The sequence below is a fragment of the Solanum dulcamara genome, chromosome 7 (assembly GCF_947179165.1).
Source record: "Solanum dulcamara chromosome 7, daSolDulc1.2, whole genome shotgun sequence".
Lineage (NCBI taxonomy): Eukaryota > Viridiplantae > Streptophyta > Magnoliopsida > Solanales > Solanaceae > Solanum > Solanum dulcamara.
Genome location: NC_077243.1, coordinates 31,242,917 through 31,315,005, shown reverse-complemented (window position 1 = coordinate 31,315,005; position 72,089 = coordinate 31,242,917).

Below are 72,089 nucleotides of genomic sequence, written 5' to 3'. Positions count from 1 at the left end.
TGACTTAGCACTAAGTGGACTTGAGGAGGGGGCCCTACCAAAATCCTTAGCATCAGCGTCATGTCACTTATACTATGTGGCACCGTAGGTTTCCGTTATGGCTTAGCTATTGGATTCACATATAGTGTACGTGTCACCCGCCTAGCGGGGTAGAGTCCACCTTGGCAAGTAGATTTCACCTTTTTTGGTGTAGGGGCAACATCGAGATTTTATGTTATAGCTCTCTTAGTCTTAATGTCGGTTATGGTTCCTATCCCACATTTGTATGATCTTTTATGTACTTTCAAGATATCAGTTATGTGTAAAACCCCAGAAATATGAAAGGTCCTAAACTAAGGAACCAAAGATGAAATCTCAAAAAGTTGCAAAAAACTGGCACAAGAAGCTAACCACAGAAGCCTTCATGGACCGCGGTAAGCACCACAGACCATAACGTGCAACCGTGGTAGATATTCGGAGTCTCAAACTGCAGGGGACAAACAACAATGGAGGACCACGGACCATGGTGAGCACCACAAACTATAAAGCCCTCTGTGGTGAGCCTTCTCCAAAGCCCTCAAGAATTTTCCCAAGCTAGGGTCCATGGGCCATAGAGATTTTCATGGACCGTGGTGTGATCCGTGGTGGCCACTTTTATAGGCCTCCCATAGGACCTGCACCACAACCGCATTTCACAGGCCTTGATGCATTTTATGGACCGTCAAGGTATTCGTGAAGAAATTTCAAAGACTTCCCTGCAAGTCTTTTTTTTAAATTCTCTAAGTCCTTTATCACGGTACCCCACAAAGGACCGTGAAGGATCCCTGTGAAGTCTCTTCTGGCCAAATATTTAAAGGGTTATTCTAGTATTTTCCTATGTTTTAAATAAAAATGGTGTCATTTTGAGGACTGAATTCTCCTATCTAAAGAACCTAAACCCTTCCAAGATCTCATTCTTCACACTTAGACTCAAGACTCTCAAATTCTCTCTTCCCAAACTCTCTTAAGAACCTCAAGGAAAGGCTAGTATTTCCAAATTCAAGGCATTCAATTCTCTTTCCTTCCTCAAGTATTCTTAGGGATTTTATTTCCCTCAAGGTATGTGGGTTTTCATCCATGGGTCTTTCCACCCATGGAGCCCAAATGTTTCCTCAACCTAGCATTTTAATTCAAAATGATAAAATCTTATGGGCTTTTATATGATGACTTTAAATGCATAAATTATGATATATTTGAAGTTTCCTTATGTATAATGATGTATATTGACTCTTGATTTCATGAAGTTATGATGTTATTAAAGTGCTTATATGAGGGCTTGAAAGAAGTTTTAAGACATATATGGTGGGTTTCTTTAAGAATGTGTATTTTATGCATTTCCACCACTCTTATGCGTGTAAGAAGTCTTTAAAGGCATTGAAAGGTTTTTATGAAATGAATCCACCTAGTTTCTTATGATAAAGTAAAGTTGAAATGAAGTTTGACTCCAACTGAATGTTATAAAGTAAATGCTTATGAAAGGGAGTCTTTATGAAATGATTGATTGAGGAAAGGGCTTCTTAGCCAAAGTAAGGTTTTAATGTGAAAGGACAATTCTTTCATTGAATCAAATAAAATGTTTTAATAAGCTATTCCACCAATTGATGTTTTAATATTAAATTTTTATAGTGCTTATGCTATATTGATGTTTAAACGTTATTCCATGGAATTTGACCTAACACCAAATATTGCATATAAATTGGGACTCAACCGAAGGGGTTCTTAAGTAAAGTCTCATGTTGCATTATTTCATTAACTATGTGTCACCATAGGAGCCCTTGTCGGCTAGGCCTTTGTAACTATCAAATGTTAAAGTTAAAGTTAAAGTTAAATAATTTTTAAGGTTGATCGAAGTTATACCTGGCAAGTAATCTCCCTGTGCCAATGTAGGAGGATATGTTGGATTTCATGTAATAGCTCACATGATCTTAAATGTTAGTTATGGCCACTTCCCTACAAAATGAATGTTTTAAGGTTTCATTTGATGATTTCTCATGCATGCATTCACTTATGCATATTTCTTATACATGCCTCTCACTTATGTTCTTTACTTCATAGCATACTCACATACTTAGTACATTAAAATTACTAATGCATACTTTTGCCTACATGATATCATTATATAGGGACCGATGTTGCTCTACACTCTCTTCTCTGTGGCTAAGTTGATCATTGAAGGCTACCACTTTGGGGAGTTTCTATGTTCTGAGAACAACACTCCTATACTATCTAGGTTATGTTATATTTATACACTTAAGTTATGTTTTGGTACTTTGACCTAATTTTGAGGGCAAGCTAGGGGCATGTCTTAGCCTCCAACAAGTCTTCAATGTAGAAAGTATGGTTGGACATAGTTAAGGATATTATGTTGTATTTGACTCTTATTAAATGTGAAGCGCCTTAATCCCTAAATCCATTATGTTTCCTCTTAATTTATTTATCATTACCGATGAGATGCGCAATGAATGCTAAGAGTCTTGGACAACCCTTATAGGACTTATGCTTCTATAGATTATAGGACTCGTCGAGTCAGGTTTCAATTCTCAAATGAGTTCATTCTTAAATGGGAGGGTCGTGATTCGGTGGTTAAGGGTGGATTTATTTATTATCTCAAGGCCTAAAAGTTGATTGATAAGGGTTGTATTTACCATATAGTGAGGGTTAGGGATATCGACTATGAAAGTCCTCCTCTTGAGTCGATTCTCGTAGTCAATGACATTTCTAATGTTTTTACTGATAACCTTCTGATATCTCTCCTAGAAGAGAAGTTGATTTTGGTATCAATCTCCTCCTTGATACCCACCCTATTTCTATTCCTCCTTACTGAATGGCCTCAGTGGAATTGAAAAAGTTGAAGGAACAATTGAAGGACTTTCTAGAAAAGGGGTTCATAAGGCCAAGTATTTCACCATGGGGTACTCCTGTGCTATTTCTAAGAAAGAAGGATGATTCGCTTCGAATGTGCATAGAATACCATCAATTGAATAAAGTGATCATTAAGAACAAGTATCCACTTCCTAGGATAAATGACTTATTTGATCAACTACAAGGGTGTTATACCCCATACCTTTGTGCTTTGAAACTCTTTATTAAGCTTCTTAAAAGGTGCCATATGATCAATATTAATTTTAATGTTATCAAATAACTCTAAGGAAGGGAGGATGTGATGCCCAATAGTAGTGAAGGTTGGAAATAGAGTTATAAGGATTGGAAGGGAGTTGGAGGCCAAGTAATGAGTTGTAGGAATTGATCTACTTACGTAAGCTACCAACTTGGACGTCTTACATAACTAAGCTACTTGAGTACACGTCGAGCTTAAGTAACAAGGATTACAGAGGTTCTTAAAGTGAGATGAGATTACGAACCCATGGAAGAGGCGGAAGGAGGTGTAGCACCTACTCGGAAGCAAGAAGGTGATGCACCTACTTGGACTAAGTAGGTGATGCACCTACTTGGACTAAGTAGGTGACACACCTACTTGGGGTGGGTCCCATATGGCCACGTGGAAGCATGGGATTGGTTGTATGAGGTGACACGGTTTCCTAAGGTTGTGACACATGTCACCCTTAGGGGTTGACATGTGTCACTCTCCAAAAGGGTGTATATATATGTATGGATGACTAATACTTCATTTGTTCATCTTTACAACTTACAAAAAATAAGAGAGAGTTGAGAGAAAAAGTTGAAGAGCAAGAAAGGAGGGCTACGGGTTGCTTTAAAAAAAATGGTAAGGCCCGATTTCATTTCGTGAATTAATTATTTAAGGTATCCTACAGTGATATGACGGTGTTTAACAACATAAAATTTATAGTTGGGGTTTTGAGTAGGTTCTCGTTCTTGTCAACAAACCCATTTTTGGAATGAGACTATTGTTAGTAATACTAGTATAACTCCTTGTGTAAAGCTTCTTTTCTAGTTATTCAAGATGTTTTGGAAAGATATTTCACAGGGATATAACTTTCATTTGTACTATAAAACCTATTTTTGCTTTTATCTGCTCGAAAAAGGATGCTGAAGTATAAGTGAGGTGCTGCCCAGATTTCATTTTAGAAATCCTACACGAGCTGCTATTGGTATTTTGGGCATATCTTTTTGTACATAATTGTTGTAGGGTGATTCGAAATTGTATGCAACCCTAAGACACATTTATATAACTTTCATTGAGGCTACAAAGCCTTTTTCCCCCAATTACCCCTTCGAAACTAAGCGACAATACAAGACAGTAGGATGTCCAGAATTCACATTTTGATAGTTTTGAGCAAGTTGTTTGGGGGTTTGTATTGTGTAATGTTAAAGTGAATTACTTGTGTGTATGCTGCTGGTTGTTATTTTTGGTAGTCTGTAGTTATTAGGAGTGTAATTAGAAATTCTGATAGGGCATATTATAGGGGAGATGCTGCCCAATTTCCGTTAACTCCTTAACTAGTTAAGGAACTAGTCGGGAAGGCGGACAAGGGGCTGAGTTCTATGAATATTCATGTGTAGCCTAAGGTCCTAGAAGGCCAAGGGTTATTGATACTTGCATTGCTTCCATGTTAACTAGGTTTGGAGGGCGACCACGTGAACGTGGTTAAGAGAAATCCGTAAGAGGTATGTAAAGCCTGTCTCTCTTTTCTTTTTGGCATGTCTTAGATTTAAGTGGAAAATGATATGTGTATGAAGATTGGGGTAATTCTATTCATGAGCTCTGAACATGATTCATGATTCATAAATCGTGTTTACTGTTGAATGTTAAGACTCTTAAAGTAGTTAAGCTTCCATTCCTCAAGTCTTCTATATACTGAAAAGTAGTGTATGTAAAGTTATTCTTCCTCTCTTTTGGCATGACTTAGATATAAGTATTATGTATATGAAGTTTGAAGTTATTCCACTCTTAAAACTCTGAGTGTGAGTTAAGGCTCTTATTCACTTCCTACTGATTAGAACTCCTATAACAAGTTGAGCCATTACTTTTCAAGTCTTCCATGTGATAGGAAGTGGTACATGTAAGGCTTGTCTTTTCCTCGTCTAGAAAGACTAGACTATAGGTACTATAGAACATGGATTTGGATATAGCCCCATTTATAGATTTTGGATGTAACTCATGACTTGTACCACTTTTGAATGATAAGGGCCTTGAAGTAGTTGAACTACGACCCTTGAGCCTCCTATAGGTTGAATAGTATTGGGATGTGTAAGTTCCTATACCTAGGGGCTCTTGAACATGTTTTATAGTGATATCTAAGGGATGTTTGATATTTTATAGAGTTTTACATGCACGTACATGCATTATGATATATATGGATAAGGCTGAACATACCTCGGCATATTTTGCTATATAAGGATCGAGCCATACGTTCTACGGCATGTTGTACTGTTTACGGATCAGGCCATTGTACCTCGGCATTGTTACATGATGTACGGATCAGGCCATCATTCCTTGGCATTGTTACACGATATAAGAATCAGGTCATCATTCTTCGACATTGCTACATGATATATGGATTGGGCCATCATTCCTCGACATTATTATAAGATATGTGGATCAGGCCATCGTTCCTCGGCATATACTTTATATATATATGGATCGGGTTGTACCTTCCATAGCGCTAATGGTACATATGTTCTTATGATGACAAAATAAGGTAGTTATTACACAAGTCCCCGAACGGGCCAGATACAGTACGTAATGATAGCATGTATGCCATTATTTTATAAGATGCAGGTACGGTAGATGTATAAATGTTATACTTGCCCCCTGCATCCCTATTTAATCTATTGTACCAGTTATGATGTTTTATGCTTTATATACTTAGTACATATATTATACTGACCCCCTTTCCTCGAGAGAGGGGCTGCATTTCATGCCCATAGGTACAGATATTCATTTTGGAAATCCGCCAGCTTAGGGTTTCCACTCAGCGATGTTGGAAGAGCTCCAATGTTCCATAACCTAACTTTAATACTAGTCATTTGATATATATATATATATATATATATTTGTTTATTCAGGGGTATGGCGGGGGCTCTGTCCCGTCATATATTACCATTACTATTCTTAGAGGTCTGTAGACATTTGTATGTGGGTAATATATGAGTTTTATGTGATTATGATTATACGATGAGTTATAAATGTTACTATGCTATGGCAGCCTTGTCGGCTTGTTTGTCCTGTCATTACATGATGCAAATGAAATAGGCTATACGTGTATGAAAATTTTATCACCCATTAGGGTTCATATGTATAGTTCTTATATCTGCTAGATACATATACAGGAGTCCAGGTCGGACCCCAGTTGCGGCTCATGGGGTTGGGTCGTGACAAAGGGGCAAGTTACTTCTCCAAGATTGAACTTCTATCCTGCTATCACCAACTAAGGGTGAGGGAGTGTGACACTCCCAAGATAGCATTTTGAATGAGATATGGTCACTTTGAGTTTGTGATAATGAGTTTTGGGTTGACGAATACGCCGACGGTATTCATGGACCTAATGAATAAGGTGTTCAAACCCCATCTTGATACTTTTGTTGTGGTATTCATTGATGATGTTTTGATCTTATCTCAATGTGAGGAAGAACATAAGGATCATTTTAGGGTTGTGCTCCAAACGTTGAGGGATAGTCCATTATTTGCAAAATTTAGCAAGTGTGATTTTTTGTTGAAGGAGGTGGCTTTTTTTGGTCATATAGTGTCTAATGAGGGGATTAAGGTTAATCCTAAGAAAATAGAGTCGGTCAAGAATTGTCCTATACTATTGTCTCCTTCAGACATTAGGAGTTTCTTGGGTCTAGCCTATTATTATAGAAGGTTCGTTGAAGGATTCTCTTCCATCTCATCTCCTATGACAAAGTTGACTCAAAAGAAGGAGAAATTCGTATGGACTGATGAGTGTGAAAAGAGCTCCCAAACTTTAAAAGATCGACTTACCTCCACTCCTATTTTGACTCTATCGGGAGGATTAGATGGGTATATGGTTTATTGTGATGCTTTAAAAATTGGTTTAGGTTGTGTCTTGATGCAGAATGGTAAGGACATAGCCTATGCTTCTAGACAGTTAAAAGTGCATGAGCGTAACTACCCTGCCCATGATCTTGAGTTGGCAGTCATTGTTTATGCTTTGTAAATTTGGAGGCACTACGTCTATGGGGTTCATGAAGATGTGTATACTAATCATAAAATTCTTCAAAATGTGTTCACCCAAAAGGACCTTAATCTAAGGCAAAGAAAGTGGCTAGAGCTTCTTAAGGACTATGACATGAGTGTGCATTATAATTCGGGTAGAGCCAATGTGGTTGCCGATATACTTAGTAGAGTGTTTATGGGGAGTGTGGCTCATATTGATTAAGGAAAGACAGAGTTGGTGAAAGATTTTCACCAATTGGATAGACTAGGGGTGAAATTGTGCGATACCGATGATGGTGGTATGATTGTCCAAAATGGGTCTGAATCCTTCTTGGTGGTGGATGTTAAGTTGAAAAAAGACCTTGCCCCGACACTTGTCAAGTTAAATAAGTTGGTGAAGTAAAATAAGGTAAAGGATGTTTCATACGGGGGAGATGGGGTGTTATATCACCAAGGTCGGTTAAGTGTTTCGGATGTGGATAGCCTAAGGAGTTTGATATTGATGGAGATACATAATTCTGCATACTCCATTCAACCCAGTTCAATGAAAATGTATCGAGACTTGAAAGAGTTGTATTGGTGGGGTGGCATGAAGAAGGACATAGCAAGGTTTATGTTTGAATGTATGAATTGCCAGCAAGTGAAGGACGAATATCAAAGGCTGGGTGGCCTAGTGCAAGATATCGAGATCCCTACTTGGAAGTGGAAAAAAGTGAATATGGATTTTGTAATGGGTTTGCCTCACAATTGGAAGTGTCATGATTCAATTTGGTTAATTATTGATAAAATGACTAATTCAGCTCACTTACTACCGGTTAAGACTTCCTATAAGGCCGAAGAGTATGCAAAGTTGTATCTTTGGGAGTTGGTGAGATTGCATTGTGTGCCGTTGTCAATCATTTTAGATCATGGTACTTAATTCACTTCTCACTTTTGGAGATCATTTCAAAAGGGCCCTGGTATTAAGCATTGCATTCCATTCTCATACTGATGGGCAAGTCAAAAGGACAATTTAAACCCTAGAGGATATGTTAAGGTCTTGTGTGTTAGAGTTCAAACGGACTTAGGATAATTACCTACTGCTCATCGAATTTTCCTATAATAATATTATCACTCAAACATTGAGATGGCGCCACTTTAGGCTTTGTATCGGAGATGATGTAGATCCCCAATTGAGTGGTTTGAAGTGGGTGAGACGACCCTCTTAAGTCCCAATTTGGTACTTGATGCTTTATAGAAGGTAAAGATCATTAGAGAAAGATTGAAGACGGATCAATGTCGTCTAAAGTCCTATTCCGACACTAGAAGAAGGGATCTTGAGTTTAATGTGGATAATTGGGTGTATTTGAAGGTTTCACCCATGAAGAGTGTATTTCAGTTTGGTAAAAAACGGAAATTGAACCCTAGGTATGTAGGTCCTTATATGATCCTAAAGTGGGTTGGCAAAGTTGTGTCTGAGTTGGATTAACCTTCAGAAATGACCATGATTCATTCGGTGTTCCATGTGTCAATGTTGAGAAAATATGTGGGAGACCCTAACTCCATTATTCCTTTGTTGGTAGTGAATGTTGAGAAGAATTTGACCTATGAAGAGGTCCCGATTGAAATTTTAGACCGACAAGTCAAAAGGTTGAGGAACAAAGAAGTGGCATCCATTAAAGTCCTTTGGAGGAATCAACAAGTTGAAAGTGCTATATGGGAAGCAGAAAAGGATATGATGAGACGTTACCCTCACCTTTTTCATTCTACTCAAGCCCAAGGTAATAATCCGTTAATGTTCAAATGTTTAAGACCCTTATGTTTCAGTTTTTCAAGTCTTCACGTGCATAAATATTCATAAAATTTTAATTTTATTAAAGTTACGTTTTAAACTCAAATTTAAAGATTTTATGTTTGATGCATTTCAAGTGTCATTGTATAAATATTGGGTTGGTAGTCCTCGTGCCATATCCTTTTCTATGTCAATAAATCTTATTCGAGGACAAATGTTCATAATGGGGAGATAATATAAGACCCCAAAAATGTAAAAGGTCCTAAACCAAGGAAGAAAAGATGAAATCTTAGAAGGTTGAAGAAAACTAGCATAAGAAGCTAACCACGGAAGCCTTCACGGACCGTGGTAAGCACCACAATCGTGCTGTGCAACTGTGGTAGAGATTCAGAGGCTTAAACTGCAAGAGACAAACTATGATGGAGGACCACGCACCGTGATGATTACCACGAGCCATGAATCCCTCCATGACAAGCCCTCAGGAATTTTCCCTAGCAAGGGTCCGCAGACCGTGGTGTGATCCATGGTGGCCACTTCTGCAGGCCTCATGCAAGACCTGCACCACATCCGTATTTCATGGGTCGTGATGCGTTTCACGCACCATCAAGGTGTCCATGAAGAAACTTCACAGACTACCTTGCAAGTCCTTTTTCGTAATTTCTCTACGTCCCTTATCATGGGACCCCACCACAGACCGTGAAAGGTCCCCATGAAGTCTCTTTCGACCAAATTTTCAAATGGGTATTCTAGTATTTTTCCTATGTTTTAAATCAAAATAGTGTCATTTTGAGGACTGAATTCCTTATCTAAATACCCTAAACCCTTCCAAGACCTCATTATTCACACTTAGACTAAAGGCTCTCAAATTATCTCTTCCCAAACTCTCTGAAGAACCTCAAGGCAGGGGTAGGGTTTCCAAATTCAAGGCATTCAAGTCTCCTTTCTTCCTCAAGTATTCTTAGGGATTTTGTTTCCCTCAAGGTATTTGGGTTTTTATCCATGGTTCCTTCCACCCATGGAGCCCAAATGTTTTCTCAACCTAGAATTTCAATTCAAAATGATGAAATCGTATGGACTTTTATATGATGACTTTAAATGCATAGATTATGATATATTTGAAGTTTCCTTACATATATTGATGTATATTGACTGTTGATTTCATAAAGTTATGATATTATTAAAGTGCCTATAATTCGGACTGAAAGAAGTTTTAAGACATATATGGTGGGTTGCTTTAAGAATGTGTATTTTATGCATTTCCATCACTCGCATGCATGCAAGAAGTCTTTAAAGGTATTGAAATATTTTTATGAAATGAACCCCCTAGTTTCTTATGATAAAGCAAAGTTAAAATGAAGTTTGAATCCAAATGAATGTTATAAAGTAAATGCTTATTAAAGGGAGTCTTTATGAAATGATTGATTTATGAAAGGACTTCTTAGCCAAAGTAAGGTTTAAATGTGAAAGAACAATTCTCGTATTGAATCAAATGAAATGTTTTAACGAGCTATTCCACCAATTGATGTTTTAATGTTAAAGTTATATAGTGTTTATGCTATATTGATGTTTAAACATTATTCTGTGGGATTTGACCTAGAACCGAAGGTATCATGTAGATGGGGACTCGACCAAAGGGGTTCTTAAGTAAAGTCTCATGTTGCATAATTCAATTAACTATGTGCCACCATAGGAGTCCTTGTTGTCTAGGCCTTTATAGCCATCAAATATTAAAAATAAAGAATGTTTAAAGTTGATCAGAGTTCTACCTGTCAAGTAGTCTCTCCATGCCAACGTAGGAGGATATGTTGGATTTCATGTAATAGCTCGCATGATCTTACATATCAATCATGGTCACTTATTCACAAAATGATTGTTTTAAGGTTTCATATAATGATTTCTCATGCATGCATTCACATATGTATATTGATTATACATACCTCTCGCTTATGTTCTTTACTTCATAGCATACTCACATACATAGTACATTCAAATAAATAACGCATACTTTTGCCTATATGATATCACCATGTAGGTACCGGTGTCTCTCATCACTCTCTTAGCCGTGGCTTAGTTGATTATTCAAGGCTACCACTTTGGTGAGTTCCTATGTTCTGGGAACAACACTCCTATCCTATCGTGCTTATTTTATATTTAGACACTTAAGTTATGTTTTGGTATTTTGACCTAATCTTGAGGGTGAGCTAGGGGCATGTCTTAGCCCCCGCCAAGTCTTTAATGTAGAAGGTATGGTTGGAGATAGTAAAGCATGTTATGTTGTCTTTGACTCTTATTAAATGTGAAGCCCCTTAGTCCCTAAATCCATTATGTTTCCTCTTGATTTATTTAACATTACTGATGATATGCTCAATGAATCCTAAGAGTCTTGGATAAGGTACCTCAAATGGTTCATTCGCTGTGTCACGTCTAGGCCCTAGGCTTGGGTCGTGACATTATGCTTTCCAAATACTTGATCATTATAATTCTCTCATGTCCTTACCTTTCTTCTCTTATAATATATTTTAATTGATCATTGTATCTCATTATTTATGTTGCATTTTATTTCCTCATACTTAGTACATTCAAATGCACTAACATATATTTTTGCCTACATTGTCTCATAATGTAGGGGTTAAGGTTGAGGATCATATCCATCCACGTGGCTAGTTGAGTTCCTACGGCAAAGTCTTGATGAGTCCTTATCTATCGAGAACAAGTACGAGTTGTTGTTTTTACATCCAAAGACATTTACTTCTTTACTTGAGGGTGAGCTAGGGACACGTCTTAGACTCCACCCAAGTTCATAACTAAAGGCATTGTTGGACAAGTTTGTAGAGTCTTATGTTGTCGAATCATGTGTCCCTTATGTTTATGTTAGACTCTTTTCTATGATGTTTTCACATTTGTTATACCTTATCTATGCTTACGAAAAGAACAAGAGTCTTGGTTGGGGCCCTTTGAGGTTTCGATCGATGTGTTACAACTAGACCCTAGGTCGGGTCGTGAAAATCTAACATAATTGTGTGAGACTTGTACTTATCACACCATAATAAATTTGATGTATCATAATTAATCATCATCATAACTTTCATCATTGAATCATTAATCTCAACTTTATTTATAAAAGCTTTTCTTTTGAAAATCATTGAACTTATAATCAAAACTCATGTAAATCATTATTGATCCTCATAATCTAAATTGAAATTTGATTTTTTCATAGGCATTCATAATTAACCTTGAAATCATGAAATTCATGTAGAAACATGCTTATATTGATCATTGATAATGTCTAAAAACAGAATTAAAATAGACAAATGCAATTTATCAAAACTAGAGCTAATAAGGCAATTGAAATTTGAAGAAAACTTTGAGAAACTCTTGGGTCTCCTTGGGTGAAAGGAACCCATGGATCAATCCCCACATACCTTGGTGAAATCGACTTAGAAGTGAAGAGAAAACTTGGTGAACTTGAAACCCTAGCTTGAAATTTTGAGAGGAACCTTGAAAGAATTCTTTGGTCTTGCCTTAGAGAAATTTTGAAGAATAATTTAGAATAGAGGGAATTTCAAAGGGTTGGGTAGTTATAGGTTTGAAATTAGCCATAATTGTGTATAGACACATTGAACCAAACTTTAGGATAACACAATAATACCCTTCATTGAACTGAAATCTGGACCTATGAGCCAACTTCTACGACTCGTCCTCAAGTCTACAACTCGTAGACTTAAGTCATTGTGCAAGTCCTAGTTTCCCTGGATTTGGGAGCTTTTATTTTCATTTACAAGTTGTGATTATGACTCGTCATTATGAATACAAGTCGTCAACTTGACTCATCCTGCAGGTCTGAAAACCTATAAGTTAGACTGTATCTAAAGTTTTTTGATGAGTTGTTGTTATGTCTCGTAATCTTCTTTATGAATTATCATTCTCAGTCTTCCTGCTAGTTTGAGTAACTAGAAAATATGAGCCTCTATACTTTCTTTACAAGTTGGTATGAAAAATCGTAGACACTCCTACGACTCATCCTGTTGAGTCATAGGGTGTCATCTGAGGTTTGTTCTAAGATAATTTCAAGGCTCACTCTGCAAGTCATTCCTACGAGTCGTAGAGATGGCTATGAGTCATAAAGTGACTTGTTACTGTGAAGATAGTCAAGTTTTGAGGAATGTTTTTCTTGGGTTCCACCTTTCCAATTTTAGAGGTCTTACAATATCTCCCCCTTGAGAACATTCATCCTCGAATGAGGTTAACTTAACATAGAAAAGACACAGAAAGAGGACTAGCAACCCAACATGAATATAATGATACCTTATAATACATAAGACATGAAATTTTCAAACGTAACATAAAACATAACTTAAAATCAATTTTCATGAACATACATGCATATAAATAACATAGAAGGGACTGAATATGTAAGGTTAAATCGATTTATATAGCAACAACTTACTACCTTAGGCTTAAGTATATACAAAGTATTGTGGGTATCATTTCATCATATCCACCTCCACTTCCCAAGTAACACTCTCTACTTGATGATTTCTCCACAACACTTTGACGAATACAACCTTTTTGTTTCTTAGCTTCTTCATTTGTCGGTCTTGAATTTCCAACAGAATCTGCTCATAAGTCAAATTTTCTTCAAAACTCACATCTTTCAATGGTAAAATGGAATTCGGATTGCCCACAAACTTCCTCAACATAGATACTTGAACCACCGGGTGAACCATAGCTAACTGAAATGGCAAATCTAACTCATAAACCACCTTGCTGATATGCCTCAATATCTTATTAGGTCCAACATATCTAGGAATAAATTTCCTTTTCATACCAAAATGCATTACACCCTTCATGGGTGAAACTTTCAAATAGACCTAATCATCCACCTCAAATTCAAGCTCTCTTTTACTAACTCCGAATAGGACTTTTGACTACTTTGGGTCGTTTTCAATCTCTCCCTTATGAGTCTCACCTTTTCTAGGTCATATATCACCAAATTGAGACCATTCAATGTTGTCTTAATTACTTCAAACCATCCCACTAGGGACCTACATCGTATCCCGTACAATGCTTCAAAGGAGCCATTTGGATTCCAGAGTGAAAAATACTATTGTAGGAAAACTCAATCAATGGTATATGTTCATCCCAACTTCCTTTAAAATCAATCACACATGCCCTCAACATATCCTCTAAGGTTTGGATTGTTCTTCCGGCTTGACCATCGGTTTGATGATAGAAAGCGGTATTTAACTTAATCTTTGTACTAAGACCCTTTTGAAACAACTTCCAAAAGTGCAAAGTGAATTATGTACCTCGATTTGATATAATAGAAAAGGGATCACTATGTAGTCTTACTATTTCTCGAGCATACAATTTTTCATAGTCTTTGGCACTATAAGAAGTTTTATCTAGTAGAAATGAGATGACTTAGTCATTTGATTCACAACAACCCGAATGGAATCATATTGTTTCTTAGTACGAGGCAAACATGTTACGAAGTACATATTCACATCTTCCCACTTCTAAGTAGGAATTTCAATGATTTGAGCTAGTCCTCTAGTTTTTAATGTTCAACTTTAACTTGTTGGCAATTTGGAAACATAGCCACAAACTCCGCTATATGGGCCTCTTCTAATATAAACCCTCTTAAACCATAAACATTAGGCACACACAAACGACCTTGGTAGCGAAGTACACCATCTCCACCTTGAGAGAAAACCTTAATGGCTTTTTTAGCAATGGACTTCTTCAATTCAACCAAACCTGGATCCCTATGTTGCTTTGCCTTGATATCCACCACAAGAGAGATTCCAAGCCATTTTGAATCAGGATACCTTCATCATTAGAATCAACCAAATGGACACCTAATAGAGTAAATCTATGCACTTAACCAACTCCTTCTTACCTTCTTCAACATGGGCTACACTATTCATAGACAATCTACTAAGTGCATCGGGAACCACATTAGCCTTACCTAGATGGTACAACACACTCATGTCCTTTGCCGAAGGTTCAAGTCCTTTTGCTTAAATACATATTATAAACTTACATGATCGGTGAACACATCCACATGGACACCATATAGATAGTGTCTCCAAATTTTCAAAGCAAACATAACCGCCTCTACTTCCAAGTCGTGAGTCGGATAATTCCTTTCATGCACCTTAAGTTGCCTTGAATCCTAGTCTATCATCTTACCTAGTTGCATCAAGACACAACCAAGACCAACCCTTGGGGTATCACAATATATAACGAAACCATTAGACCCTTCTGTCAAGGTCAAAATAGGAGTGGTAGTAAGAAGATCCTTCAACCCATGGAAACTCTTCTCACAAGCTTCCGACCATTGGACTTTACTTTTTTTTGAGTCAACTTAATCAAAGGTGATGAAATCAAAGAAAACCATTCCACAAACTTTCTATAGTATCCGGCTAGGCCTAAGACACTCCAAATATCCAATGGAGACAATGGTCTAAGCCAATTCTTAACCGTCTTGGTTTTCTTAGGATCAACAATAATCCTTTCACTGGACACCACATGACCAAGGAATGCAAGCTCTCTTAGCTAAAACTCATACTTATTGAATTTGGCAATCAATTGTTTATCCCTCAAAGTTTTCAATATAATCCTTAACTGATTAGCATGCTCCTCCTCAATCCGAGAGTAAACCAAAATGTTATCAATAAATATAATTACAAATATGTCCAAACATTATTTGAACACCCTAATCATCAAGTCCATGAATGTCATAGGGGCATTGGTCAAACCAAACAACATAACCAAGAAACCATAATGGCCATACCTCATTCGAAATGCCATCTTAGAAATATCACACTCCCTCACCCGTAGTTGGTGATAACCAAAATGGAGGTCAATCTTAGAGAAGTAACTTTCCCCTTGCAATTGGTCAAACAAATCATCTATTCTCAGAATTGAGTATTTATTTTTGATGGTTACCTTCTTTAATTGCCGGTAATTAATACACATACAAAGTGAACCATCCTTCTTTCTAACAAAAAAAATGGGAGCACCCCATGGGGATATACTTGGTCTAATAAAACCTTTGTCTAACAACTCTTTCAATTGATCATTTAACTTTTTTAGTTCCACCAGAGTCATTCAATAAGGAGAAATAGAGATAGGTTGAGTATCAAGGAGAAGGTCTGTGCCAATATCAATTTCCTTTTCTGGAGGGACACTGGTAGATCATCGGGAAACACATCCGGAAATACATTAACAATAGGATCGACTCTAGAGTAGGGGCTTCAAAATTTATACCCCTAACCCTCACGAGATGGTAGATACAACCTTTGGAAATTATTTTTTAAGCTTTAAGGCACGAATGAATTGACCCTTAAATACGGAATTACTACCTTTCCATTCTAGGACCGGCTTATTTAGAAATTGAAACTTAACCACTCGAGTTCTACAATCAATAGAAGTATAACATGCATATATCTAATCCACACCAAGTAAAACATTAAAATCGGTCATATCAATATCAACTAGATCACATAAGGAAACTTTATGAAAAATGTTATAACCCGTATTTTGCACATTAGGATATTTTGGAGATAATGGTAACAAGTCAAGGACAAGGCTATATTTGATCTTGTTGGATACAAAATTCTTATGACTAAATTGGAATTTCAACTTGGAAATATTAGAAAAAGTAAGGGGCAAAAATTGGAATTTCTCATGGCGGATGTTATATCCCGTATTTTATACGGTTGGATGTTTTAAGGTAGCCCTGGTAAAGTTAAGGGAATGAACATCTTCCAAAATTTATTTAATATACAAGTTGGATATGAATATTATTTATGATCATTAATAGTGTGGAAATATTGGAAAAGGCAAAGGGCAAAAAGGAAAATTCGCAAAGTGGCCTATGGTAATATTGTGGAAGGCTAGGGGTAAAATGGGAATTTCACAAAGTCTTCAAGAAGACTCATGTGGGACACACATGCCACATGGCAGCCCATGATTGGAGAAAAGGGGTGTGTTGGACCAATGAAACCTTGACATGTGTCACCACTTAGATCTTGACATTTGTCACCACTTAGGGCTTGACATGTGTCACCACGTAGGGGATGACATGTGTCACCCCTAAAGTTGTATATATATATATGAGTCTTATGACTCATTAATTTCCACACTCATCTAGAGTGTTCAAGATCAAGAAAAACGAAATGGCAAGAAAAAAAAAGAAGAGAAGAGAAGAGAAATTAAGGTAGAAAGAAGGAAAGAGCTACGGTTTTGGGAGGAGAAAAAGGTAAGTTCTCCAATTCCGTTCCAAGAATTAATTATATGAGCTATAGCATGATGTTATGAATATGTTAGTAATGAAATTTTATGGTTTAATCAGCCCAAAACGTTACCAAACAGCCAATAAGTTTCAGCTGCGCTAAAGAAAATTCCGAGGCAAGTTTTGGCGCGTTTTGGTGAATTTTGGGAAAGGTAAAGTTTTCTGTTTTGAACTGGACTTTATGATGATGTTATGAAGTATATTACATGTCTTAAAATATGCTGGAAGTGGAAAAAAATGTATAAGGATGTTTGACGTTGGAAACAAACTAAATGGAAGTCGTAGTAGTTAAATCGAAGTCGCGTAGTGTGTTGTTGTTGTGGTGCTGCAGTTTGGTGATGGTTTAATTGCGTTTTGCAGGGATGTAAAGTACTCAAAAATGTATGTGGGTGCTGCTGGTTGCATCCACACAACCCTCCGTTTGGTATGACTACATATTTTACGAAATAAAGGTTAAAAACTCTATTTTGGTACCGTAGTTTGGAATGAGTTGTCTAGAACTTGTATTGTGTAAATTTGAAGTGATTTACTTATATACATGCTATTGGATGTTGTTGTTTGTATGGTTGTTGACATGGTGGCCGAGTTGAAAACTCGGGGATGTTCAAGTTACAGGGGAGATGCTGCCCAATTTTTGGTAGATTCGGAGCTAGTAATAAACTAGTCGAGAGACATAGATAAGGAAATGATTCCTATGGTTACTTGGGTGTAGAGTTGAAAATTGGAAAGTGAAAGTTTATTAACCTTAGTATTAATTTCATGTTAAATAGGTTCAAGAGACGACGAGGCGAGCATAGTTAAGAGTAATCCGTAAGAGATATGTACAGTCTATCCTTTCTCTTCTTTTGGCATGTCTTTGTCATAAGTACGTAAAGCTTATACTTTCTCTTCTTTTGGCATGTATTTGTTATAAGTATGTAAAGCGAACCTTTCTTTCTTTTGGCATGTTTTTGTCATAAGTATGTAAAGCATATTCTTTCGATTTTCATGTTTTGACATAAGTATGTAAAGCTAATCTTTGTTTTGGTATGGTATTTATGAAACAAAAATATGACTTTTATATAATTTCAAAGAGGTTCCTATTCCTAGAGCCATTAGGATGGCCAATTCCTTGATTTCAAAAAGGTATTTTATTATGCTTCGATACATCTATATGATTCCAGAAGATTTATTCTGATATAATCCAGGGTAACTTTCGAAAGGTACTTGACATGAGTCTCGTCTCGATTTTTAAATGATAGCTCATTCTGATTATTCCATTGAGTCTTAAATATGATTTAAATTGCATATAGTTTCTCACTACTCCACTCGTGGATGCCTCAATGTTTCCTTCACTGAGCCTGGGCTAGGATATGTTTTCGTGCGTATTTCTCAGCATTGTTCACCGTGTCCCGATGTGAGGGGGAAGGTATGACATGTACATGGGGTGGTAAACGTTATGCCACGGAGTTATGCTGTGCCATGTACATATATGTTTGTGATATGATATGATATGATATGATTTGATTTGGCCATCTGCTATGATATGATTTGTTACGGAGATATTCCCTACTCTGGTGTTATGCTGTGCCGTGGCGCCGATGATGGGAGGGCGACCACACTTTGTTCACCGAGTCCCATAATGGGGCCGGATATGGCATATGTTTTTCTACATACATTATCTGAGGTTTTGATCAACTTTTGATATCTTCGGACATTTTGCTCAGTTTTGTACATTCTATTGCGGTAATGACTTTACTTATTACAACCCATTATATGTGGTTTGATAAGCATTTGATATTTCTGGATATTTTGCTCATTTTTGCACTTTCTGCTCTGGAAATAACTTTACTTATTACAGTTCATGCTCTACATACTCGGTACATTTTCCGTACTGACCCTTTTTTTTCAGGGGCTGCGTTACATCCCCGCAGGTACAGATGATTGGTTTGCTGATCCGCTCGCTTAGGATATCTACCATGTTGGTCGACAGTGCTCCGTTGTCCGGAGCCCTACTTTGGTACTGACATTTTCTGTTGTATATTTGTATACGTTGTTCAGGGGTACAACGGGGCCCTATCCCGTCATATGACTAGGATATCATTCTGTAGAGGTCTGTAGACATGAGATGTGGGTTTTGTATATATGTTTTGGGTTTTTTTTGTGTTTCGTGATGGCCTATCGGCCCTCGTGCATTATATCTGTTTAGAGATCCCTTTTGATCATTACCTATGTTTATTCGATTAATGTACTAAGTAGGGCTAAGGGTACGTATGGGTTCCCAACTCGGGCACCAGTCATGGCCTACGGAGTTGGGTCGTGACAGAAGTGGTATCAGAGCGGTCCTTCCTTGGAATGTCTACAGACCATATCTAGTAGAGTCTTGTTTATCAGTGTGTTGCGCGCCACATCTATAAACAGGAGGCTACAAGGCATTTAGGATGTTACCTTTCTTTCATATCTAAGATCGTGCGATAGAGCCCATCCATAGGACATGAAATTCCTTTTTCTAACATTTGATTTCAGCTAAGAAACGATATCGATAGAGAAATGCGATGGATAATATTGGGAGTTACATAGTATACGGGTAAGTAAAGGTATGAAAGCGATATGTTGAGTAAGGTGTTGAGCTTGAAATGTAAAGTTGAAAATTTAAAGGAAAGTAGATAGGAAAGTGCAATAAATGCAGTTTGAGGTAGACACATGAGGTAAGTCCATTATTTTCATACGATTATTGATATTGAAAGCTCTGTGTGACTGTGATATAGGGTGATATAAAAAAAATGTATATGTTGGCCCTGTGAGGCATTGCTGCTATCTTTTGCGTGCAGGTTTTGAGATAGTACAAAATACAGAGGAAACTATTCCCAATTATTTTTTTGAGAATGGAACAAAAGCAAGGAAGAGACTGAGACATACGTTTAGAAGATGTCTTGGAAGTTGATACCGATAGGATAAAATTTATAACGTTGGACTAAAATTGAAAGAAGTTCCCTCTACGTTTTCGGTAAAAGGAGTACCATTTTTACTTGGAGAGTCATAATTCGAAAGAGAATTTCGGTTGGAAGGAAATGTGTCCAGCGATTGAGTTTCATTCTTGCTGGAAAGTACAAAACCCTCAGCTGTTATTTGAGGACTAGAAAAAAATTGTTCACGACTCAAGATCATGTGAGTCAAGTACTAGGAAGTACTCTAATGCTTAGTGGATATTAGTTCCTCTCTGGTGGAGGTTGGGAAAATGTTGTATGGGGACATCATATCAGTTCCTAGTCGACTAATTGGAGGTGTAACCTGTGAATGGAAAAACATAAATTTGTAGGCGATTCAAGGTCACGTGTTTCATGTGGTGGAAAAATGTTGGGGTGATTCATTAGGGCCTGCGATACGGAGGGATGATTTAGACAAAGGTTGAATAAGTTTGCCTCACCAACTAGAATTAACCTGTAGCAAGAATTCTGAGGAAGGTGAAGAAGTGTTATACGAGTAGGGTATACTGTGAATATATGAGAATCGTTATGGAAATAAGTAAAGCTTAATAAGGAAGCAACTACAAGATATGGTCGTGAGTAAGATTAGGAGTTAGTATCGGGTATACGATAAGGATGAAAGCTCATGAGGCAGAAAAGGGTATTATGTATATGTACCTCCATATTGGAAAATAGTGGGATACCTAGAGGAGAAAGAACAGAAATTACAAAACAACTGAGGCATTATGAAATTATTAAAGGAACAAGTAGTATCCATTGGGAAAAACTGTGATAACAAAATGTGAAACATGTGTCATCAGAGTATAAGTGCCCCGAATGGAGAATCGGACACGGCCATAAGCACTAGTGACGTACTCATTGGGATGAATTGAATGTAGCTTCGATTAAACTACTACATTAGTTATATGACTCGAGTACCAGTACTTGGACTAGATTGTGTACTATTCATCGAGAATACTAAGCAACCCATGGTTGTACTAAGGTTTCTTATAGAGGCAACCTAAAGTATAGATGTTCTAATAAAAGGTGTAGACATGGTGCGGTATGTTAAATATGTTAAAACAGAATCATTTGCGCATGAATAGTTGAAAATGAACAGAGGATGACATGGGTACACCCTAAAGGGGGAAGTGGACAAGAGAAATACAAACGTAAGAGAAAATCAACTGATGCTATCATATGTATATGGGAATGCTTACACTCCAAACGAGATCCTATAACAGATGGATGGATCTCAGGCTAATAATAAATAGATATAAGTTGTGGTATCTTAGACCGTGTGAAGAATCATTGGTAGAGACCTTGATGGATGGTGCGATAACTACCCTCGGGAATCTGGTAGTCCAGGACAAAAGATAGTCACGCACGAAAGCAAAAAGTAAAGATTGAGGATCAAAAAGGGTAAAACGGTAATTGTAAAAGATGGATGTGTTACGAAAGTGTCTCAGAATCTGTAAGATCTCGACTCGCTCCCAATAATGTAATAAAGGTAAAACGAGGAAATGGACGCGATTATATCAACATTAACGTACCCAATTCCATCAAAGTTATGAGGTTAAGCGTGCTCAGGTGGAAGCAATTTTAGGATGGGTGACCCCCTGAGAAGTATGCAAGAATTCTATATATTCAGACGTAAGACACAAATGAGAGGCTAGAGTAACTTAAGGGAAAACTAGAGTTTATGGAATGGCTATAAACCGTAAGAGGCCGCGTAAGACGATGTAGACTAGGCTGGTGTAGAGATAGAAAGTACATCGCAGCTCTAGAACAACGATATGCTTGAACAGCGTTTGGAGCTATTTTGTAGTCTAGTTGATTGTGAATATATACATATATATATATATATATAAATGTGTAGGATGTCCCACGTACGATTATATCGGTGGACATGTGAGTTCCAACAACTGGTGTCACAGTAAGAAAGGTATTAATCATGCTAGGGTACCAAAGATCGAGCGACAATAAGAATAAAAGGTACAACTGTTGCAACGTACTCTACTATTATTTGACTATAGGTTAAATTGGAGATTTTAGCAGAGCGATATTTGGGAAATAAAGAGGGTAAGTAGATAGAAAACAAAGAGATCAAACTATTAGAAGGAGGTGAAAAGTAAGGAAACCTCAGTAAATGAAACTCCCGAGAGAAATCACCGGCAAGGCGCGAGACCATATTATATTAGGCCAAAGAGGGATCACAATATTCTGAAGTACCAAAAAAGGAAACCCATAACGGGGAATGAGGACTCGTGTAAGACCTAGTAGTTTGAGTATATTTTCAATTCTCAAGAGAACCAGTGATGGAATGGGCAGTTAATACAGCATCGCCGAGAAGGAAGTTTATTTCCTAACTTAAGGCGAGAAAAATGATCAGAAAAGGTTGTGTTTATCACCTGGTTCGCATACAGTATTTGGAAGCGGAAGCGCCAACCCTTTAGTCAGTTCCTGTAGTTAATGAATTCTCATATATATACCCAGACGACCTTCCAGGACTTCCTCCCGAATGGGAGATAGACTTTACCGTAGATGTGCTACTAGATACCCATATGATATATATTCCTCCATACAGAATGGCATCTGCAGAATTAAAAGAGTTGAATGAGCAGTTAAAAGACTTACTGGAAAAAGGCTTCATCAGACCGAGTACTTCACCTTGGGGATCCCCGGTATTATTTGTGTAAAAGTAAGATGGGTCGCTGCAGATGTGTATTGATTACAGGCAGTTGAATAAGGTAACCATTAAGAATAAACACCCACTTCCCAGGATTGATGATTTATTTGATCAGTTGGAGGGTGCTAAGTGGTTTTCAAAAATAGACTTCCGATCGGGTTATCATCAGGTACGGTTAAGAGAATCAGATAAACCAAAGACAACATTCTGGACCCAATATGGCCATTACGAGTTCAGAGTGATGTCTTTTGGCCTGACAAATGCTCCAGCGGTATTCATGGACATGATAAATCAGGTATTTAGACCATTCTTTGATATGTTCATGATTATATTTATTGATGATATTCTGATTTATTCTCGGTCAGAAGCAGAGCATGCAAATCATCTGAGAGCGATACTTATAGTACTCTGACACCAGAAACTGTATGCTACTTCCTTGTGCAGGTCCACAAAGAATCAAACAAAGGGAGACAGCAACCATTCATGTAGGGGCCTTCTTGCAACATCTCCAAGTTACTTTGAGCTCCTTGACACCCAAGCAACTGCTCATGCCATGGCTGCATCACCGACAAGTTACAATTTGCTGCTCTTCAGTCACTAGTTTTCTCAACAACAACTCCAACGTTGCTGGTTATTATAGCTCTATATACTTCCTCTCGTTTCATCCTCCTTAGCGGATAATCATGATTGCGATGCTGTTGCATACTTCCCTTGGACTTACTTGGTACGACAAGACGAAAAAGGGCAAAGATGAAAAGAGCTTCTTCACCCCATGCGAGATAGAAGGTTCATATACTTGTTCTTCCTCAATTTAGCTATGTATGGTACGTAGCATAGTTGAATAGGACTAGTGTAGGTTACTTTCTTGTCTTCTCATGGAAGGGGAGAGTCTCCCTCATTTATGCTTTCTTAGTCGACTTGTATCGGGAGGAGTCCTCTCATAAGTTTACTGCTTTCTAGTTATAGATAGCTTCTTTTGCTACGGAGATGAGTTAGCCGACCTTAATAGGTTAGCCGACTTATGAACCAACATAGGATCGGAGGTAAGGTTTATGTCCCCCTCCTTGTATTTTTCTATTTTATTTTATGTTAAGTATTGGGGGTGATGCTCAACCCCTGACTGTGCACGAGAGGTAGGAGCCTCGTGTAGGGTCTGCTCCTATAAAAAAAAATCCAAATGTGAATTTTGGTTGACTTCTATGGCACCTCTGGGATATATTATTGGGGCTGATGGTATTCGGGTAGATACACTGAAGATCGAGTCCGTAAATAACTGGCCTAGGCCGACGACACCTACAGAGGTACGCAACTTCTTAGGATTATCAGGTTATTACAGAAGATCTGTAGAGAAATTTGCTTCAATTTCAGCACTACTGTCAAGATTAACTCAGAAGGGAGTCAAATTCCAGTGGACTCGTGCCTGTCAACGAACCTTTAAGTTATTGAAAGAGAATTTGACTACAACTCCAGTTCTAACTCTTCCAGAGGTACCATATGGGTATGTTATTTATTGTGATGCTTCGGGTGTGGGAATAGGTTGTGTCTTGATGCAGCACGGGCAAGTTATAGCGTATGCTTCCCAGCAGCTTAAAAAATATGAAAGAAGGGATAGGTAATGGGCATACTTAAAAGGACAACAATAAGAGGAACCCTCCTGAAGTATAAAGACACCCCATGAGGTTAGTTTAACATTCGAGGACGAATATTCAAAAGGGGGGAAGAATGTTATAACCCGTATTTTGCACATTAGGATATTTTGGAGATAATGGTAACAAGTCAAGGACAAGGCTATATTTGATCTTGTTGGATACAAAATTCTTATGACTAAATTGGAATTTCAACTTGGAAATATTAGAAAAAGTAAGGGGCAAAAATTGGAATTTCTCATGGCGGATGTTATATCCCGTATTTTATACGGTTGGATGTTTTAAGGTAGCCCTGGTAAAGTTAAGGGAATGAACATCTTCTAAAATTTATTTAATATACAAGTTGAATATGAATATTATTTATGATCATTAATAGTGTGGAAATATTGGAAAAGGCAAAGGGCAAAAAGGAAAATTCGCAAAGTGGCCTATGGTAATATTGTGGAAGGCTAGGGGTAAAATGGGAATTTCACAAAGTCTTCAAGAAGACTCATGTGGGACCCACATGCCACATGGCAGTCCATGATTGGAGAAAAGGGATGTGTTGGACCAATGAAACCTTGACATGTGTCACCACTTAGATCTTGACATTTGTCACCACTTAGGGCTTGACACGTGTCACCACGTAGGGGATGACATGTGTCACCCCTAAAGTTGTATATATATATATATGAGTCTTATGACTCATTAATTTCCACACTCATCTAGAGTGTTCAAGATCAAGAAAAACGAAATGGCAAGAAAAAAAAGAAGAGAAGAGAAGAGAAATTAAGGTAGAAAGAAGGAAAGAGCTACGGTTTTGGGAGGAGAAAAAGGTAAGTTCTCCAATTCCGTTCCAAGAATTAATTATATGAGATATAGCATGATGTTATGAAGATGTTAGTAATGAAATTTTATGGTTTGAAGCAGGCCAAAACGTTACCAAACAGCCAATAATTTTCAGCTGCGCTAAAGGAAATTCCGAGGCAAGTTTTGGCGGGTTTTGGTGAATTTCGGGAAAGGTAAAGTTTTCTGTTTTGAACTGGACTTTATGATGATGTTATGAAGTATATTACATGTCTTAAAATATGCTGGAAGTGGAAAAAAATATATAAGGATATTTGACGTTGGAAACAAACTAAATGGAAGTCGTAGTAGTTAAATCGAAGTCGCGTAGTGTGTTGTTGTTGTGGTGCTGCAGTTTGGTTATGGTTTAATTGTGTGTTGCAGGGATGTAAAGTACTCCAAAATGGATGTGGATAATGCTGGTTGCATCCACACAACCCTCCGTTTGGTATGACTACATATTTTCCGAAATAAAGGTTAAAAACTCTATTTTGGTACCGTAGTTTGGAATGAGTTGTCTAGAACTTGTATTGTGTAAATTTGAAGTGATTTACTTATATACATGCTATTGGATGTTGTTGTTTGTATGGTTGTTGACATGGTGGCCGAGTTGAAAACTCGGGGATGTTCAAGTTACAGGGGAGATGCTGCCCGATTTTTGGTAGATTCGGAGCTAGTAATAAACTAGTCAAGAGACATACATAAGGAAATGATTCCTATGGTTACTTGGGTGTAGAGTTGGAAATTGGAAAGTGAAAGTTTATTAACCTTAGTATTAATTTATGTTAAATAGGTTCAAGAGACGACGAGGCGAGCATAGTTAAGAGTAATCTGTAAGAGGTATGTACAGTCTATCCTTTCTCTTCTTTTGGCATGTCTTTGTCATAAGTACGTAAAGCTTATACTTTCTCTTCTTTTGGCATGTATTTGTTATAAGTATGTAAAGCGAACCTTTCTTTCTTTTAGCATGTTTTTGACATAAGTATGTAAAGCATATTCTTTCGATTTTCATGTTTTGACATAAGTATGTAAAGCTAATCTTTGTTTTGGTATGGTATTTATGAAACAAAAATATGACTTTTATATAATTTCAAAGAGGTTCCTATTCCTAGAGCCATTAGGATGGCCAATTCCTTGATTTCAAAAAGGTATTTTATTATGCTTCGATACGTCTATATGATTCCAGAAGATTTATTCTGATATAATCCAGGGTAACTTTTGAAAGGTACTTGACATGAGTCTCATCTCGATTTTTAAATGATAGCTCATTCTGATTATTCCATTGAGTCTTAAATATGATTTAAATTGCATATAGTTTCTCACTACTCCACTCGTGGATGCCTTAATGCTTCCTTCACTGAGCCTGGGCCAGGATATGTTTTCGTGCATATTTCTCTGCATTGTTTGCCGTGTCCCAACGTGAGGGAGCAGGTATGACATGTACATGGGGTGGTAAATGTTATGCCATGGAGTTATGCTGTGCCATGTACATATATGTTTGTGATATGATATGATATGATATGATTTGATATGGCCATCTGATATGATATGATTTGTTACGGAGATATTCCCTACTCTGGTGTTATGCTGTGCCGTGGCGTCGATGATGGGAGGGTGACCACACTTTGTTCACCGAGTCCCATAATGCGGCCGGATATGGCATATGTTTTTCTACATACATTATCTGAGGTTTTGATCAGCTTTTGATATCTTCGGACATTTTGCTCAGTTTTGTACATTCTATTGCAGTAATGACTTTACTTATTACAACCCATTATATGTGGTTTGATAAGCATTTGATATTTCTGGATATTTTGCTCATTTTTGCACTTTCTGCTCTAGAAATAACTTTACTTATTACAGTTCATGCTCTACATACTCGGTACATTTTCCGTACTGACCCCCTTTCTTTGGGGGATGCGTTACATGCCCGCAGGTACAGATGATTGGTTTGCTAATCCGCTCGCTTAGGATATCTACCATGTTGGTCGACAGTGCTCCTTTGTCCGGAGCTCTATTTTGGTACTGACACTTTCTGTTGTATATTTGTATACGTTGTTCAGGGGTACGGCGGGGCCTTGTCTCGTCATATGACTAGGATATCATTCTGTAGAGGTCTGTAGACATGAGATGTGGGTTTTGTATATATGTTTTGGGTTTTTTTGTATTTCGTGATGGCCTATCAGCCCTCGTGCATTATATCTATTTAGAGATCCCTTTTGATCATTACCTATGTTTATTCGATTAATGTACTAAGTGGGGCTAAGGGTACGTATGGGTGCCCAACTCGGGCACTAGTCATGGCCTACGGAGTTGGGTCGTGACAAAAAACCAAAACTAAAAAATTTCTGTAAACTCTTTTAGCCATAACCGACTCACCTATAGCAGTAAAAACGAAAAAAGGCTCTAACAATATTTCAGGGCTAACATCAAATCGCATGTCCACATAAGGAGTAACAGAAGAAAAATTTACACTCGGATCAAGTAAGGCATAAGCATCATAGTGAAATACCCGTAACATACCGGTAATAACATTGGGGATCTCCTCCACCTCTTGACTACCATGAAGAGTATAAAACTAATTAATGCATTGACCACCCTTTGGTTACACTTGAGGACCTTGTTGCACTTGGCCTCCATGAGCAACTTGGCCTTGAAGATGACCATATTTGACCTTACACTCCTTAGCATGATGACTCATCTTGCCACATCGATAGCACACATTCAAACCCGCTAGACACTCTCCCTTGTGGTTCTTCCCACACTTCTTGCATATGGGGGTCAGTTGGTCAATTGGGGAACCTCCTTGTGGCTTAGGGTTGGGCACCCTATCTTTGTCAATCGTTGGAGTAGTAGCATTTTAAAATCCTTGACCAAAGTACCTTTTGTGAGTAGCATTTAAAAATCCTTGACCAAAGTACCTTTTGTGAAAATGAGGACGCACATCACTTCCGAACTTAACCTAAGAGGAATTACCACAACGGCTCTTGCCCTTTTGGACTCCCTAGTTTTCTCCCTTAGCTTCTCACCCTCTATTTTTTCCGCATAGGTCATGATTCTAGAAATATCCATTTCCCAAATCAACATAGTTGTCTTACACTCCTTAGAAAATGAATCTGACATACTTGACCCACACTTGCTCATACAAGCTCTTGGGTCGGTAACCATGAATTGATCATATTTTGACAATTGAGTGGAGTTGAGGGCATACTCACTCACACTTATACTCATTTGACTAAGGTTAATAAGCTATTGAACCTTGGCCTCCCTTATCTCTAATAGAAAAAGTGATCAAGAAACACTCCTTTGAATTCATCCTAAGTCATGATATCCGACTCTCTAGGCCTCTCTCCTTTGCATTAATCAAATCAAATTTGAGCTACACCCTTTAATCTATAAGTAGCCAATTCTTTTCTCTCAACCGGGCTAATCCCCATGATCTCCATAATCTTGTGAATACTATCAACAAACTCTGTGGATTCTCTCCACCTTAGAATCCCAAAATTTTGGAGGATTCATCCTCATAAAGTCACGAATCCTTGTTGTTATAGTATACACACTTGGGTTCACCAGAGTAACCACCTCATATTTTGATTGTGTTGTCACGGTTTGAGCAAGCACTTGAAAGGGTGCTTGGAACTTGGCATTGAATATTTGGTCATTTAAGGGATCATTAGGAGCTTATTTCTCCTTTTCAACCACGTTCCTTCGAGCGGGGTATCTTCGTGGAGGCATTTTCTAAAAATTATAAAGAAAAATTGTTAGAGGTTAACACTTAATGTAGCACTCTACCGCATGACATAGATTATGAAAGAAGTGAGATTTTCCTAAGACATTTTATAATCTCCTATTCATAGATATGGCGTGATTCACACCGATGAATAAGACTCTACTAAATGTGGCATATTAGATTCTCTTGGACATTCCTAAACCTTATGCTCTGCTACCAAGTATGTGATGAACCAAGCCTAGGGTCTAGAAGTGACATGGCGATCAAGAACCCAAAATATCCCAACTAATCCAACTTAGCACACATCGCACACATAAGGTAAAATAAACATAACAAGATAAATGGAAGAATCAACTCAACATAGAAGTCAAGGAAAGTACATTCAATCCCAATGTCCAAATGGACTTACAATAACTTGAACGTCTAAACATGTCTCTATTCACTTGATGGAGGCTTAGGACAAGTTCTACGTCACCCGAATCGTAAAAGAAATATTAAAGTAGCAACATGAAAGAAAATTTATGTCCTCTTTGAATGAGAACTCACCAACTCTTGAGAACTAAAGCAACTCTAGCCACAAATATGAGGAGCATAAGTATCATCCATCCCTACATTATGAGACAATGTAGGCAAAATATGTGTTAGTATATAGAAGGTAATAAGTATGTGAGTTAAGCATGAACAAGTAATAGGACATGAACAATATGGCATAGGATGCATAACCAATCATAATGAACATGAAACAACTTAAAAGTATTTGAATATCATGAAAATTTATGGTCAATACATCATAAAACTTCACAGTAACTCTTCATCTTTGCATATAACTTGAATGTGGGATAAAAACTTTAACCAAAATTTTAAGATGATGCGAGTTATAACATGGAATTCAATGTAACTCCTACATCGAGAAGAGAGAGGCTACTTGCCAAGGTAGAATCCGTGAGAACAACTTTAAACTCAAGAGCTATATGTAGATCCACTAGTTAGGCCATAAAGGCAACCTACAGGAGCAACTTAGTTTGGGACTTTAGGTTGCTACTAGGATTCCCTTGGGTAACAAACTGCATTACCACACTGAACCCCACCTACAACTCTCGGTGCATAGTCAATATCCCAACAGAATTCCTTAAAACATTGAAAACATCATTATTAACTTCATCATGAAAATAATCATAGAGTAGCTCATTAACATTCATAAGAATTCATAACTTTGGTTAGAATATTCCTTATCACCATCTAAATATGATTGTGTGGGAATTGTACTTATCACACCATAATAACTTTAGTGGATCATAATAGATAATTATCATAACTTTCATCATTCAATCTTCAATCTCAACTTCATTTGTAAAAGGTTTTCTTTTGAAAATCATTGAACTCATAATCAAAACTCATGTAAATCATCATTGATCCTAACATTCAAAATTGATATTTTCTTTATGCATGGGAATTCATAATTCTACTTGAAATCATATAATTCATGTAGAAACATGGTTATATGTATCATTGATAACATCTAAAAAAGAAATTGAAACAACCCAATAAAATTTATCAAAATTAGGGTTAATAGACAATTGAAATTGAAGGGAACTTTGAAATAACTGAGAGGAACCCATGGATCAATCCTCACATACCTTGGTGAAATCGACTTAGAAGTTAAGAGAAACCTTGGTGAACTTGAAACCCTAGCATGAAATTTAGAGAGGAACCTTGAGAGAATTATTTGGTCTTGCCTTAGAGAAATTTTGAAGAATGGTTTAGAATAGACGGAATTTCAAATGGTTGGGTAGTTATAGGTTTGAACTTAGTCATAATTGTGTCTAGATACATTGAACCAAACTTTGGGAAAAGACACGAATACCCTTCATTAACTAAACTCTGGACTTACGAGCTAACTACGATGGCTCATCCTCAAGTTTACAACTCTCAGGCCTTTCAACCAATCGATACGACCCCAAAGAGCCGCTTTTGCTAAAACTCAAGAAGTTTACTTGAGTCTTCGTGCAGATCATATTTTCCCTAGAATTGGGAGCTTCTGAAGTTGTATTTATTAGTCATGATTATGACTCGTTATTATGATTTTGAGTTATCAACTTGACTCATTCTACAGGTGTGAACACTTGCAAGTTTGAGGGTCCATGAAGTTTTCTTATGAGTCGTTGTTATGACTCATAATCTTCTTTACGAATCATCATTCTCAAAGGAACCTGTAAAATCTGAGCCTCTAGACTTCCTTTATGAGTTGGTATAATGTTTTGTAAACACTCCTACGACTCGTACTGTTGAGTTGTACGGTGTCATCTGAGGTTTGTTCTATGATAGGTTCAAGGCTCCCTCTACGACTCATTTCTATGAGTCGTTAAGATGGCTACGAGTCTTAAAGTAACTTGTAACTCTAAACACAGTTAACTTTTGAGGAATAGCCTTCACATGAAATATCAACTAGCCATGCGGAGGAGAATAAGGATGAGCAACGGTTCCTACATGGTGATATCATGTAGGCAAAAGAGTATGCGTTAGTACTTTGAATATACTAAGTATGTAGGCATGCATTACAAAGTAAAACATTTAGTACATTTATAAGGTAAAGTACATAAATGAGTGCATGCATGAGTATTTAAATGATACATATGTGGATATATACATGCATGAGTAATCATGTAAATAACATTTGAAATATTTATTTATGGAAATTTGAGTATAACCAATATTAAGACCATGTTAGTTATTATATAGAATCCAACACAATCCCCTACGTATGTCGAGGAGTCTACTTGCCTAGGGTAGAACTCTGTCAACTTTACATTTATTATTTAACTTTAACTTTAAGGGCTTTCATGGATCCATTATCCTAAGTCTACAAGGGATCCTATGTTGGCACATAGTTAATGAGATAAGGGGTTGCGACTAGAATTTCCTTACATAATTTCACATCTATGCCCCATTCGATGCTAAGTCAATCCCACAGAATAGTTTAAAACTTTAAAATAGTCATAGTATATAGCTTGAAAATTAAAAACATCACATTTAGTGGAATAGCTTATTAAAACCTTTAGTGATTCAAATATGCAAGAATTGTCCTTATAGCATAAAGAATCTATTATTCATAGTATTTCATCTTTCTTTTATTTTATAAGACTCTCTTTTGATCATAGACATTGCTTTCATAAACATTTAGTTGGAGTCAAAATTTTCAAGTCAAAATTCATTGAAAATATAGTAAAACTAGGTGGTTTCAAATCACTTCAACTTTCAGACATGAATGTAAATAAAATTATGCATAAATACTTTGAAATCCATCAATTAAAAATCATGCTTTAAACAACCCACCATGAATTTCTAGAAGCTTTAAAGAGCTAAATAGAGAAATTACTTGCAAACCATCAATTCATACATATAAAATTATTTTTCATAAAAATAGACCAATAATTAAAATAATCATAAAAAATATATAAAAATTCAATGGAGGATTGTGATGTCATAAGTGATGTAAAATGGAGGACTACTAATGTCATTGGTGATGTCAAATGGATCTAGATCTTCCATGATTGATGAGATAAATCTTTTATTTTTACGGAATACCCTTTTTCAGAGCTACGTTTGAACAAGATAACTTCTTAATTAGGATTTAGGATTTGGTGTCTCATATGAATTTTAGCTCTAGAAATATCCTTTCATGTTTTTTAAGAATCAACTGAATGGGATCAGCCTACTGTGAGATATGATATTTCTTCTACAAACACTCCATTTTATAACACCAGCAGGTCTTGCAAAGATTAATTTATTTGACCTACTTAGTCTCGAAATCTTAAGTTATGGTCTCATAAAAGTTATAGGTAATAATATTGGGGTTATTCAAAAATTTGAATCAGCTAATATAGACTACCCGGTGAAAAGTTATGCCCAAAATACAGAACCAGTTTTATTTTCGTCGAGAATTGGAACACCATATACAACATTTTCAGAGAGTGTTACATTATCTCCCTCTTGGGAACATTCATCCTCGAATGAGGCAAGACTTTTCTTGAGTATAGTAGAGTGTAATCCAACAACCCATCATTAATGCAATAGGGCAATTTAAAATATTATTCGAAAAATATTTCATAATTTTTCAAGAATATGACAAGAAAAGTTGAAATGGAAGGATTTCAAGTAATTGGGCAAGGACAACTTAATACCTTAGGCTTAAGTAGAGAAAAAGAAAGATGAGGGTATCGTTTCATCATATCCGCTCCCATGTAATACTTTTAATTTGTCTATCCCTCCCAAGGGCTTTGACGGATGCAACTTCCTGGTTCCTCAACCTCTTGACTTACCGGTTCAAAATCTCAACCAAGACCTTCTCATAGGTCAAGTTTTCATCAACATTCATTACTTACAAAGGTACAAGGGAACTTGGATTACCTACACACTTCCTCAACTTAGACACATTGAATACCGGATGAACTGAAGCTAACTCCAATGACAAATCACGTTCATAGGTCACCTTACCAAAAAGCATTAGGGCCCCATACCTTTATATGAAATTTTATTCCAAGAGTACTATCCCTTATTACCATATTCAAAAAACCATGAGACCTAATAAAGAAACACCCAATACACTGTACATTCACCCACATGCCATCAATACCATATTTAAGCCTAGTTGTATAACCATTCAAATACACTCATTTGAAACCATTAACAAGAAGTCATCAATAACCTACTACAATCACTCACATATCTACAATCACGCATTCAAGCCTACCATTTTAACCATTTTACGGCTCCCTTGAAGTCAACATCACTTAAGAATTTTCATCCCTACCTTAGCAGTTGTACATCCACATTTGCATTAATTCCTACCAAGGGCACATCAATATAATGCACACAACAAGATCCATCTAGCTCTTCTTTCATGCCTATAACCTTAAATAGAATAAGCATCCCAACATCATCAGTATACGGAACGCCCACTCTATTTCTATCTCTAATGACTCGTCTAATATTATTAATATTAGAATAAATAACCGACCTTGATAACTAGGTACTCCATCTCTACCTTCTGAGAGAACTTTAAACATTCTATCAACCACCAATTTCTTTTATTTAACTAAGGTTGGACTCGTCTCTTGCGTTCCTTTTACATCCGCTACAAATGATGATTCTCAACCAATTTGTACAAGAATACCACCCTCATTAATATCAATCCCCTCTTGGATTGTAACTCTTCTTGAATGCATCTTTTAAAAATTGCAAAGAACAATTGTTAGGGGGGGAAAGACCTCAGAGTATGCTCTATCGCACGACATGGATCATAAAAGAAGGAAAACTATCCTAAACGCCTCATAGTCTCCAATTCATAATTGTGGCGTGCTTCACAACCATTAGTAAGACCTTATTCGACGCAGTATGTTGGACTTTGAGGACCATTCAAAACCTCAAGATCTGATACCAAGTTTTTCATGATCCAAGCCTAGAGCCTAGATGTAACAGGGTAATTGAGGAACCCTAAAGTACCTTAAATAAGCCTCTTAGCATTTTTTAGCCTTTCATAGGTAATGATAATAAATAAACAAGTGATAAGTGTAATAATAAAGCTTCAACGTACATATGTCTAATGATACCTCTAACGTTTAGATTTACCGGGGCTAAGACAAGTCCCTAACTCACCCTTAATTATAATAGAAAGAAATATCATAGTAAGTATCTAAAGATCTCAACATATCATAAGCTAGAAAAATTAAAGGAGTATTATTTCCGGAACAAGGGAACTCACCAAATGTAGCCTTCAAATGAAATGTCAATTAGCCATGTGGAGAAGAACAAGGGTGAGCACCAGTCCCTACATGATGATATCATGTAGTCAAAAGATTATGTGTTAGTACTTTGAATGTACTAAGTATGTAGGCATGCATTACAAAGTAAAATATTTAGGACATTTATAAAGTAAAGTACATAAATGAGTGCATGCATGAGTGTTTAAATCATACATATGTGGATATATACATGCATGATTAATAATATAAATAGCATTTGAAACATTTATTTGTGGGAATTTGATTATAACCGACATTAAGACCATGTGAGCTATTACATGGAATCCAACATAAATCCCTAAGTTGGCCGGGGAGTATACTTTCCATGGGTAGAACTCCGTCAACTTTACATTCATTCTTTAACTTTAACTTTTAGAGCTTTCATGTATGCATTAGTCTAAGCCTACAAAGGCTCCTATATTGGCACATAGTTAATGAGACAAGGGGTTGCTACTAGGATTCCCTTACTAAATCTCACCTTAATGCCCAATTCGGTGCTAATTCAATCCCATGGAATAGTTTAATACTTCAAAATAGTCATAGCATATAGCTTGAGAATTCAAAACATTACATTCGGCAGAATAGCTCATAAAAACCTTTTAGTGATTCAAATATGCAAGAATTGTACTTATTACATAAAGAATCCATTATTCATAGTATTTCATCTTTCTTTTATTTTATAAGACTCCATTTTGATCATAGACATTGCTTTCATAAACATTTAGTTGGAGTCAAAACTTTCAAGTCAAACTTCATTGAAAATATAGTAAAACAAGGTGGGTTCAAATCACTTCAACTCTCAAACGTGAATGTAAATGAAATTATGCATAAATACTTTGAAATCCATCAATTAAAAATCATATTTTAAACAATCCACCATGAATTTCAAGAAGCTTTAAAGAGCTAAATAGAGAAATTACTTGCAAACCATCAATTCATACATATGAAATTATTTTGCATCAAAATAGACCAATAATCATTAGTTTAACCATAATTCATGCTATTAAGTAGAAATAAGAATTACCCATATGAAAATCTTAATGGAAATCAAGAGATTTTGTTGAAAGAATTTTGGACTACTACATGGGTGGAAAAACCCATTGATGAACACCCACATACCGTAGACTATAAACATAATTTATCATATAATCAAAATACTTTAGGCAGAAAAGTGAAAAAAATACTCTCATTGAAGCCTTGCATAAGCTAATATAAGATAGATAATTAAATTTCAAATACTTAATAATTTATGCATTTGGAATGATGATATGAAAACCCATAAAGTTTATATTTGAATTAAATAGAAGACTTTGATAATTCATTTAATCTTTATGGATGAAAGGATCCATGAATCAATTCTCACATGCCTTGGACTAAAGATTAAAGAAAATAAACATAATTTATCATATAATCAAGATACTTTAGGAATGAGAGTGGAAGGAATACTCTCATTGAAGCCTTACATAAGCTAATATAAGATATGTAATTAAGCTTCAAAAACTTAATAATCTATGCATTTGGAATCATGATATGAAAACTCATAAATTTCATACTTATATTAAATAGAAGACTTTGATAATTCATTTGGGCTTCAAGGAATTAAAGATCCATGAATCAATACCCACATACATTAGAGTAAAGTTTGAAGAAAATTGAGTAAATAAACATAATTTATCATATAATCCAAATACTTTGGGCATGAGAGTGGAAGGAATAATCTCATTGAAGCCTTACATACACTAATATAAGATAGGTAATTAAACTTCAAATACTTAATAATCTATGCATTTAGAATGATGATATGAAAACCTATAAAGTTTCATACTTGAATTAAATAGAAGACTTTGGTAATTTATTTGGGCTTAATGGATGAAAAGATCCATGAATCAATACCCACATACCTTAGAGTAAAGCTTAAAGAGAATTGGGTAAATAAACATAATTTATCATATAATCAAAATACTTTAGGCATGAGAGTGGAAGAAATATTCTCATTGAAGCCTTACATACCTGGAATCCGAAGCTTTACTCATAATCGAAGGACTTAATGAACACTCTTGAATCCTAGTCTTTTCTCCTCGCTGGAGTATTTTGTGTACTACTCGGAGTATATGAATCACCGGAATAGTATTTCTACACTACTAAGAACTAAAACTATATTTTGTGAATGAGTAAAGACGTGTATAGCGAGAAGAGTTGTTGAGAAAGCTTGATGAACAAAATGATGAAATAAGGTGGGTATTTATAGGTGAGAAGGAGGGACCTAACTATAATTAAAATAATCTTAAAGAAAAATATAAAAATTCAATGGAGGATTGTGATTTCATTAGTGATGTCAAATGGAGGACTATTGATGTCATAGGTGATTTCAAATGGATCTAGATCTTCCACGATTTATGAGATAAATCTTTTTTATTTACGGAATACCCTTTTTCGTAGCTACATTTGAACAAGATAACTTTCTAATTAGGATTTGGTGTCTCATATAAATTATAGCTTTAGAAATATCCTTTCATGTTATTTAAGAATCAACTGAATGGGATCAGCCTATAGTGAGATGATTTTTCTTCTAAAATACTCCATTTCATCACAACACATGGTCTTGCAAAGACTAATTTATTTGACCTACTTAGCTTCCGATTATCAATCTATGGTCTCACAAAAGTTTTAGGTAATGATGTTGGGATTATTCAGAAATTTGAATCACCTAATATAGACTACCCAATGAAAAGTTATGCCCGAAATACAAAAACAGTATTATTTTCATCGAGAATTGGAACACCATATACAACGTTTTTAGGGTTGTTACATTTACATGGAATCTATCACCAAATTGGGATCAATCAAGGTCATCTCACCTACGTCAAACCATCCCATTGGGGTCCTACATATTCTCCCATATAATGCTTCAAAAGGAGTCATTTGGATACTAGAGCAAGAACTATTATTTAGGAAAACTCAATCAATGGTAGATGTTCATCCCATCTTCCTTTAAAATCAATCATACAAGCCCTAAACATATACTCTAAGGTTTGGATCATTCTTTCAGCTTGACCATCTGTTTGAGTATGAAAAGCGGTACTTAACTTAACCTTTGTACCAAGGGAGTTTTGGAATGACTTTCAAAAGTGCAAAGTAAATTGAGTACCTCAATCTGATATAATGGACATGGAAACACCATGTAGTCTTACCAACTCTCAAACATACAATTTAGCATAGTCGCCGGCACTAGAAGTTTTACTAGTAGAAAGTGAGTCGACGTAGTCATTCGATCCACAACAACCCAAATGGAATCATATTATTTCTTAGTACAAGGAAAACATGTTATAAAGTCCATATTCACATCTTCCCACTTCCAAATAGGACTTTTAATGTCTTGAGCTAGACCTCTCAATTTTTAATGTTCAACTTTAAACTGTTGGCAATTTGGACACTTAGCCATGAACTCCGCTATATCCTTCTTCATATCATTCCACCAATACATTTCCCTTAAATCACAATACATCTTGGTGGATTCCGGATGAAATGAATACCGTGAACTATGGGCCTCTTCTAATATCAACTCTCTTAAACCATCAACATTAGGCACACAGAAACGATCTTGGTAGAGAATTACTCCATCTCCCCCTTGAGAGAAAACCTCAATGGCTTTTTCGATAATCGACTTCTTCAATTCAACCAACACCAGATCACAATCATGATTGGCCTTGACATCCGCCACAAGAGATAATTCCGAACCATTTTGAATAAGGATACCTCCATCATTAGAATCAACCAACCATATACCTAATCGAGCCAATCTATGCACCTCCGTAACCAACTATTTCTTACCCTCTTCAACATGGGCAACGCTATTCATATACAATATACTAAGTGCATCCGCAACCATAATAGCCTTACCCGAATGGTACAACACAACTATGTCATAGTACTTCAAAAATATAAGTCATCTCCTTTGCCGAAGGTTTATGTACCTTTGCTTAAACACATATTGTAAAATCTTATGATTGATGAATACATCCACATGGACAGCATAAATATAGTGTCTCCAAATCTTCAAAGGAAACACAACCGCCTCTAGTCATGAGTCGGATAATTCCTTTCAAGCACCTTAAGTTGCCTTGAAGGCTAGTCTATCACCTTATCTGGTTGCATCAAGACACAGCGAAGACCAAATCTTGAGGCATCATAATATATAATAAAATCATTAGACCCTTCCAGCAAGGTCAAAATAAGAGCAGTAGTAAGACGATCCTTTAACCCTTGAAAATTGTTCTCACAGACTTCCAACTATTGGAACTTTACTTTCTTTTGAGTCAACTTAGTTAAAGGTGATGAAATCAAGGAAAACACTTCCTCAAACCTTCTATAGTATCCAGCTAGGCCCAAGAAACTCCTAATATACGATGGAGATAACAGTCTAGGCTAATTCATAACTGTTTTAATTTTCTTAGGATCAACCATAATCCTTTTACTGGACACCACATGATCGAAGAATGCAACCTCTCCTATCCAAAACTCACACTTATTGAATTTGGAAAATAATTACTTGTCCCTTAAAGTTTGAAACAAAATCCTTAAGTGATTAGCATGCTCCTCCTCATTCTAAGAGTAAACCAAAATATCATCAATAAACACAATTACAAACATGTCCAAATATTATTTAAACACACTATTCATCAAGTCCATGAATATCGTAGGGGCATTGGTCAAACCAAATGACATAACTAAGAAGTCATAATGGCCATACCTTATTCGAAATATCATCTTAGGAACATCACACTCCCTCACTCTTAGTTGGTGATAACTGAAAGGAAGGTCAATCTTAAAGAACTAACTTGCCCCTTTCAATTGGTCAAACAAATCATCTATTCTCAGAATTATGTATTTATTCTTGATGGTTACCATGTTCAATTGTTGATAATCAATATACATACGAAGAGAACCATCCTACTTTCTAACAAACAAAATGGGAGAACCCCATGGGGATATACTTTGTCTAATGAAACTTTTTTCTAACAAGTCTTTCAATTCATCATTTAACTCTTTTAATTCCACCGAAGTCATTCGGTAAGGATGAATAGAAATAGGTTGAGTATCAAGGAGAAGGTCTACGCCAAAGTCAATTTCCCTTTCTGGAGGGACACCGGATAGATCATCAGGAAATACATCTAAAAACTCATTAACAAATACTGACTCTATAGTAGGGGCTTCAAAATTTGTATCCCTAACCCTCACGAGATGGTAGATATAACCTTTAAAAATCATTTTTCGAGCTTTAAGTCATGAAATAAACTGCCTCTTAAACACGGAATCACTACTCTTCCATTCTAGGACTGGCTTATTTGGAAATTGAAACTTAACCACTCAGGTTCTTCAATCAATAGAAGCATAACATGCATATAGCCAATCCATACCAAGGATAACATCAAAATCTATCATACCAAGCTCAACTAGATCACATAAGGTAAATTTATGAAAAACAAAAGCCAGACAATTTCTATAAACTCTTTTAACCATAACCGACTTACCTATAATAGTATAAATGGAAAAAGGCTCTAATAATGTTTCAGGGCTAACATCAAATCTCATGGCCATATAAGCAGTAACAAAAGACAAATTTGCATCCAGATCAAGTAAGGCATAAAATTCATAGTGAAAGATCTATAACATAGCGGTAACAACATCAGAGGTCACCTCTACCCCTTACCTACCATGAAGAACGTAAAATCAATTATTGTGTTGACCACCCTCTGGTTGCAGTTGAGCACATTGTTTCACTTGGACTCCATGAGCAACTTGGCCTTGAGGATGATCATATTTGACCTTACACTCCTTAGCATGATGACCCATCTTTCCAAATTTATAGCACACATTCAAAGCCACTAGACACTCTCCCTTGTGGTTCTTCCCACATTTCTTGCATGCGGGGTCACTTGGGAGATTAGGGAACCTCTTTGTGTCTTAGGGTTTGGCACACTATCTTTATCAAACCTTGGAGTAGTAGCATTTGAAGATCTGTGACCAAAGTACCTTTGGAAAAAATGAGGACGCCCACCACTTTCGGACTTAACATAAGAGGAATCACAACCATCGGTTTTTGCACTTTTGGAATCCCTAATTTTCTCCCTTAGATTCTCACCCTCTATTTGGTCCGCATAGGTTATGAGTCTAGAGATGTCCATTTCCCGAATCAACATGGCCATTTATACTCTTTAGAAACCGAATCTAACATACCCGACATGAACTTGCTCATATGAGCTCTTGGGTCGACAACCATAAATGGAGCATATTTTGATAATTGAGTGAATTTGAGGACATACTCCCTCACACTCATACTCCCTTGCCTAAGATTGATGAAATCTTGCACCTTGGCCTCCCTCATCTCTAATGGGAAAAAGTGATGAAGAAACACTCCTTTGAATTTATCCCAAGTGTAAGGCCCTGAAAATGTAGAAGGTCCTAAACCAAGGAACCAAGGATGAATTCTCAGAAAGTTGCAGAAACTGGCACCAGAAGCTAGACACAGAAGCCGCTATGGACCATGGTAAGCACCACTGACTATGGTAGAGACTCAGAACATACAAGAAAGGAACCACGAAGGAAGACACAGACCATGATGAGCACCACGAGCTGTGAAGTCCTCCGTGGTGAGCCCTCTACAAGAACTTCAGAAATTTTCCAAGGCAAGGCCTACGGACGACCACCACTGATCGTGGAACCCTCCATGAACCATGGTGTATCCTCGCGGTGGACATCCTACAAGTCCACTTGTAGGACCTACACCACAACCACCTTTCACGGCCTATAATGCCCTTCATGGACTAAAAGGGTTCCATGGTTAAAGTTCAGAGACTACCCTGCAGGCCATTTTCTAAGAAATTTCTAAGTCCCTTACCACGAGATCCCACCACGGACCCTGGTGAGCACCACAAACCGTGAAAGTTCCCCGAGAAGTCCTTTTCGATCAAATATTTAAAGGGACATTTTAATCTTTCCTGTGTTTTAATTCTAAATGGTGTTGTTTGGAGCATAAATCCTTCGATCTAAATACCCTAAACCCTCATTCTCCATACTTAGACTCCATACACTAATTTCCCCTTCCTCTCTAACTCTCTTGAGAACATCAAAGCAAGGCTAGGGTTTTCAATTCAAGGCACTCAAGTCTCATTTCTTCCTCAAGTTCTCTTTGAGATTTTTGTTTCCCTCAAGGTATGTGAGTTTCCATCCATGGGTCTTTCCACCCATGGAGTCAAAAAATTCTTCTCAACTTGATATTTCAATTCTATTGATGAATCTTCATGGGCTTTTGTATAATGACTCTAAATGCATAGATTATGATAAATTTTAAGTTTATTTACATATATTTATGTACAACGACTCTTAATTTCATCAAATGAACGATTTGCTAAATGCTTATATGAAGGCTTAAAAGGGGTTTTGAGGAATATATATGGGTTGTTTTAAGATATGTATTTTGATGCATTTTCTGGCACTCTCATACATGCAAGTATTCCTTGATTTCATATAAAGGTTTCTATGAAGTGAACCCACCCACTCCTCTTATGTTAAAGTAAATATTGAAATGAAAGCTTAACTCCAAATGAATGATATAAAACAAATATTTACATAATGGGAGTCATATGAAATGATTGATTTATGAAAAGGGCTTCTTATATGAAAGGACAATTCTCGCATAGAATCAAATGAAAGCTTTTAATGATTTATTCCATCGGATAACAATTTTATGTTAAAGTTATATAAATACTTATGTTATTATGATGTTTAAATGGTATTCCTTGGGATTGACCAAGCACCGAATATAGCATGTAGATAGGGACTCAACCTAAGGGATCCTTAAGTAAAGTCTCATGATGCAATAACTATGCACCAACATAGGGGCCCTTGGGATTGTCGGCTATTCTAGCTTTTGGAAAATAGTCTCTCTATGCCAACATAGGAGGTTATGTTGGATTCCATATAATAGCTCGCATGGTCTTAAATTTCAGTTACAGTCACTTCCCCACAAAAATGAATGTGTTAAGGTTCCATATGATGTTTCTCATGTATGCATTCATTATTACATATTTCTTATATATATGACTTGATGTTCTTCATTATAGCATACTCTCATACTTAGTACATTAAAAGTACTAACACATACGTTTTCCTGCATGATATCACCATGTAGGAACCAGTGTTTCTCCACACTTTCTTCCCCGTGGCTAAGTTGATCGTTGAAGGATACCACTTTTGGTGAGTTCCCATGTTCCAGGAACAACACTCCTAACTTATCTAGATTATGATATGTTTAGAAATTTGAGTTACATTTTGTTATTGACCTAATCTTGAGGGTGATCTAGGGACTTGTCTTAGCTCCCGCCAAGTCTTAATGTAGAAGGTATTGTTGGACATAGTAAAGGATGATATGTTGACTTTGATTCTTATTGAATTTTAATCCCCTTAGTAACGATTACCCCTTTATGTTTCTGCTTGTTGTTGTTTATCATTACCGATGAAATGCTCAATGAATGCTAAGAGGCTTGGGTGAGGTACCTCTGGTTGCTTCATTCGCCATGTTGCGTCTAGGCCCTAAGCTTGGGTTGTGACACTAAGTCATAGGATCCGCCTCTCTAAGACTCTCTCCTTTACATTGATCAAACCAAATTTGAGCAACACCATTCAATTGATAAGTAGCCAATTCCATCCTCTCAACCGGGATAATTCGGATAGTCTCCACAATCTTGTGAATATTATCAACAAACTCTTGTGGATCCTCTTCTACCTTAGAACCCCAAAATTTCAGAGGATTCATCCTCATGAAATCACAAACCCCTATTGTCATTGTACCCACACTTAGGTTCATGAGAGCAACCACCTCACGATTTGCTTATGACGTGATGGCTTGAGAAAGTACTTAAAAGGCTACTCGAAACTCGACATTGGAAACTTAGTCATTTAAGGGATCATTCGGAGCTTGTTGGCTCCTCTTCAACCACGTTTCTTTGAGCAGGGTATCTTCATGGAGGTATTTTCTGAAAATCATAAAGAACAAGCTTTAGAGGAAAAGACTTAGGGTACCACTCTACCGCATGACATAGATCATAAAAGAAGTGAGATTTTCCTAAGATGCTTCATAGCCTCCTATTCATAGATGTGATGTGCTTCACACCAATAAACAAGACTATACTAAAAGCAGTATGTTAGACTTCTTAGGATATTTCTAAACTTTGTGTTCTGATATGAAGTTTGTCACGACCCAAGCCTAAGGCCTAAATATGACACGGTGATCAGAAACTCAAAGGATCCCAACCAAGCCATCTTAGCATACATCACATACATAAGGTAAAACAAATATAACAAGATATGTAGAAGAATCAACTCAACATAGAAGTCAAGGAAAGTACATTCAATCCCAATGTCCAAATGGACTTAAATCAACTTGAATGTCTAAACATGCCTTTATTCTAAACTTGATGGGGGTTTAGGACAAGCTCCTAGCTCACTCAAATCATAAGAGAAAAATTAAAGTAGCAACATGAAAGAAAAGTCATGTCCTTGAGGAATGAAGACTCACTAACTCTTGATAACTAAAGCAACTCTAGCCACGAATATAAAGAGCGTGAGTATCGTTCGTCCCTACATTATGAGATAATATAGGCAAAATATGTGTTAGTACATAGAAGGTATTAAGTATGTGAGGTATGCATGAACAAGTAATAGAACATGAATAATATGGCATAGGATGCATGACCAATCATAATTAACATGAAACAACTTAAAAGCATTTGAATATCATGAAAATTTATGGTCAATGCATCATAAAACTTCATAGTAACTACTTTTGTTTTGGATGGCCTGGTCACCAAGCCTAACTTCTGCGCCAACCTCCTGAGGTATCTCACTAAACTTTCACTCTAAGTACTCTGTCTTGATCCTACTCAGCTTAAACCCTTTAGACTCCAAGGTATGTCTCCAATCCTCTAACTTAGTGTTATCTCCACTACGAGTCTCATCGATCAAAACTATATCTTCTGTGAAAAGCATACACCATGGCACCTCACCTTGAATTTTTCGCGTCAATCCATCCATCACCAAGGCAAATAAAAATGGACTAAGGGCTGATCCTTGATGCAACCCTATCACAACTAGAAAGTGCTTTGAGTCCCTTCCTACTGTCCTTACCCTAGTTTTGTCACCCTCATACATATTCTTGATCACCCTAATGTATGCCACAGGTACACATTTAGCCTCCAAACATCTCCATAGTATCTCTCATGGAACTTTCTCATAAGCCTGTTCTAGGTCGATGAATACCATATGTAAGTCCCTCTTTCTCTCCCTATACTGCTCCACCAGTCTCCTCATATGATGGATGGCTTCTGTAGTTGAGCGTCCCAGCATAAATCTGACCTGGTTCTCTGAAATAAACACGCCTCTCCTCACCCTCATCTCCACCACTCTTTCCCACACTTTCATAGTATGGCTTAGAAGCTTAATACCTCTATAGTTGTTGCAGCTCTGGATATCCCTCTTATTTTTATATAGAGGGATCATTACGCTCGACCTCCATTCTTCGGGCATTATTTCCGTCTTAAATATGGCATTAAATAACCTAGTCAACCATTCTAACCTACCGAGCTCGCGCTCTTCCAAAATTCTCAAGAAATCTCAACAGGTCCGGTCGCTCTTCCCCAGCGCATCCTACGCACAACACCCTTAAACTCCTCGACCGTAATAATCCTGCAACACCCAAAATCGTGATGCCTCCCTGTATGTTCCAAATCTCCTAACACAATCTCTCTGTCCCCTTCTTCATTCAAGAGTTTATGGAAGTATGACTGTCATCTCTATTTAATGAGGGTCTTCTCTACCAATACTTTCTCATGCTCATCCTTAATGCACTTCACTTGATCCATATCGCATTCCCTTCTCTCCCGTGCCATGGCTAACCTGAACAATTTCCTATCCCCGTGTTTCTCTTCTAGTTCAGCATAAAGGCGTTCAAAAACTATCGTTTTTGCCATCGAAACTGCCGACTTTACCTCCTTCCTCGCTATCTTATAAAGTGACCTATTTGTCCACTTCTCCACCTCATCCTTCCTTTTTATCAACTTTGCATACTCCATTTTCTTTATTTCCACCTTCCCTTACACTTCCCTATTCCACCACCAGTCCCTTTGATGCCGGATATGACTACATGTCGAGACTCCTAACACTTCCCTTGCTACAACCCTAATACAACTAGTCGTCCTATCCCACATATTGTTCGCATCCCTACTACTATCCCAGGCCCCTATATCCTTCAATTTCTCTCCTATCTCGAGGGCATTAGCCGTGGTCAAACTTTTCCATCTAATCCTAGGTCGGTTATCCCCAACCCTCTTCTTCCTCGTCATCTTGATCCTTAAATCCATCACTAAGAGCTTATGTCAGGTCGTAAGGTTGTCGATCAGAATGACCTTATAGTCTTTGAACAAACCTTTATTATCCTTTTTAAGGAGTAAAAAATCTATCTGAGTCTTAGCCACCAAATTACGGAAGCTTACCAAGTGGTCCTCCTTCTTTGGAAAACTCAAATTGGCTATCATCAACCCAAAAGCTCTTGCGAAATCCAAAAGTGAAACTCCTCCTCCATTTCTATCCCCGAAGCCAAAGCCTCCATGCACATCATCATACCCTCCTAAAATAGACTCAATGTGCCCATTGAAATCCCCTCCCATGAAAAGCTTCTCAGTAGGCGGTATATCTCCCACTAACTTGTCTGAGTCCTCCCAAAAGAGCCTCTTATCCTCCTCGCCTAAGCCCGCTTGTGGCGCGTAAGCACTAATAATATTCAATATGATCTCTTCAACGACCATCTTAATCGACATCATCCTATCCGTGACTCTTCTAACCTCCACCACCTGATCCCTTAAATTACTTTCTACTAAAATACCTACCCCATTCCTATACTTCGATCTACTAGAGAACCAAAGATTATACCCGTCTACCTCCTTACTTTAGAACCTACCCATTTGGTCTCTTAGACACAAGCTATATTAATCTTCCTCTTCTTTAGAATCTTAACTAGCTCTATGGATTTTTCCGTTAACGTCCCAATGTTTCAAGAACCTACTCTCAGTCTAGACGCTCTTTTAACCCACTTACCCCTCCTTACCCTCATCCCCGTCCCTGTCCCTGAGTGAGAACATGACCCTAGTCTATCATCACTATCCAAAGACACGAAAATACGTATGAATTAATAAATTATTCAAAGGTCTAAAGTCGGCAAAATGTAACTATAATTGTATGAGCAAAGAATAGATATGGATGTGGAAAGATATGGAAACTGGAGGTACCAACTCCAGTTGAAATGAACCTGGTTGTGACCATAAAACACTATTCACATTGGAGTACTGTTCACATCGGAGTTACTGTTCGCGTTGGAGTTACGGACAAGAATATTGTTGGTGATGGAATCTATCTTTTTCTCTTTGGACTTTTGTCAAACACCTTATTCCCCTACTTCTGAGTTCTATGAAATGCTTCATCTCTAGCTCAAATTCCAGCCTTGCAAAGAAGAGAAAAGAGAAATACCCACAAAATGTTTCTCTTAGGAAAGAAATAGAAGGAAATCTCTGTTGTAATTGATAGTTCCCAAAGCTGCAACCAGTGAATATCGCCAAGTGGAAATAGCAGAAACAAGATAAGAAACGATATATCTTATATAAACAAACTAAGTTCACTAACATACATCACCAACTAAAATCATCAAGTTCATACTAAAATCAACAACAATATTAATTATAATTATAATAATTATGGAGCATTTTGATCTAGACATGTAGTTTTTTTGTGGCCAACACCTTACATATGAAATACTTATTTTTTCTTATTAAAATAAATTTCTCGACTCCACGTCTCCTCTTCATTTGCTATGTTTTTGGTTTGGTTGGGTCAACATGTGAAGGAGGTATTTCTACCTCTAAAATCTTCTAAGGAAAAATTCAAAAAAATTTAGGAGGCACCAGACTAATTTTCTCACAATATACAAATATTTATTTTTCCACCGCATAATATCAAGATGACAACTCATAAAGCTGGCTACGAAAATATGCATCATATTGGGATCGAACACTGCCATAGTATGTGGACAAGGTAAACTATTTGTTACAACATGTTAGCTATCTGTTTCAACAGATGACTAACTTATTGGATTCAACTTCTGGTTATTAAGCAGATAAGTCATTTGTTGCAAGAAGTTAGCAATTTGTTGCAATGGGTTAGCAATCTATTGGAACAGGCGTCCTATTTGTTGAAACAAATGACTTACCTGTTGGATTATGAAGTTTAATCCAATAGGTGTAACACCCCCTAAAAAACGTTGTATATGGTGTTCCAATTCTCGACGAAAATGTACTGCTTCTGTATTTTGGGCATAACTTTTTATAGGATGGTCTAAATTAAGTGATTAAAATTTCTAAATAACCCCAATATCATTACCTAGAACTTTTTAAAATCATAGCTTAAGATTCGGAGGCTAAAAAGGTTAAATAAATTAATCTTTGCAAGATATGGTATTATAACGAAATAGAGTATTTGTAAAAGAAAAATCATATATCACTATAAAATGCTTCAAATCAGTTGATTTTTGAATGACATGAAACAAGACTTCTAGAGCTACAATTCATATGAAGACATAAAATCCTAATTAGAAAGTTATCTTGTTCAAATATAACTCTGAAAAAGAGGTATTCCGTAAAAAGGAGATTCATCTCACCAACCATAGAAGGTCTAGATCCATTTGACACCACCCATGACATCAATAGTCATGCATTTGACATCACCTATGACATCACAATCCTCCATTAAATTTTTAAATTTTTTTTTATAATTATTTTAATTATTGTTAGGTCTCTCCTTCACACCTATAAATATACACCTTATTTTATTATTTTGTTCATCAAGTTTTCTCAAGAAACTCTTCTCTTTATACACTTTTTTACTCATTCTCAAAATATATTTTAGTTCTTAATATTGTAGAAATCTTATTCTGGTGATTCATATACTCCAGGTAGTACACAAAATACTCCGGTGAGGAGAAAAGGTTAGGGTTCAAGAGTGTTCATTAAGTCCTTCGATTTTGAGTAAAACTTCAGATTCCAGGTATGTAAGGCTTCAATGAGAGTATTCCTTCCAGTCTCATGCCTAAAGTATTTTTATTATATGATAAATTATGTTTATTTACCCAATTCGTTTCAAGCTTTACTCTAACGTATGTGGGTATTTATCCATGGATTCTTCCGTCCATGTAGTCCAAAATTCTTTCAACTAAATCTCTTGATTTCAAGAAATATTTTATTATGGGTATTCCCATGTTTCAGGAACAATACTCATTTATCTTTCTAGTTTATGATATGTTGAGATCTTTAGACACTTACAATGACATTTTTTTCTATTATGATTGAGGGTGAGCTGGGAACTTATCTTAGCCCCGTTAAATCTAAAAGTTAGAAGTATTGTTGGACATATGTAAGTTGAAGATTTACTATTATGATTTCCGCTTTTTTATTTATTGTCATTACCTATGAAAGGCTAAAAGAATGCTAAGAGGCTTGTTTGAGGTACTTTCGGATTCCACATTCGCCATGTCACGTCTACGCCCTAGGCTTGGATCGTGACAACAGGTAAGTCATTTGTTCGAACGGATAGAATACTTGTTGCAATAGATTGCCAACCTGATGCAACAGATGACTTACCTGTAGTATTCAACCTCTGATTCTATCCAAAAGCTATATAGAACAGGTTACACATCTGTTACATTAACATATATTGCAATAAATTACTAACATGTTGCAACAGATGACTAAGTTGTTGGACCAACTAGATAAGTTTTCAATAGCAATATAAACTATCTAACAACTCTTGTAACTAACCACAACAATTGTTGGAAACGCGACTGTAAATTATTGAAATATATATAGGTATTCAAAAATATACCTAATGAAATTCCACTAAGTGGATATGGAGAGGGCAAAGTGTACGCAAACCTTACCAGTACCTTGTGAAAATAGAGAAGCTATTTAGAAAAGACCATCGACTCAAGTGCTAATATGTGTGTATATATATATATATATTTAATAATTATCACCTACACTCAATTAAAATAACTTGAATCACTATAATTTAATATTTTTCAAATTGTTTTGCCACCCTTAGTTTAAAGTCCAGTATAACATGTTCATTTCAGTTCCTTCAAGATTATACAGAAAAAACTTTTGATTTTTCCTCCCCTTTAAACCTCCATCATGTTAGGCCCATGCTGACATGGCCTCCATCTTCTTCGACCTTCAACCTTCGTCGTTGTCATTTTTTTCTGCTTTATTCATCGTCTTCGTCCCCTGCACACCTCCTCCTCCTTTTTCATCGTCTTCTTCATTAATTCTGCTCTGTCTTCTTGTTTTAAAAAAAAATTAATATATCGAAAATGTGAATTGTTTCAAGTGAATTATATATTAAAGTACTCAAAACATCAAAAGGATTTCATATTCAAAGTTTTGGGACTATTTAAAGATGATTTTGAGTTGATCGAGATTGAATAATTAGTATATACTTTATGTATAGTCGATGTATACCTGCTAAATTTTTGAGACTATTTAGAAATGATTTTAAGTTGATCGAGATTGAATAGTCAGTGTATACTTTATGTATAGTCGATGTATACTTTAGGTATAATTAAACTATATTCAATTTTTAGTGTGTATCATAATTTATAATGTATAATCCGTTTATAGCTCATGTATAGATAAAATATAATGCATAGTCAATATGTACTTTTTATGATTTTGACAAACAAAGCTCATGTATAGATAAACTATAATGTATAGTCAATATGTACTTTTTATAATTTAAACAAGGGAAACTTACATACAACAACAACAACAACCCAGTAAAATCCCACATCGTGGGGTCTGGGGAGGGTAGAGTGTACGCAGACCTGACTCCTATCAATGTAGGACGACTGTTTCCGAAAGACCCTCGGCTCAATAAAAGCATAGAAAAAGGTCAGACAAGAAACAAGGGAAACTTACATAGATATAGTATATTAAGAAAATATTTATCATTTATAGAAATAATATTTTTTTCACTTAACACTTATAATACATTTATAATACAATTTTAATACATATTACCGAGAATAATTTATAAAGCACATATAATACAAGTTTTATTCATGAATAATATATTTATCACACATTTGAATATACTTATAATAAATTGTGTCAATGTCTTACCAAATAAGCATAATATATTTTAAAACACTTATAATACATTTATATTGAATGCATAGTTTACTTTTAATACATAACAAATTTATCATAGTATTGCTATTTATTGCTATAGATAATAATAAATAAAAAGTATCACTAAAATCAATAATTATTTATTAAAAAATACTTACCTAAATAATTTTTTCTTTTAAAAACTATATTGTATAATCAATGTGTACTCTTTATAATTTTTAACTATTTCTATATAAATATTATATTTATTATAAATTATATTACTTTATTATATATATTTTAAACTAGCCCTATATAATGTTTTGTAGGTAATTTGTTCGTGAACCATAAAAATGCCAATGCTATGGGCAGTCTGGGATACCATAAAATCATTTGACAAACGGTTTCTGAGAGCAAAATTTCAATGGTATTGCCGAATCCAGGGGCCACAATATAGTTTCTTTTTCTTTGACGGGCTTAATTTCCTCCGTTTTAGTTTATTCTTCTTTCTTTCTTTCTTTTTTGCTCATTTTGAAAATAATGTTTTTTTTATTTGATAATTTTTTAATTTTAATTGATTATGTGATATATTAAGATTAAAAGATTAAATGCCATATTTTATATTTATTATATTTTTAATTTAAGATCACAATTTTTTTTAACTTTCTTAAATTTCGTATTAAAACAAAATCAGATAAATAATTCAAACAAAAAATAACTTATGTATTACTGTACAAGTTAACGATAAGTCAATAAAACTTGAAAAATATTATGTTGTGGGGCGTAACCGGAATATAGTTTGAATTTTTTTCTTTAACCTCATGATAATCTGCAGTTTTTGTAACCTTTGTCGCAATCTCTATCGTTCAGGTGAGAATTATATACAGAACATTTTGTGTGTGCTAGATAAATTTCTCATTAAATACTAGCTTGCAAATTATACAAAAATTATAAATTGTACCAAACAATCCTATACATCAAACTCGACTCAAAAAATATTCAAAGAAAATCAATTCCGAAATATTTATATGAATAACCATCCTCCGAACAAATTGAGGCATCCGAAGGACTATAATTTAATTGTTGCTACTTAATTGATGAGATTTTTAAATTTTTGTATTTATTTTAAATAATAATTAAATAGATACGTATACATTAAGTATTAATTTAAAATTTAATAACCTAAAAAGAGTTAAAATCGTGATTCTGGTCTGTATCACGCTAGGTCTGACTGCTGTCATACTTTTCTTCCTTTGGTCCAAAGTTGTTACATTAAATTTTGGTTACGAGTTCCAAGGCCATGGCCGTTAATTGCTGCTCTTCACATGCTCTCATAGTTCTTGGCGACACGTCGTGTCCATCATGCAAAATTGTGCAACTAAAAATTCTCCTTTCCACACCCCTTGCGAATATTACTCCCTTCGTTCCTGGTTTAAAACAATATTTGAAATTGTGGTTTAAAATAATTTTTAAATATATATATAATTGTAAATTATTTTATTAAAAATTAAAAAAATTATAAAATTATATTAATTTTAATTATAATAAAATAATATTATTATTAGAAAGAACTAAAAAAAAATACATAAAATGAAATAGAAGGAGTATTATATTTACTACTACTTCGTACAATGACAAAGTACAAATTCTAGATTGTCATAAGTATATAATTTTAAATATTTACTTATAATATTAACTGACAAGTTATTTTTAAAAAAAATTAACAAAAATAAATTTTATTTTTTTACTTATCAAAGTCAAGTAAAATTAAAAATAAATGAATTAATATAAATATTAAATTTTAAATAAAATTACTGAATTTGTCCGCATCAGGCAACACTGCCTCCTTCCTGGCGCTACTCTCAATCTTGCAGGGGAAATTAAATTGGTTCCTGCAGCACAGTTCAGAATGTGAACGAGACACTGCAGAGAGCAAGACACGGCGGGCCATTTGACGAAACACCAAAAGGGAGAAATTGCATCTACTTTACATATGTATACTATTTAATTTGAGTAAAAACTAATCTAAATAACGTGATTTAATTGGGTATACTAAAAGGTTATTGTCTATTCTTGTAAAATGTACAAATAAATTTGTGTTATGTGATTTAAGAACATGTAAATTAAATTAATTTTTATTTATAATAATATAATATAACTAATAATTGAATGATAACAAGCGTAAAAGCTATAATGAGGTAAGTAAAATGAGAAATATGTGTTATAATCAAGAATCCTAGCCTTAGACGCGTTAGAATTAATGTTTCAATTATTTCAAAACAGTTTATCCGATAAAAGCAGTTTTTTTATTACCAAAAAAATGTTAATCAAAAATCATTCTTCATTTAATTTTTTACGTTTTCAATTTTTTTTTTTAAAGAAACATGTTTATTTGTAATATTTATGAGCCTATTAATAACTTTTTATTAATGAATACTTTTTTCGCTCAAGAACTTTTATGGTATAAATAGTATTCCATATTTATTTGTAATATTTATGAACCTATTAAATCTCTTTTTTAATGAAAACATTTTTCGTTGAAGAACTTTTATTCTATAAATAGAAGTTTTTTTCTGTTTTGTAAAGATGATAACTTCAAAAACACTTTTCCTTGAAAATATACCAGAGCAACATTCATGAATGCGTTGTTTTGTGTTTTAGTTGAATTGTTATTTAATCTTTTGTTTGTTCGTGGGAAAGATGTTTTTGAAAAAAATTGTCCTGACGCTCCTGATTCGAGGTAGCAACTAGTGAGGCAATACTTGTCAACGTAATCATACATTTACCTAACAGTTTTAGTTAAAATGTGGAAGCACATCTAAATTTTAATTAAAAAAAAAAAATCTGCAGAAGTCTACACTATTACAATTCCATAATTCAAAAGTCATCGTATTAAAATATCTAACTAACAAATCTAGAAAATAGTAAAATTAATAATTAAGGAGTCCCAATATTTTGAAAGAAAGACATCAGAAAATAAGAAGATTTGTGGCAGTTGAAAAAAAAAAGTAGCTCACCCTCAAATATAGAAGTAAATTCTACAAAATGCCTGATAGACACCTCTAGATCACAATTTGCAATCAAAAGAAAGTGCAAAAATAGCATATGTATAAACATTATATACTAGTAGGCATCAAAAATCGATTAAAACTAGTGTCAAATATAATCACAATTATAAAATATGTAGATAGGCACTGCACATAATCAACACATAAACACACTCAACATCAATTCACAAACTCTCAACTAACATGTACGTACATTCATGAAATACTGAACAAACTCAATTATCAATTACTGAACAAACTCGATTATCAATATAACTCATCAAGTAAATTATAACATGCGTTAAAATACAACACAAGTCAATTCATCACAGGAAATAATATCCAAGATACATTCAAGACAAATGAAAATCATATACGTCCTAATCTTATAGTTGCATAATCACTAAATGTACCAGGATTCAAAATACTTGTTAAAATTTAACAAGTCAATTCATCGCATCAAATAATTATCCAAAAATACATGCAAGTCAAATGAAAATCATAATCGTCCCGATTTTGCAATTGCATAATCACTGCCCTTGTCAGAATTCAATCACATATCTTTCTAAATTATTAGTTGTCACGCTCAAGCTTACACTCTAAACATGACTGCCACTCAAAATCTGTTGCTCATTTAAATTCAGACGTATTAATTTTAATAAAAAAAAATAATAAATGAGGCTTACTCTTTCATTTCTTTCCTCTTCTTAAATTTTTATTGCAACATGAAGCCACTTTGTTGTTTTTGTCTCATTATACATTGTTTTATTTCTTAAATTTTTATTACATATACTATTTTAGTATATTAGTGTTAGTAGTATAGTACTTTCTAGGTTGACGTTGTTATAGCTCATTTTAACTTTAGGTCAAACGGTGTACAATATATTGGTGATTATTAATTAATTAATTTTAAGGAGCCGCTATCTAATTATTTTTAAGGTAAATTAAGATACCTAAATAATTAACTAATTTAATGCTAAAGTTAAATTCAAATAATGATATACTTAACTTATATAATTCTAAGTAAGGGTTCTAGTTATCTTAAAGGAAAGAAGTTAGGCATCCTTTAAAATTCGTTAAAAATGATTACTGGCCAAACTTAAATTAATTAAAAGAAGATTATAAAAGATATTATCGAAAAGTTTAGGAAAATATTAATAGCTATGATAACTAGATTTAAATTAACCTTAAAAAAATTTTAAAGTAAAAAAAAACAATTAAAAACATACTAACTTCACATATAAACTCAAAAAAAGTGAAAGAAAAGTTATCATAACTTTTAAAGGAATTAAATTGGTTAAGACTTGATTTTTTAAAAAAACAAATCCGAGAGATTGAAGGATTGTGTATGAATTGTTCGATCTTTGCGTTTGAAAACAAATAGTTGAATCAAATACATTTGATTAGAAAAATCTTTTCATAAAACTAATTTTTTTTTAAAAAGGGTTTCTTAAAGATAAAGAGTTCAAATTTTCAACAATATATAACACACATTTTTGCCTAAAAAGATATATTTTTTATTCACTTGAAAGCTATGTTTTATCTTCAAATAAGACCATTTAAAGTTTTCAAAAAGGAATTGCATTTTTAAACTTTAAACATGTCAATTTTTCGTACTAAGAAAATCTATCTTCATTCAAAAGCAATCTTTTTTGCTATTTAAATTACATCACTTTAAAGCTCTCCAAAGTTACATTTTTTGAAGTACTAAAACATAGATTTAAAAGGTGAATTGTTTGCGCATCCTAACCAAACATACAATATATTTAAAACAGATGTAATAACATATATTAACCAAGTGCCTCCATGATTAGATCAGAATAAATTTGATTTGCTTAAAATATGATTATTTAAATATAGAAGTAAATAATAATTCCACTTCTTTTTTAATGAGAATATACTTTCAAGATTAAGAAAATGTACGGGAAATCAAATTTAGGTTACTAATTTATTTATTTAGATAAACAAGATGTTCTATGATTAATTAATATATTACTACTAACTTTAGGTTACTAGGGGTATAAACCTTATCCCAAGTTCATAAAATAAATCCACAACAAGTCAATAAATCAAAGATCATAAAAAATTAAGCATAAAGAATAACAAATGAAAGGAAACAGGACACCTGATATTCTGAAATTCCTCTTGCTAGTCCATCTCCTACCTCCAACGTGATAACATTATCCCATTCATGAATAATCTCTCCAGCTCTAGGTATTTTAAAGTCTGATCCGAAGGAAATTTCAGAAAATTTCATATTTGCTAGAAGAGGAATTACTTGTGCTTGAACGAACTGTTGGAGCACGCGTACTGGAGCATATGGCTGGAGATCTCTCAACCCAATAAGCTCGATCTAGTAAAACCTTCTACATCTTATGTAGGCAATAAAAAATGAGAGTAGTAGATATTTTCATTGAATTTAGTCACTAGTGGGAGAAATCAAGAACTCATACCAATCATTAGTACCAACTGGAGATACAAATCTTTTGATCCTATCATAAAAACTATTAATATGATTTGTATTACTAAAGCATATGTCTACCATGTTGTCACGTTGGTAAAAATGTTCCATTGCCCACATTTGCAAAAGAAGATTGCAACCCTCAAAGAAGTTTGTTTCCCCTATTTTACACTTTCCAAGGGCTCGAAGTATTTCAGCTAAAATCACAGGAACTAGGGTGATTTTTTTTTCATCAACTCCTTTGAAAACTGCTTTAGCCACAAAGCATATACAAGTGCTAATCTTCCCATGTTCTCGTGGGAATACCAAAGTTCCTAGTAAAGACACAACAAATGCAATGGGACGGTTAACTTGCCAATGAGCAGAAGTACAAGAGAATTCTTTTCTAAATAATTTGTAACCGTCTGAGCATCTGTACCTCTCATATAAGTAATCCAAGGAAACTCAATTATGTTTGAAGCACTCAAGTTTCTTGGTGTTCTTCAATCCTAAGTATCGAAGAAACTTCTTCCCTGATTGACTGTGTGGAATAATCTGACATTTTTCTTGATATTTTAAACTAGTGAAATAATGAATTTTCTCCAACGTAGGTGTTAGCTCAAAGTCCCTAAATGCGATCACAACAAGCCCCAATTTTTTTTGTAATTGTTGATCTCTCACTAGGGTTGAAAAATTTTCACCATCTCTTAATTTGTACGGGACACTCTCAACCATCCTAATTTTGAGCACTTGGGGGACTGAATTCATCCTACAATATAAATTAATAAAATGAGGACACATTTTTCAAACACACAATATCAAAATTAGGCTTGGATCCATCTATCTTATTCACGTTGTAAAAAATATGCTTATTGGTCATTGGGTCATGAAACCATCGACATATGGCTGGTTTTTCTAAATGTGGAGTTGACAACATGGGTCAACCCACCTAAGGTGTATGCATGCATGACCTAGATTGAGGGGAAAGCATGGCTCTATCTTATGTTTTTCTAAGATTTGGCTCACTAGATAAAAGGTTCCCGAGCGGACAACTCAAGTGAGAAGACTACGCGGTCACATGAAAAAAAGATCCGGACACACCGTGCATACGCCATCTCACCTAAATTTTGGGATTTTGAAAAAAAATTATGGGTGTGCAAAACACACCTCACGTGTACATGTGATAGTGTCAATTTTCCAGAATTGGAGGAAGTATGAACGGAATGACAATTTATAAAGCAGTAAAATATATAATTACATAAATCAAAAAATTATAAACATACAATTAATATCAAGCAATAGAAAATAAATAATCACATAAATAAAACATCAAACAATTAAGGCAAAATATATAAAAAAAAACTCTAATCAATAACCTAAGTCTGTTATTGCTTAGAATCTAATAGTCCCTAGCGGAGTCACCAAGCTGTTATATCCCATTTTAACTCTAGGTCAAACGGTGTACAACATATTGGTGATTTCTAAGGAATCACCACCTAATTATTTTTAAGGTAAATTAGGATACCTAAATAATTAACTAATTTAATGCTAAAGTTAAATCCAAATAATGGTCTACTTAACTTATATGATTTTAGGTAAGGGTTCTAGTTATCCTAAAGGGAAGGGGTTAAACATCCTTTAAAATTCGTTAAAAACGATTACCAGTCAAACTTAGGTTAATTAAAAGAAGATTATAAAATATATTATTGAAAAGTTTAGGAAAATATTAATATCTATGATAACTAGATTTAAATTAACATTAAGAAAATTTCAAAGTAAAAAAAACAATTAAAAACATACTAACTTCACATATAAACTCAAAAAAAATGAAAGAAAAGTTATCATAACTTTTAAAGGAATTAAATTGGTTAAGACTTGATTTTTGTTTAAAACAAATTCGAGAGATTGAACAAATGTGTATGAATTGTTGGATCTTTGCGTTTGAAAACAAATAGCTGAATCAAATACATTTGATTAGAAAAATCTTTTCATAAAACTAGTTTTAAAAAAAAAGGGTTTCTTAAAGCTAAAGAGGTCAAATTTTCAACAATATATAACACACATTTTAGCCTAAAAAGATATATTTTTTATTCACTTGAAAGCTATGTTTTATCTTCAAATAAGACCATTTAAAGTTTTCAAAAAGGAGTTGCATTTTAAAGCTCTAAACATGTGAATGTTTCATACTAAGAAAATCTACATTTAAGAGTGCTAAAAAGGTATATCTTCATTCAAAAATAATTTTTTTTGCTATTTAAATTGCATCACTTTAAAGCTCTCCAAAGTTACATTTTTTGAAGTACTAAAACATAGATTTAAAAGGTGCATTGTTTGTGCATCCTAACCAAACATACAATATATTTAAAATAGATGTAATAACATATATTAACCAAGACCCTCCATGATTAGATCAGAATAAATTTGATTTGCTTAAAATATGATTATTTAAATATAGAAGTAAATAATAATTCCACTTCTTTTTTAAAGAGAATATACTTTCAAGATTAAGGAAATGTATGGAAAATCAAATTTAGGTTACTAATTTTTTTTATTTAGATAAATAAGATGTTCTATGATTAATTAATTTATTACTACTAACTTTATGTTACTAGAGGTATAAACCTTATCCCAAGTTCGTAACATAAATCCACAACAAGTCAATAAATCAAAGATCATAAAAAATTAAGCATAAAGAATAACAAATAAAATGAAATAGGACACCACAGGCACCCCAAACATGTTCCTTGCTTTTCTTTTTATTGAGTATGACTTAAGAATATAAAATGATGACTCCCCGCATGAATAAAGGTAGCATCAAGTGCTATTTTGATATTCCAAATGGATGTGAGAATCTAGTGTTTAGACTCCGAGTTGCTCCAAGTACATATGCGAAGAGGAAAACAAAAAAAATAAGAATTAGAAAGAGGAAATCTGATTTCTTTTAAACATGTGCGGGAAAGCTAAATAAAATCAAAACAAGCCAGATGACTGCCTAAATTGCAGTAAATGAGGAGCATGCCAAAAAAAAGGGTTTCTTTCAAGATATACGAATATGCAACAAACAAAGTCATTTTCTAAGAGGGAAGAACAAAATGACAAATATTGTACGATTAACATTTTACAAATATTCATGGGATCATATCCTAATCTAACAAAAGATAAAACAAGTTTTGATTTCAACAATGAGCCAACTCCTATATGCAAAATAGAGAAAGTTCTAAACTAAGCTTCCTTTTGGAAAATAGAATTCGAGCACAAAACATTTCACAGAGAACTTCCTTTCGATGAACAAGGGATATATAACATTTAAATGGGTCATGGTGATGAAGTATTGGAAAATCAACTTTCACATAAGTAGACACTTCTTACTAACTTGAATCCGCTCTTTAAAACAATGAGATCAAGAGGCCAAATACATTACGTAAATAGCTGAATCATGGTTACTGAAGTTTTCTACTGAGCGTATGAGGAAGACGATGAACATTGAGAGGAATCAGAGTAGAGAGAGTAGAGAGAGGAAGATATTTTCATTATTGGGGCTTCTTTCAGAAAATGCCCTAAGTTCCTTTTTGGTTACATATACATGTATATATATACACAGTTACTTAGACTAACAAACTAACTAATTGGTAGTTAGTTTGTTTAACTAAGAGGTATAGAATTGACCATAATACCCCTACTTCTAACTAATTTCCTAACTAGTTATTACATCTCAACACTCCCCTTCAAGCTAAGAGGTGCAAAGATGTTCAAAGCTCCTAGCTTGGACAAAAGATGCTCATGCTGAACCCTTGACAGCCCTTTAGTTAACAAATCTGCAGGTTGTTCTTGAGTTGGTAAGTAACTTACCTTTATCAGGCCTTGCTGCAGTTTTTCTCTGATAAAATGGCAATCTATCTCTATGTGCTTTGTTCTTTCGTGATATACTGGATTTGCTGCAATCTGAATTGCAGCTTTGCTATCACTATACATTTGAACTGGCAGCTCAACATCTGCATCCACTTCTTTCAACATGCCCAGCAGCCATACAAGTTCTGATACAGTTGAGGCCATACTTCTATATTCAGCTTCAGCTGAGCTCCTTGATACTGTGGTTTGTTTCTTTGCCTTCCATGAGACCAGAGACTTTCCTATCTTGATCATGAACCCTGTGACTGACTTCCTGGTTAGTGGGCAAGCAGCCCAATCTGCATCACAAAATGCAGTGACCTGCCTATCTGACTGGCTGGACAATAATATACCTTGTCCAGGTTGTTTCTTCAAGTATTTGACAATCCTTAGTGCAGCCTCCATATGGGACCTTTTTGGTTGATTTAGAAACTGACTCAGTGTCTGAGTACTGAAGGAGATGTCTGGCCTTGTCATATTGAGGTACAGTAGCTTACCTATAAGTTTCTGATATGCAGCTTGATCTACCAAAGGATCTTCTGATTCTTCCAGCCTCTTGTTCACATGATCATCATACTGCCTTGATGTGAGCTTGATGTTGGTGTCTATGGGAGTTCCTGCTGGTTTGGCTGCAGATAGTCCTACCTCAGATATAAGTTCAAGGGTATACTTCCTTTGATGCATGAGTATACCTTCTGTGGTTCTTGCAAACTCAATTCCTAGGAAGTATTTGAGCTCCCCCAAGTCTTTCATTTTGAAGGCTCTTTGTAGAGCCTGCTTTGTGTCTTCTATCAGTTTAAGGCTGCTACCAGTTATTAACATGTCATCTACATATACAAGGACAATTACAATACCTTCTGCTGACTTGTTAATGAACAAGGAGTAATCATATTGACTTTGTTTGAACTCAAGAGAGGTTAGAGCTTCAGTGAGTTTGTGATTCCACTGCCTTGGAGCCTGCTTGAGCCCATAGAGGGACTTTGTTAGTCTACACACCTTCTCCCCTTGACTGACAAATCCCTGAGGAAGCTGCATATATATTTCATCCTCAAGGTCCCCATGGAGGAAGGCATTGAAGACATCCATTTGATGGATGTGCCACTGCTTAGAGACAGCAATGGAGACAATGGCTCTGACAGTGACCATTTTCACAACAGGAGAGAAGGTCTCCTTGTAATCAATTCCTTCCTGTTGGCTGTAACCTTTTGCAACTAACCTTGCTTTGAACCTCTCTATTTCTCCTGTAGATTTGTACTTGACCTTGTATATCCATCTACAGCCAATAGGTCTTTTTCCTGTAGGTAATGAAGTGATCTCCCAGGTGTTGTTGCTTTCTAAGGCCTGGATCTCAGCATGCATAGCTTCAACCCATCTGGGATCTTTGATTGCTTCAGCATAGCTTGTGGGTTCTATCACAGAGGATGTAGCTGCAATAAAACACTGATGAGATGGTGAAAGATGTGAATATGCTACATAGTTGGACAGGGGATATTGGACATCCTGTTTGGCAGTCATAGAAACAAAATCCTTCAGCCAAATGGGAGGCTGTTTGGACCTGACAGATCTTCTAGTGATAGTTGGTTCAGATACCTCAGAGCTACCTGCATCAGTGGGTGGTTGTGGAGGCACCCAGTGTTGCTCATCACCTCTTGGATGCACACATGTATCCTCTGCTGATAGAGCAGGTGGAGCAGTACCTGATACCATTTGATGGAGCTGTGGAGCTATATTACCTAGACTTTGTATGTTGTCTACAAACAACTGGTGAGATGTAGAATTATCATTCTTAGAGAATGGAAATATGTCTTCTCTAAATTGAACATCCCTGCTGACAAAAAATGAGCTATTGTGCAAATCAAACAAGATATAGCCTTTTTGTACTTCAGAATATCCCATGTGAACTGCTGATTTTGATCTGGGCATAAGCTTGTCATGTTCAGTGAGGTTCTTGGCTAGAGCTAGACAACCAAGTGTTCTCAAATGAGATAAACCTGGTTTTCTACCATACAACCTTTCATAGGGAGTGTGAAACTCAAGCACAGTACTGGGAGTTCTGTTTATTAGATAAGCAGCAGCCAGCACACAATGACCCCAAAATTTGATAGGTATTTTAGCTTGAAATCTGAGAGCTCTGGTTACTTCTAGTAGGTGTCTGTGTTTCCTCTCAGCCACACCATTTTGTTGAGGGGTGTATGGACATGACCTTTGATGTATAATGCCCAGTGATTTAAACATACTATCACATACTGAGTTAACAAACTCAGTACCATTATCAGATCTTAGAACTTTAACCACCTTCCCAAACTGATTGTTAGTATACTTTAGAAAGAGGTTAAGAGACACACACACATCTGACTTGTGCTTAAGTAAGAATAGCCAAGTCATTCTTGAAAAATCATCAACAATTGTAAGGAAATACTTGTTACCATCAAAGGTAGGTGTATTATAAGGACCCCAAAGATCAACATGAATCAAATCAAAACAGCTACTGCTTTTGATGATGCTAGAAGGAAATACAGGTCTAGTTTGCTTGGCAAATGGACATACTAGGCATTCAGATACCTTACACATACTAACTTTATTCATATTGAATATCTTGGCAAGTACAGCTGAAGATACATGTCCTAGCCTTTTATGCCATAGCTCCATATTGGATTCCTTGTTTGTTGACTGACCAGCATCTACAGAGTTGGCAGAAACTTGAGTCTTACTTGCAATATCTTTATTTAATTTGCTCCATAGCAGATATAGGCCACCCACTTCTCTACCAACTTCCTTCACCTTCCCAGTGTAGAGTTCCTGGAAAACACAGAAATCAGGGAAGAAGGAGACTGAACATCCTAACTCCTTGGTTATTTTGCTAACAGACATTAAGTTGTACTTGAATTCCGGAATATGGAACACATTAGTGATCAGACTTCTAGATGGTAGACTACAAGATCCAATGTGAGTTACTTGAGTTGTATCACCATTTGGTAAACACACATCCTTCGAAGAGGCAAGTTTAAGTACAGACTCTTTTAGCAGCATCTCCATCTTAGACACCATATGGTTTGTTGCACCTGTATCCACAATCCACACATCACTATTTTCAGTTACAAACAAGGCCTTACCTGCATTGTTTGCCTTATTGCAATCAGGTACATTGGCTCTTGATCCTGACTGTTGATTCATCATCATAAGAATCTGCTCATACTGATCTTTTGTGAATGTACACCCCTGCAGTAGTTGCTTGACCTCTTTCTCAGCTGTCTTGTTAGAGGTAGATGCTGATAGTTTGTTTTCATTGTGCTGTCCTATGCTTTTTCTATCCCATATTGCTTCACTATTCACATTTGTGTTCAAACCATAAGAGAAACTAGCCTGACTTGACTGCTGAAGTTGATTATTGTCTGCATGAACCATGTTTGCACTCTGAACCTTCCTTTTTGACTTGAAATCTGGGGGGTATCCCACCACCTTATAGCAGGACTCTTTTGTGTGGCCTCTACACTTACAGAACTCACATATTAAGGATGTATTTTTCTTAAACCTGTTATTAACACCTGAACCATTTCCAACTCTAGAGTACATGGCTATTGAATCAAAATTTGAGGAATAAAGTCCCAAATTGTTGATGCCTGTCACCACAGCCTTCTGACTTTCATCTCCTACAATCATAGCATATGCTTGATTGATATTAGGCAAAGGATCTATCATGAGAATCTGACTCCTAGCTTGATGATATGTGTCGTTCAACCCCATTAGAAATTGGTACAGCTTTTGTCTATTCATGTGGACTAGAAATCCCCTGGATTTCTCACAATTACAACATGGTGAAGGCACTAACACTTCAAACTCATCCCACAGTGCCTTCAGCCTCGTATAATATGTTGAAACAGACGATGTTCCTTGTTGTAATGTAGCTATTTCTTTGTGTAGACTGTAGGTTCTAGATCCATTAACCCTGTCAAACCTCTCTTGCAGGTCAGACCACACACTTGAAGCATTTGACGCAAATGCAATTCCACTAAGCAGGCTCTTTGTTACTGAGTTCATAAGCCATGATAACACAATCGCATTTACCCTTTCCCATTGGCCCCATAACTCTTCACTATACATTTCTTTTCTGCATGTACCATCCACAAGACCTAGCTTGTTTCTTCCTAGCAAAGCTAGTTTTATTGATCGATTCCACAAGGTATAGTTTTCAATGCCTTGCAACTGGAACGATATGATACTGATACCACTTACATCCGTGGGACTAAGGAATAATGGATGATTATAGTCAATACTTTGTCCATTATTACCTGCCGAGTTTGATGAACCTGATGCAGCCACTCGTTGAGCTGAATCTGTGGCTTCGCCTGTCATCTTTTTTTTTTTTTCTTTTAGCTTTTTTGTTGCGGAACTTCGTTTGAGCTTCGATGGAGCTTCGATGAAGCTCAGATCTGTAAAAAAAAAGACTGAGCTAGTACCTTGATTTTTCGATTGAATCCTTGACTCTGTCTGAGCTTCTTACTGCGATGACTCAACTGTCTGAGCTTCTTACTGTGATGGCTCTGATACCATGAAGTTTTCTACTGAGCGTATGAGGAAGACGATGAACATTGAGAGGAATCAGAGTAGAGAGAGTAGAGAGAGGAAGATATTTTCATTATTGGGGCTTCTTTCAGAAAATGCCCTAAGTTCCTTTTTGGTTACATATACATGTATATATATACACAGTTACTTAGACTAACAAACTAACTAATTGGTAGTTAGTTTGTTTAACTAAGAGGTATAGAATTGACCATAATACCCCTACTTCTAACTAATTTCCTAACTAGTTATTACATCTCAACAGTTACTATCATTGTGTGGAACTTATATAACTTTAATAAGAATTTGTTAGCTAAAAAAAATCTGCTCGTTATAAGATCAAAAAAATATACATTTGAACCTGTCGAGTAGATATTCTATGTCCATATACATGATCGAAACAGAGGAACGACATCTCTAATTAAATAGTTAAATGTCAAGTACATAGTATATCCATTTTAGTTTAAATAAAGCACTGCTACAGATTTTTTTTTAAAAAAAAAAAGAAACGAGGGAAGCCAACATATATGAACAGATTTCACGAACTAAGTCAACAACAAACTACTGGTGCAACGCTTTCTTCACAAAAATCTAAACACATACTGATTTGCAGAATCTTTAAACATGATTTAAGAAATCTAGGCATATCTTCACACCATTGAAATAAAAGATGGAACGACAACATGCTTTTCAGATAAAAGCAGAGAAACATACTAGAAATAAGATAATAAGGCAGTAGTTTCACCTGTTTTAGGGCAGCGAACTGGAGTTCTCTTGACCATGAATCTATGCTCGAACTCCACCTACTTCGCACTCAAACACGTACAAGAATTCAGAGACAACAAAGAGATGGAAAAGGCAGAACTTTTTTAGAGTACTAAAAGGTGTTTCAAGTAGTTGGTTATGTATTAATAGCTGAAAATCGACTCCAAAAACACTCCCCCAACGTGAATGCACAAGGCTGCTATTTATAGAGTCTAAGTTGAGGGTCCAATGGGGGTTCCTTTGGGCGGGATTTAAGTGCTATTTGAATTCAAAAAGGTTCCTTGACCTCTAACAGAGTTAACACCAGAGAGAGATAGAGAGATACAACGACCTTGATGCCAAAATGGCGAGAAGAAGGAAAGAAAAAGGTAACCTTTTTACCTCACTTGATTGGATTGCGAAAAAGAGAATGAAATTTCAAATCTTCGGTCAAACATCTCAGATTCGCCTCTTGATTTCTTCCAAGATTTGCTCGAAATAGATGTACAATCTCTTCCCTAAGGTATCGAGATAGAGCTTTGTCAAAAATGGTAAAAGCGCCAAGAACTCCTCTGCAAAGGTAGAGAGTTAGAGCTCGTTTGCACGAGTTTTAAGTTGGTCAAACTTTTGAACGTGTTTGCCTAATGCTAACTTTAAGCCATAAATTTTTTAAAGTGAGTCAAAATTGAAAAGTTAGGATTCTAACTTTTTTTTAAGTGTTTAAAGTCATTTTCTTACCATGAAAATTACTTTTATATCCCTTATATTTTAACTAAATTTCCAAACTATCATTTTTATTCTTTTAACCCTAAAATTCACATCATTTTTCTCATTTAAGCATTTTTATCCAAACACTCAACTGTTTATTTATAAAAATAACTTTCAGCACTTCAAAGTTCTAAAAACACTTCATACATAAAATTTACTTTTTTTAAGCTCATCCAAACGGGCTCTTACGCTGTTGATGGGAAAAAGAGAAAGAGGAAATATTTTAAAGATCCGAGGGTATTTAGGACAATTTAGGTAGGTTAAATGAGGGTAAAATAGTTAGTTCATGGTATTTGAGAACTTAGGATATTTTAATTGAAATAACTAGCCAATAGAAAAGAGACACGTGTTGAGGCATGTGCTAGACATGAGAGACATGTGAAAAGTGTGTGGGAGGCGTGTGTTTGGGGGTGTTGGCACCCTATGTGGCGTCGATTTAGATGCTTTCATGGCGATGACATGGGGGGTTGTAGAATTGTTGGCTGATTTAATCTGATCAATAGTAAAAAAATTGTGCTAGCTTAACTACTTTCTTCCTTGTATTTCTTTTGGGCTTCCTAAATCAAGAATAAAGATAATTTTGTTAAAATTTATATTAATACATATCTAAGTAAATGAATATTACGTTAAAAGGTAATCATCAATACTCAAATAAAGTTACATGACATCATAAAAATTAAGCGATAAAACTTATAAAAATATTTTTTTAGATACAACAAATATGACATCTTTTTTGCAAAATTATAATAAATTGAATAAAGATAGTGATATAACATATATATAATAACACATGTTGATAACTATTTTAATAAAAATTAAGGACAAGTATAATAGTTACTGCGCTCTCAAGTTCTTAAAATCATTAGACGAGTAAAGAAATAGTTTGGAAGAAAGTTGGGATAAAATTGGGTGTCAATAGATGTCTTTGTGATGGTAATGAATTTAATGATTTGTTATGTTTTTACTATAATTTTTATGTTTTTCTATATTTTAAATATTTTTGAAATCTATTTTTTAAATAATTATTTTATTAAATGTATTTTGATCGAGGATTATGAAAGTTTGAAGATAATAATATACTTATTATTACTTTTATAATAATGAGTTTCTATATACATTTTGTTGTTGATAAATTGATAAATAACGTTTGTATTTTGTGCAATAATAGCTAATTTAACTCTTTTATTTTTATTTATTAGCATAAATGTTTATCATAGAAAAACACTTTCTCAACTCATATTTATGTTTTCACTCTATTTTAAAATCAAAACAAACATAAATTTCCTATTATATTCACATAAGTTGGTAGAAATTAAATATGTTATTGGAATGCTTAAAATTATCTGAAGATAAAATATTATTTGCTTAGACGATGGCGGTTTATTTTTATGCTATATTTTAAGTATTATAATAAATGACTTAAATTTTACTTTAAAAATAAAAGGTATTAGTATTAGTACTTGTATATAAGAAAATAACTTAGCAACTTCCGATCGTGCTGTTTGCTTAAGCAGTTTTCGATTGTCCTGTCTGTTTCAGTTATTTAAAGTAGTCAGCTGATTATTAACGTGTCTACTTATATTTATTTTTATATTATTTTTTTACTCTTTTGAAATATGCAATATATTAAAAAATTATGTACAAATTATTATAAATTACAGTGATTAGCAATTTTAAAATTTTATGTAAAAGGTACTATAAATCACAATAATTAACAATTTAAATTAGGACGGAGGAAGTAATACATATTACTTGAAATAATGTAAAAGGTATAATAAATCACAACAATTACCAACTTATAGTACTAAATTAGTACTTATATATAAGAGAATAACTCAATAGCTTCCGGTCGTGCTGCTTGCTTGATTTGCTTCGGGTTGTTCTACTTGCTTCAGCTGCTTGAAGCAGGCAGCTGGTCATTGACGTGTATACTTATATTCATTTTTTTATTTTTTTATTTTAATTTCTTTTTTACTTTACTTATATGTATTTTTTTTTACTTTTTTGGAATATGCTATGTATTAAAAGATTAAGTGCGAAGTATTAAAAATTATAGTGATTAGCAATTTTAAATTTTTATGTAAACAGTACTATAAATTGCAGTAATAAGCAACTTAAATTGAGACGGAGGAAGTAGCATATATTATTTGAAATTATGTAAAAGGTATAATAAATCACAATAATTATCAACTTAAAAATTCAAAAGATCTAGACAAAATCTAAATGGTTCCTGAAATTATATTAGTGTGACATAAATTGGGAAAGACAGAGTAACATACATTATTTGAAATTTATGTAAAATATAATATAAACCACAATAATTAATAATCTAAAATATTTAAAAGACAAATAAAGGTTTAATGCGACATAAATAAAACAAAGTAACCAGTATGTATTAATTAAAATGACATAAAATGTATAAATCATAATAATCATCAATTTAAAAATTTTAAAAACATATAATTTTTTTTTCAATATCACATAAATCAAGAGAAAAGAATACCATATATTAGGCCAGTGCTAGTACGGTCTCTTATAACTAGTATATAAGAGAATAACTCAGCAGCTTTCGATCGTGCTACTTGCTTAAGCAACTTTCGATCGTGTTGCTTGCTTAAGCAGCTTCCGGTTGTCCTGTCTGCTTCAACTGCTTGAAGCTGACATCTGATCATTGACATGTCTACTTATATTTATTTTTATATTTTTTTATTTTAATTTCTTTTTTACTCTTTTGGAATATGTTATACATCAAAAAATTAAGTGCGACGAATTAAAAATTACAGTGATTAACAATTTCAAAATTCTATGTAAAATGTAATATAAATCACAATAACTTAAATTGGAACGGAGAAAGTAGCACATATTATTTGAAATGATGTAAAAGGTATAATAAATCACATAATTACCAACTTAAAATTTTAAAAGACATAGACAAAATCTAAATGGTTCTTTAAATTTTATCAGTGCCACATAAATTGAGACAGAAAGAGTAACGTACATTATTTGAAATTTATGTAAAAAGTAATATAAACTATAATAATTAATAATCTAAAATATTTAAAAGACAAATAAAATTTTAATGCGACATAAAATAGAACAAAGTAAATAATATGTATTAATTAAAATGACATAAAATGTATAAATTATAATAATTATCAATTTAAAATTTTGAAAAACATAAAAGAATAATTTTCAATAACACATAAATCGAGATAAAAAAATAACATATATTGAGCACGTGTTAGCACGATCTCTTATGATTATTCTAACTATAGAATTACATTTGTACAACTAAATATAACATAAAGAATTATACTGTATCTATAGTTGATAACAATTCGGAATTTGCAATAATTATTCTGTACAATTATATTAGTCAATTTAATTACTATGAATAATTAGATATTTAATAATTACACGATAATATTCAAACAGACCCCCCGAATAAAATATTTAAGTTTGGAGGGAATGACTTTTTTCTCTTTGAAATAATAAATTCATGGTGCAATTGTAAGGAATACATTTATAAGAACACAAAAGCAAAGTATACTATTCCGTGACTCCAGTTATTTTTATAATTAAAAATAACTTTTATTTTTATTGCCACAGCTCTACATGAACTGATAGCATTAAAAAAAACAATTGATGAATCTGGAAAAAGAAACTTTTATTTTTGTTTATTCACTTTTAGTACATATAAAAAAGATAACCTTTTTTCTATTTAATCCTTAATATTAATGATTATTTATTTCTTAAGTCTATTAAAAATATTTTTTATAAAAAGATGAAGCAAAATTTATATTATGAATAAGTAAAAATAAGCAAAAGTGTGTACAAGAATCATTTACTGAACATTAGTTTTTAGCCGTCAACGTAAAGAGCTTTTTCACAAAGAACTTGCTGGCGAAGTAACTTATAGTCTCAACTCTGAAGCTTGACATAATGACAGGTGTACACTTACACAATTATAAAAATACTGCTGACCCTGTATATACATAGCCTCTAGATGCTCCTGTCACAACAATAAAAAAGAATTGCTATATGAATGTTGAACGACATACTTTAAACCAAAATGGGATATAGTTTGGGATGATGTTAGATGACACAAAATTTTTTGACATAAATTGGTATAAAAACATTTTTTATGATTATTTTTGTAATTAAAAGAAGCTGAAAAGGATTGATCAGTTAATCCATTTATTTTTGTACTCAAAATGCATTCTAAATTAAAATCATAAATTCTAAACCACTAGAAAAGTCCCAATGTTAAATTTGTACTTTCCAAGAATTATTTCTTGATCAGCTTTCCTTCTTTTATTTATGAAAAGAAGTGCTTCACTTTTGTCTTCCATTTTTTGTTCTTCCATTATTCCTACTTTTAATATTTTCTCCTCTTCCTCTATTTTCTTGTATAAATCTCATCTCATGGCCAAGTATTTTTATGTTGTTTTTAAGGGAAAAAAAAGGATATATACACTACTTAGCAAGAGTGTGTAAAAATGGTGATCGGCATTAGTGAAAGCTTTTATCGAAAGTGTGGCAGTTATGATGAAGCTGTTGAAACTTTAAAAGATTGGAATCTCCAAATAGATAGAATGAAATTATCCAAGGAATGTTTTGAGGAATCTCCAACTGCTACAGTAGTGGATGAAAAGAAATTAGAACGTAATGAGCGAAATGTATCTATCTTATCAATATTTTTTACTGGGTTGTAGTTGAAAAATTATTGAAAGATTAATTTGCAATGCAAAGTATTAGGCCATTTTTTTCCTGTTATTTTTGTTATGTTAAGTTAGGATTTTGTTATGTTTAACATGTATGTATGTAAAATATTATGTTAACTACCTTTATGTTTTCTACATATGTCTCACGAAATGCAACAATTGAGTCTTATGCTGTAACATTTTAAAGCTTTGATGCAACAAATAAGCCTTAAGTTTCAATATATTACTCACAAATTGCAACACATATTTTACATGGTTGCACTTCTCTACGTACGTCCAATTTTAAATTAAAATTGAATACTTAATCAATCAAAGAATGTTGAGTTTTCAAACTTGTTAAAATTCATTCAAAAGCCCTTTCATTTTCCATCAAATATTTTCAATCAAAAACCCTTTCAATTTAACGTTTCAACATCAGGTTGAACCCGAAAAGTTATAATTTTTCAGTTTCTTGTCACTTTTATAAATCTCAAAAAATAAAAATTTTCATAATCCTACTAATCCGACTTACAAAAATAAACACGATGCAGAGGAATGCAAAAAGAAGAAGAGTCATGAAAGAAAAGTCTTCTTCTTTATTTGAATCCCTTCCGAAACATGTTATAGTAAAAATTGTTGCAAAAGTTACTTCATATATATATATATTTAAAAAATAATATAATTTTATTTTACTAACTGATTAAATTTTAATAGTTGTAATTTATTTTTGAAAATCGCAAATGAGTGATACATAAATGAGAATTTAACATTGACAGACTTTCCGACTGTAAGTGCATGGAATGTGAAGAAGATGAAAAGGATGAATAATATTTTGGAGATATTTAGGG